At 45.5% G+C, this 72,089-nt stretch overlaps 2 protein-coding genes across 2 annotated transcripts in view; one reads left to right on the top strand and one right to left on the bottom strand.

Moving 5' to 3' along the window:
- Positions 1–30,273: 30,273 nt before the first annotated feature.
- Positions 30,274–55,861, top strand: LOC137419096 (uncharacterized). The gene is made up of 5 exons (XM_078771019.1): positions 30,274–30,391; positions 31,260–31,441; positions 35,190–35,424; positions 55,390–55,612; positions 55,753–55,861. Exons 1-5 carry the CDS (start codon positions 30,274–30,276, stop codon positions 55,859–55,861), a joined length of 867 nt encoding a protein of 288 aa, XP_078627145.1.
- A 9,857-nt stretch (positions 55,862–65,718) lies between these two features.
- LOC137419284 (uncharacterized) overlaps positions 65,719–72,089 on the bottom strand; it is a 131,067-nt gene continuing 124,696 nt past the window's right edge. Inside the window, exons 4-7 of the mRNA XM_068105408.2 lie at positions 69,723–69,813; positions 69,533–69,617; positions 68,157–68,241; positions 65,719–68,057 (exon numbers count right to left, since the gene is read on the bottom strand). Of these exons, the coding sequence (XP_067961509.2) occupies positions 67,539–68,057; positions 68,157–68,241; positions 69,533–69,617; positions 69,723–69,813 (780 nt within the window). The 3' untranslated portion in view covers positions 65,719–67,538. The remainder of the gene's footprint in view (positions 68,058–68,156; positions 68,242–69,532; positions 69,618–69,722; positions 69,814–72,089) is intronic.

Genomic DNA, 72,089 nt, shown 5'->3' with positions numbered 1-72,089 from the left:
GAGGCAGCAAAGGTGCGGGCGCACAACTCATGGCACCTGCACACTCACCTCGGGCACAAAAGAACAATGGTCCATGAGTAGGGAAGGGGGACAAAGCAGATCAGCGGGGCAAGGGCGCAAGGGCGCAAGGGTACACATCAAAACCAAGCAATGCAAGATGAGGGGCGCGGGAGAGCGAGCCGAGAAAGCTCGTCCCTAACCGTACGTCACCCCCCCATGTCACCGACTATACCCTTGCCCCTACCCCGTATTTACACAATCTACAACTTTACAAATTCGTCGCTAACGTCTTGTCCCCCATATCTCCCCTAAACCAAATTTGTTCACCAATCCCTCCTAAGGAGGAAGAGATGGAATCACAAACAATGTCTCCCTCACGTCAAGATGCGTCTTTCATTCCAAATGCTTGCAAAAACACGGTGTGGAGTTTTGTCACCTTAGTGAGTGGATGCGGATGGTGTGAAGAGATTTTCTCCTATCTATCTTCTAAATGACATTAACACTTTAACTCTACCCGGGGTCTTGCCCTGCCAATCCATTGGCCATCATTACACTATGCGGTTCTAAAAATGAATTCCCATTGACCATCCCTGTGGTGCTCCACCAATTTGGGGTCTCACTCCCCCGATTTTTCCTTCTGTGCCCTTGCACAATTTCAGGGCTGGGTCGTGTGGCTCACCAGCAGGTCCGCTCACCTGCACACCCTCCGCCACTGTAGTTGCCACCCGAGCTTACCTAGCTCCTCACCCTAACCTGGGGAAGGCCCTCTGGCTCCCTTACCCCACTAATGCCCCCTCTGGCATCGGGCTAGCCGGGTCCTCTCAGGGGATCCAAGGGCCCCACTGAACTCTACTACCTGGCTCCCAGAGCCTACCTGCGGCCTCAACTGGCCGACAGACTACCAGTGGCGGAGTGCCCATTTAGCCATTCTCACTAACAGGCCACACGCCCAGCCATTTCACTCTACTCATGCACCCAACAAAACACTTCTGTACTACTACACGCACCACAGATGTCAATATCCACCAAATTTTCCTACTCCCTCTACCTACTTTTAAACTACCCTCCCTGGGTGTTCGTGAAGGGGTCCATCCTTCCCCCATCCACTCCTTCGAACCATACACTCCACTCCACGTATTCCACACTCCCACTCCACACCATTCATTCCATACTGCCAAGCTCTACTTGCACACCATATCACTCAACACACACACACATCTTTCACGAGCATTGCCTCATTTGCTCAGCACTACCAGGAATCTCATTCATACGCAATGACTCATTTCATCACGCTCACTACAAAGATTCTCATGCACACAGCATCATCTGGCTATCTATCTCCCCTAATACTAGTGCTCTCCCTGTCATCCCTTATACTATGCACATCCCCCTTCACTATCAACCAACTACTCTACTCTACGTCCCCACTACACGTACAATGTCACTACTTAAATCTTGGTCACCTATGGTCATTTCTAGGTCCCTATACATTATCCTAACCCTCTCGGGCTAGTTTGTACTGCCAAAACCCCATAAACCTATAGCTCCTCTGCCCAAAAAGATGTGAGGGATGGTAGAGCTACCATCCCTCTACACCATATACCATTCGCCCTCACTATCACTATTCCAGTCCACTACACTTGAGCCTCTCGGTACATCATTACATCATCAAAGCTCGGCTTCCCAAAGCCGAGCAATGAATTTGGGTGGTTTGGTCTACTGCAGGTTGGGTCCGTCCAGCATTCGGATTCAGGGGAGGAGGTTTACTCGGGCCAAGGCTCCAGGCACCATCTCGGCGCAACGCTTTGCGCTCCCAATCGCGAAGGCCCAGCCTTCCCCGGCCGGAGCGCCGCCACCGCAAGGGGGTGCCACTCTGAAACCTCCTACCTCCCCTCGAACCAGGCCGGTCGCTTTGCCTGGCAAAACGCGGCACCGACCGTGCAGGGTGGGGCCCGGCCCGGATCGTGCACGGCGCTCCATGCAGGAGCGACGCGGCAACGATCCCCGCCGGCCCCCGCAGCACACAAAGAACACCGCGCCCCGAGAGCTCGAGTTGGCTATACGTCGGCCTAAACGCTGCCCCGGTTAGCGTCGATGCTCCACTCGCATGCTCACACCATGTGTTCCTTTCTTTGCTCACACATCCCATACACTCTGTCAATTCCGCCACTGCACTCTCTCGTGCACACCACCCAGGCACACTCATACACTCCATTACACACCTCTCTCGTGCACACCCTGGCGCACTCTCCTCTGGTACGTACTCCGTACCACTCATGGGGGTGCACTCTTGCACATACCCACTCAGCGCACACCTACCCTCGGGTGTGCACTCTCTTGCACACCCAATAACGCACTCTGGTGTGCTCTCCCGCACACGCTCCACAACCAACTCACACTCCGTCTCACTCTCACCCTCACCCTCACCATCACACTCCGATGTGCATTCACTCTCGCACTCGGTAACACACTCGCGCTCCGGCGCCATTCGCTTTCACACCGCGCACCACAGACCTTCTACGAGCGCCCAGGTGACGTCTGGATCCCAAGCGCGCAAAAAGTCCTTTCGCGCCAAACACAGCCCGACTCACCTTGGCGCTTCCTCTTCTTCGCTCCACCACCTGCAAACTTTCATTTTGGTGATTAGGCACGGCATCACAATGTGAATCCAAACTTTGCGCGCATTCCATTCCTTCCTGCAACGAGTGCTTTTCTAAGTCTGGCGTCTTCTTAATCCCAATTTCCACTATTGCTTCGCTTTTAATTTCTTTTTCCTCGACGACCGCTGGCACTAATAAAATTTTCTCTGCTACTTTGGCGGTCGCCGGCTTTTCCATACCCTGTGTCGCGATTTCTATACCCATCCAGTTACCTGCGCCTTGCTCAGCCTCGCTTTCCCCGCGCTTCTCAAGTCGCGTTACCTCGTCGCGTACAAATGCGACCTCATCGCCCGCCCTGCGGTCAATTTCCCTCTCAACTTCCCTTAGTTCATACCTGGCTTGCCCCCACGCCAACCCCTCGTTAATGTCTCGGGCTTGGCCACCCATGTCCTCCAATTGGTCCCCTAATTTATCTTCTGATTCTCTCAATTTGCTGTCTAATCCTCCCAATTTATTTTCTAACCCCCCAATTTGGTTTCCCATATCTTTCCTTTCCCGCGTGGCTCTGTCCCCCTCCAGTTTTATGGACGCCTGTATTTGCGCCATGAATTGCATCATGAAGAAGCCTTCATGGCTTCATGGCTCACACCATGCGTTCCTTTCTTTGCTCACACATCCCATACACGCCGTCAATTCCGCCACCGCACTCTCTCATGCACACCACCCAGGCACACTCACACACTCCGTTACACACCTCCCTCACGCACACCCTGGCGCACTCTCCTTCGGTACGTACTGCGCTACAATGCGCTACAACCTTGTCCTTGCATGTCGCCCACCCCCATTAGCGCAGCGGGCGCGGCCCTCGCCGCCATGTGCCCGCCACCATTTTGTACGTCTGCAACCCCCACTACCGCACCTTCATTAACTTCCTCCTCCATCTCTCCCACTTCTTCCCTGGGGTCCTGGGTTGCCTCGAACTCCTCTTCTATTTCCCCCACCGGCATCCGATCGCCTTGATTATCCATGGCACGATTCAATTAGGATGTTAATAAAAATTTCGGCCGCTCGTAATTTCGACCAAATCTTTCCAGATATAAAAAATTTGGTTCGGGTCCAAATCCCGCTCCCAGACACCAATTGTTACGGCCAATAGCACAATTGGTGTCCAAAATTTGGTCGAAATAAATTTAGTCCCAGGTTAAAAATCCCACTCCTGACACCAATTGTTATGGATCTTGGGGGTCGGCGCTCCCCTTATCAAGGGGGGGGGGGGTTAATCCCCTTGTCCTTTTAGTTGGCCGTCCCGAGTCCTGGAAGTTATAACGTCCTTGCGGCGTTAGGTAGGGTTTGCTAGGCCTAGGGGTTCGCTGCTACCTAAGTACTAACGCCCGCCGGAAACGAGGGAATAACTCCCGCTCGAACCACGGATATGATGGATAATGCCGAGCGGTAAGCAATCCGTGATCCGAGCTATTAACAACGAGACTAAACCCGATTCTGAGCAGTTCCTAATCGTGCCACAGGTACTCAATGGAAGAAAGGACGGATGCGATCGGATTAGGGAAAACCAAGAAAGAACAAGGTAATTTATTTACAAACAAGAAGAGGAAAGGAAAGAATGTACAAGAAAGGAAGAAGAAGAAGCAGGATACAGGGCAGTCTTAAAGCAGTCTTATTCTATACCCCAGACAAACAGACACACTCACATGGGGATTGTAGCTGGTAGGGTGGAAGGTCCAGGTAGATGGTCCATTGGTCCAGGCTCCAGTCGACTCCGGTCCGGCAGGCAAAACCCGGCAGGCAGCTCTGCGTATCGCTGGAACGCGACCGGACCTTACATATAGCGGGGGGGGGGGGGGGGGGGGGGGGGGGGGGGGTGGGGGGGTAGAGGCTGGTGTCTTTCGTACATACTTTGTGCACGCTCGTGCTACACGACCCCCTCTCCCAAGTCCTCTTTACAAGCGCCAGCGAGTGAGTCCTTTTTCGCCAATGTGCGCTCTGTATTAGGCTTTCGAAGCAACCAGCGCTTTCTCATCAAGTAGTCCTTTCAATAGCGCCGCTCTCGCACCAGTCCACCAAAAGAAGAAGTCCTTGAAAGGGCTTTGCATTCGCGCTTATATAACGCACGCCAAGATCACTCCACCAGCCAAAAAGCCACGCCCGTCGGTGATATTGCCTCAGCCTTGGTTAGCTGGTGAAGGCTTACCGGCCAAGCCTTTGACGGCTGGATGACAGGCCACACCTTGTTCTTGGCGTTCCGCCCCCTTTTTCCTCGGGTCGACCGCATGGTTAATGGCGGCGCTTGAGCGAGCGCTAAGGCAGCGAACGCTGCTGGCAAGGCGTGTAACGGCGGCGCTTGGAGAGGGAGGTCACAAAATGGACGGAATGAAATGGGACCTACTCCTTATTTAATTGATGCAACGCAGATTCAACTATTGGAAACACGGCCTTAACTAAAACACATAATAATGAAATAACTGGAATTTCTAAGGTGGCCTACGTGTTGCTGTGGCCTAACTAAGGGTGCTACCTTTAACCTTTAATGTCATATTTACAAGTGTTTATTCATTTACAAAAGTGTGGGTTCTAAAACCGCAACAATTTATTTAAACACAGAGATACAGTCACATGAAAAAGTAAGTACACTCCATGTAAAGTTTTGACTTTTCAACATATTTCAACATACAGCTATTTGATCTTCATTTCAACAATATTGAAAGACAAAGGTGATATAATATAACAAATATCATGAAACATTTACATTTTGTAGTCCATTGTATAATTTAAATAAACATAAATGCAATTTTCGCATGTGGAAAAAGTAAGTACACCCTTACATTTATCACTACTTCAAATACCTAAAATTAGAATCAGGTGCACCAGCTCAGGTGCAAATGATTCTAACATTGTTAGAGAGGATCTTGGAGGAACCTGTATTATTTAAACCTCAGACATTTAGTTTGGTTTGCTCTTTGTTGTTGAAGTGTGCGGCGTCACCATGCCTAGATCAAAAGAGCTCTCTGAGGCCTTCAGAAAGAAGGTTATAGATGCCTACGAGTCTGGGAAGGGATTTAAAAAGATCTCCAAACAATTTGAAATCAATCATTTGACTGTCCGGAAGATCATCTACAAATGGAGAAGATTCCAAACAACTGCCAACTTGTTCAGGCCAGGCCGCCCCAGCAAGTTCAGCCGGAGAGCAGACCGCAAGATGCTGAAAGAAGTCTCGAAGAACCCCAGAATGTCATCACGGGACCTACAGGTAGTTCTTGCCACTGTTGATGTCAAAGCGCACGAGTCTACTATTAGAAAGAGGCTGCACAAATTTGATCTACATGGGAGGTGTGCCAGGAGGAAACCTTTGCTGTCCAGAAAGAACATCAGGGCAAGACTAAAGTTTGCCAATGAACACCTAGGCAAAGACCAGCACTTCTGGAACAATGTGCTCTGGACAGATGAGTCAAAGGTAGAGCTATTTGGACACAGTACCAGAAGACATGTTTGGCGAAAACCAAACACAGCATTTGACCACAAGAACCTGGTACTAACTGTAAAGCATGGTGGTGGAAATATTATGGTTTGGGGGCAGCTTTGCTGCATCAGGGCCTGCACAGCTCACCATCATAGAATCCACTATGAATTCTTCATTGTAACAGAGGGTGATTGAGGATAATGTGAGGCCATCTGTCGGAAAGTTGAAGCTCAACCGAAGGTGCATCTTGCAACATGACAAGGACCCTAAACATACCAGTAAATCCACCAAGGAATGGCTGAAAAGAAAGAAATGGAGGGTTCTGGAATGGCCAAGTCAAAGCCTGGACCTAAATCCCATCGAGATGTTGTGGGGGGATTTGAAACGGGCTGTGCATGCAAGAAACCCCTCAAACATCGCACAGCTGAAAGAATTCTGCACGGAGGTGTGGGCAAAAATTTCTCACAGTCGATGTCAGAGACTGGTAGACAGTTATAAGAAACGCCTACTTGAGGTTGTTTCTGCCAAAGGGGGCAATACCACCTATTACAGCCAAGGGTGTACTTACTTTTTCCACATGTGAAATTTGCATTTATGTTTATTTAAATTATACAATGGACTACAAAATGTAAATGTTTCATGATATTTGTTATATTATATCACCTTTATCTGTCAATATTGTTGAAATGAAGATCAAATAGCTGTATGTTGAAATATGTTGAAATATGTTGAAAAGGTCAAAACTTTACATGGGGTGTACTTACTTTTTCTCATGACTGTATACTAGAACGGCACTCAGTAGAGAGCATACACACCTCCGCCTGGTTGGCCATATCACTCAATGGTGAAGAATCACTTTAAAAATTCTACTAGCTGGATCCGGATCCGGATCTTCACCAAAATTGAATGGATTCCTCCTTGTTATACACACCACCTGTCCACCAAGTTTCATCCAAATCCGTCCACAACCTTTTGAGATATCCTGCTATGTATCGTTTTTGGCCCTATCTCCCAATGGTGAAGAATCACTTAAAAATTCTCGTAGCCAGATCCGAATCCGGATCTTCACCAAAATCTAATCATTTTGTCCCCCCCCCCCCACCCCCTCCGAACCCCCTGCTCACCACCCCAAAGGTTTCCATTGATACAGCCAATTGTCCATTTCATCAAGATTAAAATTGACGATCTTGACCAAAGCTTGGGTCAACAGGATGAAAAGTGACGATTTTTCAAATAAAAATTGATGATTTTGGAAGTTTGACCTTGAGTTGACCTTTGACCTCAAAAATAGTTCGCTTTCCAATTCAGTGAGGTACTAGACAAATGCTGTTCAATTTTCAAGTGAATTGGACGAAAATTGACGGTTTGTCAGATGAAAAATGATGATTTTTGGAAGTTTGACCTTGAGTTCATCTTTGACCTTTTGACCTCAAAAATAGTTGGTTTTCCATTTTATTGACTCAATATACAAATGCTGTTCAATTTTCAATTGAATGGGATGAAAATAGACTGTTTTTCAGATGAAAATTGATGATTTTGGAAGTTTGACCTGGAGTTGACCTTTGACCTTTTGACCTCAAAAAGTTTGTTTCCCAATTTAGTGACTCGATATGCAAATGCTGTTCAATTTTCAAGTCAATCGGATTTAAAATGGCGATTTTAGGAATGTGACCTCCAGATGACCTTTGACCTCAAAATCAATAGGCTTCTCAATTGTGATGACCTCTAAAAGTTGATGAAGTTTCATGATGATCGGTTTAGAATTGTGACCTGTAGGCCGGTGACAAACAAACAGACAGAATAACAAGAAGACGTCATGTGGAGCACGATACTTGCAAAATCCGCCCCCCCCCCCCCCCCCCCAAAAGTTTCCATTGATACAGCAAATTGTCCATTTCATGAAGATTAAAATTTACGATCTTGATCAAAGTTCGGGTCAACAGGATGAAAAGAGACAATTTTTCAGATGAAAAATGATGATTTTAGAAGTTTGACCTTGAGTTGACCTTTGACCTTTTGACCTCAAAAATAGTTGGTTTCCCAATTCAGTGAGGCAATACACAAATGCTATTCTATTTTCAAGTCAATCGGACGAAATTGATGGGTTTTCAGATGAAAATTAATGATTTTGGAAGTTTGACGTGGAATTGACCTTTGACCTTTTGACCTCAAAAATAGTTGGTTTTCCTATTTATTGACACAATTTGCAAATGCTGTTCAATTTCCAAGTCGATCAGATGAAAATTGACAGTTTTTTCAGATGAAAATTTATGATTTTGGAAGTTTGACCTTGAGTTGACCTTTGACCTTTTGACCTCAAAAATAGTATGTTTCCCAATTTAGTGGCTCGATATGCAGATGCTGTTCAATTTTCAAGTCAATCGGATTTAAAATGGCGATTTTAGAAATTTGACCTCCAGATGACTTTTGACCTTTGACCTCAAAATCAAAAGGCTTCTCAATGGGGACGACCTATACAACTTGGTGAAGTTTCATGACGATCGGTTTTGAATTGTGACCTGTAGGCCGGTGACAAACAAACAGACAGAATAACAAGAAGACGTCATGCGGAGCACGATATTTGCAAAATCCGCCCCCCCCCCCCCCCAGATGAAAAATGATGATTTTAGAAGTTTGACCTTGAGTTGACCTTTGACCTTTTGACCTCAAAAATAGTTGGTTTCCCAATTCAGTGAGGCAATACACAAATGCTATTCTATTTTCAAGTCAATCGGATGAAAATTATTATTATTATTATTTTTGTATACAAGATCGAGGCTCGTGAAAGAGCTAACATTAATCACACAAAAAGACAAACCGACACACAAAACACAAAAAACAAGGGGAGCGGCAGACAAGATGGGGAGAGAGGGGGAAGGACACAAAAAAGAGGGGGAAGAGGGGCAAGGACACAAACACAACATTTGAGAGCAGGGACATCGGGAGGACTTGGGGGGAGGTGGGAGAGGATTAAAACATATGAACACTGCAAGGACTCTGGGGTGAATTACCGGGGGTAGAAAAGATCAAGGTTTTCGATGGGGGACGATAAGAGATGGTGGTGAACAGCTGTTTTAAAGACCTGGAGGGAGGAGTGGGATTGAAGGGAGTGGGGGAGTTTGTTCCAGAGGCGGGAGAAAAGGGGAATGAAAGAGTGAAGGTGAGCAGAGAGCCTAGACTTTGGCAGTTTAACCATAAGAGGCTTGCAGGCAGATCTTGTGCGACCTGAAGGAATATTGGGGGGACAGAGCACAGAGAGAGCTGGGGGAGCAAGGCCGGAGAGGAGTCGGTAGAAGACAGAAAGACCACCAACCTGCCTGCGGTGAGTGAGTGAAAGGCCCTCGGCGTTGACTACATCGCAGGAGATTCCAATGATTCTGAAAGCTTTGGCCTCAACAGCGTGAAGCCGAGCAAGGTGTGAGGCAGGAGCACCAGCCCAGAGGGGGGAACAGTATTCCATTGAGCTGCGGATGAAAGCCTTGTATGTGGTGAGGAGCTCAGGTGTGCCAAGGAAGGACTTCACACGACGGAGGATGCCCAGTCGGCGACTGGCTTTGGAGGCCAGCTTGGAAATGTGGTTTTCCCAAGAAAGATCATGGCAGATAGTGAGACCCAAAAGCTTGAGCGACAGAACTTCTTGGAGAGGATTGTTGAGAAAGTAGATGGGAGGGTTGTCCAGTCGGTCCTTTCGGAGAGACATTGTAAGAGTGTGAGATTTGTCAGGATTGAAAGACATGTTCCACTTGTTTGACCAGTCTGTGATTTTGTCCAGGTCTGCAGAGAGTGAGGAGGCTGCAGACTGCCGATCTGAGGGATGAGGAATGGAGCGACAGAGAGTAGAGTCGTCAGCAAAGAGATAGAGAGGATTTTCAAGAGGGTCAGAGAGATCATTGATGAAGACCAGAAAAAGCACAGGGCCCAGAACACTACCTTGGGGAACTCCAGCCTGAACAGGAAGAGGAGATGAGAGAAACCCATTCAGGGCCACACGTTGACTATGACCAGAGAGGAAGTCTGCCAGCCATGCGTGGAGATTTCCATGGATACCAAAGGAGGAGAGTTTGGAGAGCAGAGCAGGGTGCCAGACCGTATCGAAGGCACGTGAAATGTCAAGGGAGACTGCTCTAATTTCCTGTTTGGCGTTGAGGACCTCCATCCATTGTTGAGAAAGCAGAAGCAGCATGTCCAGAGTAGAGTGACCAGGTCTGAAACCAAATTGATGATCAGAGATCAAGCCATTGGAGAAGAGGAAAGATTTAATTGACGCTTTTTCAGATGAAAAGTGATGATTTTGAAAGTTTGACCTTGAGATGACCTTTGCCCTTTTGACCTCAAAAATAGTGTGTTTCCCAATTTAGTGACTCGATATGTAGATGCTTTTCAATTTTCAAGTCAATCGGATTTAAAATGGCGATTTTAGAAATTTGACCTCCAGATGACTTTTGACCTTTGACCTCAAAATCAATAGGCTTCTCAATGGGGACGACCTATACAGCTTGGTGAAGTTTCATGACGATCGGTTTTGAATTGTGACCTGTAGGCCGGTGACAAACAGACAAACAAGAAGACGTCATGCAGAGCACGATACTTGCAAAATCCCCCCCCCCCCCTCCCAAAGAATTTTTTTTCCAGTGATACAGCAAATTGTCCATTTCATCCAGATTAAAATTGACAATCTTGATCAAAGCTCGGGTCAATAGGAAGAAAAGTGACGATTTTTCAGATGAAAAATGCTGATTTTGGAAGGTTGACCATGAGTTGACCTTTGACCTTTTGACCTCAAAAATAGTTGGTTTCCCTATTTAGTGACTCAATGTGCAAATGCTGTTCAATTTTCAAGTCAATCGTATGAAAATTGATGGTTTTTCAGATGAAAAGTGATGATTTTGGAAGTTTGACCTTGAGTTGACCTGTGACCTTTTGACCTCTAAAATAGTATGCTTCCTAATTTAGTGACTTGATATGCAAATGCTCTTCAATTTTCAAGTCAATCGGTTGAGAATTGACAGCTTTTTAGATGGAAATGGATGTTTTAAAAAAATTTGACCTTGAGTTGACCTTTGACATTTTGACCTCAAAAGTAGTATGTTTCCCAATTTAGTGACTCTATATGCAAATGCTGTTCAATTTTCAAGTCAATCGGTTGAGAATTGATGGCTTCTTAGATGAAAATTGATTTTTAAAATTTGACCTTGAGTTGACCTTTGACCTTTTGACCTAAAAATAGTTCATTTCCCAATTTATTGACTCAATATACAAATGCTATTCAATTTTCAAGTCAATCGGATTTAAAATGGCGATTTTAGAAATTTGACCTCCAGATGACCTTTGACCTTTGACCTCAAAATCAATAGGCTTCTCAATTGGGACGACCTATACAACTTAGTAAAGTTTCGTGACCATCGGTTTAGAATTGTGACCTGTAGACCGGTGACAAACAGACAAACAAACATGAAAAATCAGTCAGAGACCGAGGACTTGCTGGAATGTACTTTTTTATCGGCCATTTTGGACAAATATGGCGGCTGAACCACATGACCGATGACGTCATCATTATTTGTTTTCGAAACTAATTTATTCCTTGATGATGCTCAAGAAATTTCATCTTGATCGATGAAGTTTTGTACTTGTTGAATTATGACGTCATAATGGAGGCACCTATGACATCATCATTAAAATATTTTATTCCCCATGGAGAGTTCTTTACAATGAGCCACGTCTCAATTTTCTTCTATTCAGCACTTTCGGAGATATAGAGGTGCAAAGTTTTTGGGTTTTTCCAAGATGGCGGCCGAACCACTGACCGATGACGTCATCAATTGGGCACAGTCTATTCCAAGGCAAGACAAATATGTGTGTAAAGTTGGGCGATTCTACGTGCAACGGTGTAGACATAGTACTGCAAACAGACAGACAGACAGACAGACCAACAGATCAACATACTTGCCGGAATCTTTTCCGGCAAGTAACAAACAGATGAAAAATCGGTCAGAGACCGAGGACTTGCCGGAATTTACTTTTTTATCGGCCATTTAGGACAAATATGGTGGCTGAACCACGTGACCGATGACGTCATCATTAACATATTTTATTCCCCGTGGAGAGTTCTTCACAATGAGCCATGTCTCAATTTTTTCTGTTCAGCACTTTCGGAGATATCGAGGTGCAAAGTTTTTCCAAGATGGCGGCCGAACCACGTGACCGATGACGTCATCATTAACATATTTTATTCCCCATGGAGAGTTCTTTACAATGAGCCATGTCTCAATTTTTTCTATTCAGGACTTTTGGAGATGTGGAGGTGCAGAATTTTTCGGTTTTTCCAAGATGGCGGCCGAACCACGTGACCGATGACATCATCATTAACATATTTTATTCCCCATGGAGAGTTCTTTACAATGAGCCATGTCTCAATTTTTTCTATTCAGCACTTTCGGAGATATGGAGGTGCTAAGTTTTTCTGTTTTTCCAAGATGGCGGCCGAAACACGTGATAGATGACGTCATCATTAACTTATTTTATTCCCCATGGAGAGTTCTTTTCAATGAGCCATGTCTCCATTTTTTCTATTCAGCACTTTCAAAGATATGGAGGTGCAATTTTTTTCCAAGATGGCGGCCGAACCACGTGACATATGACGTCATCATTAACAAATTTTATTCCCCATGGAGAGTTCTTTACAAAGAGCCATGTCTCAATTTTTTCTGTTCAGCACTTTTGGAGATATAGTGGTGCAAAGTTTTGCCGTTTTTCCAAGATGGCGGCCGACCACGTGACATATGACATCATCATTAACATATTTTATTCCCCATGGAGAGTTCTTTACAATGAGCCATGTCTCAATTTTTTCTGTTCAGCACTTTTGGAGATTTCGTGGTGCAAAGTTTTGCCGTTTTTCCAAGATGGCGGCCGACCACGTGACATATGACGTCATCATTAACATATTTTATTCTCCATGGAGAGTTCTTTACAATGAGCCATGTCTCAATTTTTTCTGTTCAGCACTTTTGGAGATATAGTGGCGCAACGTTTTGCCGTTTTTCCAAGATGGCGACCGAACCACGTGACTGATGACGTCATCATTTACATATTTTATTCCCCATAGAGAGTTCTTTACAATGAGCCATGTCTCAATTTTTTCTGTTCAGTACTTTCGGAGATAAAGAGGTGCAAAGTTTTTCGGTTTTTCCAAGATGGCGGCCGAACCACGTCACCGATGACGTCATCAATTGGGCACAGTCTATTCCAGGGCAAGACCAATATGTGTGCAAAGTTTGGCGATTCTCCGTGCAACGGTGTAGACGCAGTGCTGCAAACAGACAGACAAACAGACAGACAAACAGATGAAAAATCGGTCAGAGACCGAGGACTTGCCGGAATGTACTTTTTTATCGGCCATTTAGGACAAATATGGCGGCTGAAACACCTGACCGATGACATCATTAACATATTTTATTCCCCACGGAGAGTTCTTTACAATGAGCCATGTCTCAATTTTTTCTGTTCAGCACTTTTGGAGATAGAGGTGCAACGTTTTTCGGATTTTCCAAGATGGTGGCCGACCACGTGACATATGACGTCATCATTAACATATTTTATTCCCCATGGAGTTCTTTACAATGAGCCATGTCTCAATTTTTTCTATTCAGCACTTTCAGAGATATGGAGGTGCAAAGTTTTTCGTTTTTTCCAAGATGGCGGCCGAACCACGTGACTGATGACATCATCATTAACATGTTTTATTCCCCATGGAGAGTTCTTTCCAATGAGCCATGTCTCAATTTTTTCTATTCAGCACTTCCGGAGATATGGAAGTGCAAAGTTTTTCGGTTTTTCCAAGATGGCGGCCGAAACACGTGACCGATGACGTCATCATTTACATATTTTATTCCCCGTGGAGAGTTCTTTACAATGAGCCATGTCTCAATTTTTTCTGTTCAGTACTTTCGGAGATATAGAGGTGCAAAGTTTTTCGGTTTTTCCAAGATGGCGGCCGAACCACGTCACCGATGACGTCATCAATTGGGCACAGTCTATTCCAGGCCAAGATGAATATGTGTGCAAAGTTTGGCGATTCTCCGTGCAACGGTGTAGACGCAGTGCTGCAAACAGACAGACAGACAAACAGACAGACAAACAGACAAACGAACAGATCAACATACTTGCCGGAAAATTTTTTCCGGCAAGTAATGAAAAATCGGTCAGAGACCGAGGACTTGCCGGAATGTACTTTTTATCGGCCATTTAGAACAAATATGGCGGCCGAACCACGTGACCGATGATATCATCATTAACATATTTTATTCCCCATGGAGAGTTCTTTACAATGAGCCATGTCTCAATTTTTTCTGTTCAGCACTTTTGGAGATATAGTGGTGCAAAGTTTTGCCGTTTTTCCAAGATGGCGGCCGACCACGTGACATATGACATCATCATTAACATATTTTATTCCCCATGGAGAGTTCTTTACAATGAGCCATGTCTCAATTTTTTCTGTTCAGCACTTTTGGAGATTTCGTGGTGCAAAGTTTTGCCGTTTTTCCAAGATGGCGGCCGACCACGTGACATATGACGTCATCATTAACATATTTTATTCCCCATGGAGAGTTCTTTACAATGAGCCATGTCTCAATTTTTTCTGTTCAGTACTTTCGGAGATATAGAGGTGCAAAGTTTTTCGGTTTTTCCAAGATGGCGGCCGAACCACGTCACCGATGACGTCATCAATTGGGCACAGTCTATTCCAGGGCAAGACCAATAAGTGTGCAAAGTTTGGCGATTCTACGTGCAACGGTGTAGACGCAGTACTGCAAACAGACAGACAGACAGACAAACAGACAAACAGACAGACAAACAGACAAATGAAAAATCGGTCAGAGACCGAGGACTTGCCGGAATGTACTTTTTTATCGGCCATTTAGAACAAATATGGCGGCCAAACTACGTGATACATGACGTCATCATTAACATATTTTATTCCCCATGGAGAGTTCTTTACAATGAGCCATCTCTCAATTTTTTCCATTCTGCACTTTTGGAGATATAGTGGTGCAAAGTTTTGCCGTTTTTCCAAGATGGCGGCCGACCACGTGACATATGACGTCATCATTAACATATTTTATTCCCCATGGAGCGTTCTTTACAATGAGCCATGTCTCAATTTTTTCTGTTCAGCACTTTTGGAGATATCGTGGTGCAAAGTTTTGCCGTTTTTCCAAGATGGCGGCCGACCACGTGACTGATGACGTCATCATTAACATATTTTATTCCCCATGGAGAGTTCTTTACAATGAGCCATGTCTCAATATTTTCTGTTCAGGACTTTTGGAGATATGGAGGTGCAAATTTTTTTGGTTTTTCCAAGATGGCGGCCGAACCACGTGACCGATGACGTCATCATTTGGGCACAGTATATTAGAGGGCAAGACAAATACGTGTGCAAAGTTTGGTGATTCTACGTGCAACGGTGTAGACGTAGTGCTGCAAACAGACAAACAGACAAACAGACAAACAGACAAACAGACAAATGAAAAATCGGTCAGAGACCGAGGACTTGCCGGAATGTACTTTTTATCGGCCATTTAGAACAAATATGGCGGCCGAACCACGTGACCGATGATATCATCATTAACATATTTTATTCCCCATGGAGAGTTCTTTACAATGAGCCATGTCTCAATTTTTTCTGTTCAGCACTTTTGGAGATATAGTGGTGCAAAGTTTTGCCGTTTTTCCAAGATGGCGGCCGACCACGTGACATATGACATCATCATTAACATATTTTATTCCCCATGGAGAGTTCTTTACAATGAGCCATGTCTCAATTTTTTCTGTTCAGCACTTTTGGAGATTTCGTGGTGCAAAGTTTTGCCGTTTTTCCAAGATGGCGGCCGACCACGTGACATATGACGTCATCATTAACATATTTTATTCCCCATGGAGAGTTCTTTACAATGAGCCATGTCTCAATTTTTTCTGTTCAGTACTTTCGGAGATATAGAGGTGCAAAGTTTTTCGGTTTTTCCAAGATGGCGGCCGAACCACGTCACCGATGACGTCATCAATTGGGCACAGTCTATTCCAGGGCAAGACCAATAAGTGTGCAAAGTTTGGCGATTCTATGTGCAACGGTGTAGACGCAGTGCTGCAAACAGACAGACAGACAGACAAACAGATGAAAAATCGGTCAGAGACCGAGGACTTGCCGGAATGTACTTTTTTATCGGCCATTTAGGACAAATATGGCAGCCGAACCACGTGACCGATGACGTCATCATTAACATATTTTATTCCCCATGGAGAGTTCTTCACAATGAGCCATACCTCAATTTTTTCTATTCAGGACTTTTGGAGATGTGGAGGTGCAGAGTTTTTCGGTTTTTCCAAGATGGCGGCCGAACCACGTGACCGATGACATCATCATTAACATATTTTGTTCCCCATGGAGAGTTCTTTACAATGAGCCATGTCTCAATTTTTTCTATTCAGCACTTTCGGAGATATGGAGGTGCAAATTTTTGCCGTTTTTCCAAGATGGCGGCCGACCACGTGACATATGACGTCATCATTAACATATTTTATTCCCCATGGAGAGTTCTTTACAATGAGCCATGTCTCAATTTTTTCTGTTCAGTACTTTCGGAGATATAGAGGTGCAAATTTATTCGGTTTTTCCAAGATGGCGGCCGAACCACGTCACCGATGACGTCATCATTGAGGCACAGTATATTAGAGGGCAAGACCATTATGTGTGCAAAGTTTGGCGATTCTCCGTGCAACGGTGTAGACGCAGTGCTGCAAACAGACAAACAGACAGACAAACAGATGAAAAATCGGTCAGAGACCGAGGACTTGCCGGAATTTACTTTTTTATCGGCCATTTAGGACAAATATGGCGGCTGAACCACCTGACCGATGACATCATCATTAACATATTTTATTCCCCACGGAGAGTTCTTTACAATGAGCCATGTCTCAATTTTTTCTGTTCAGCACTTTTGGAGATAGAGGTGCAACGTTTTTCGGATTTTCCAAGATGGCGGCCGAACCACGTGACCGATGACGACATCATTAACATATTTTATTCCCCCTGGAGAGTTCTTTCCAATGAGCCATGTCTCAATTTTTTCTGTTCAGCACTTTTGGAGATAGAGGTGCAACGTTTTTCGGATTTTCCAAGATGGCGGCCGAACCACGTGACCGATGACGTCATCATTAACTTATTTTATTCCCCCTGGAGAGTTCTTTCCAATGAGCCATGTCTCAATTTTTTCTATTCAGCACTTTCGGAGATATGGAGGTGTATTTTTTTCCCGTTTTTCCAAGATGGCGGCCGCACCACGTGACCGATGACGTCATCATTAACATATTTTATTCCACATGGAGAGTTCTTGACAATGAGCCATGTCTCAATTTTTTCTATTCAGCACTTTTGGAGTTATGGAGGTGCTAGGTTTTTCGGTTTTTCCAAGATGGCGGCCGACCACGCGACTGATGACGTCATCATTAACATATTTTATTCCCCATGGAGAGTTCTTTACAATGAGCCATGTCTCAATTTTTTCTGTTCAGCACTTTTGGAGATATAGTGGTGCAAAGTTTTGCCGTTTTTCCAAGATGGCGGCCGACCACGTGACATATGACGTCATCATTAACATATTTTATTCCCCATGGAGAGTTCTTTACAATGAGCCATGTCTCAATTTTTTCTGTTCAGCACTTTTGGAGATATAGTGGCGCAACGTTTTGCCGTTTTTCCAAGATGGCGACCGAACCACGTGACTGATGACGTCATCATTTACATATTTTATTCCCCATGGAGAGTTCTTTACAATGAGCCATGTCTCAATTTTTTCTGTTCAGTACTTTCGGAGATATAGAGGTGCAAGGTTTTTCAGTTTTTCCAAGATGGCGGCCGAACCACGTCACCGATGACGTCATCAATTGGGCACAGTCTATTCCAGGGCAAGACCAATATGTGTGCAAAGTTTGGCGATTCGCCGTGCAACGGTGTAGACGCAGTGCTGCAAACAGACAGACAGACAGACAGACAGACAGACAGACAGACAAACAGACAGACAAACGAACAGATCAACATACTTGCCGGAAAAATTTTTCCGGCAAGTAACAAACGAACAGATCAACATACTTGCCGGAATCTTTTCCGGCAAGTAACGAACAGATCAACATACTTGCCGGAAAAAATTTTCCGGCAAGTAACAAACAGAGAGAACCATAAACGCATACGACCAATATACTTGAAAAATCTTCGATTTTGCAAGTAATAAACAGACAGGGGTGAAAACATAACCTCCATCCACCTTTGGTGGCGGAGGTAATAAAGAATGATTGGGTAAGTTACGGAGGGTTGACATCGACATTGGCGGATCCAGGGTGGGGGCGGTGCAGGGGGTTCCGCACCCCTCCCCCCCCCCTTTGGATTTTCGATGACAAATTCTAAGCTATGAATATCCTGGAGCGATCCTCGTGTCTAGATTATTAGTCCCCTACTGGTGTACACCGGAGGGGACTATAGGTTTGCACTCCGCGTCCCTCCGTCTGTCCGTCTGTCAGTCTGTCAGTCTGTCACGCAAAGAACAGTTTTCCGGACTTTTTTTTCTAAACTCTTAAAGCTAATGATTTCAAACTTGGTACATGGTTTCGTCATGATAAGTTACAGATCAATTTCGAACTTCACACGTTTCGATCGTTTTTGACAAAGTTATGGCACTTTGAACTTTGGTAATTTCCCCAACAGTTTTCCGGACTATAATTTGGAGCGCGGTAAGACAAAGCTGTTAATATTCCTTGTTTTAACTCCAATTTACATTCTGTTTCCACTTTTAGTGAGAAGTATGGGTCTGTGCAACCATTCATAAACTTTATTTGGTGCAAATTGGATAATTTTTAGCCGAGTTACTTCAGACCGTGAGTTGGTAATTATATAATTCACACATAGTGCAATACGTGCAGGCTGCCCGATGACGTGTGGTTCTATATCAACAACTTATTTTGTCGTGCTTCTGCTGACCTGTCTGCAAGGTGTATAAATCGAAGTCCCGAGTGCGAATCACAGGTGAGCCCGTCCTGAGGTAATTAGCGATTGGGAACGATTCAGAACCTGTGGGTGAATAACCCTTGGTAATTTCCCCAACAGTTTTCCGGACGACAGACTGCCGGTAAGGGACATGTATTGCAGCGCAATACTCAGAATGCTTGTTTTGAATAAGGAACGTTCCAGGCAGCTTAACGAACGCTCAGAGGTTTTAAATCACTTTTGCTTTATTATAAAACATTCCAAGTGTGACGGTAAAAACCAAGATTTCGGCAAATGCAGAAACTTCCAAGAACGCACGAAATGCCGTTTCTGACGATCTATTTGAAAACGATTCCTGGGGTTGGACCCCCAGACCCCTAGACCCCCCAGACCCCCCTCCCTTTCGGCGCTATGCTATGACTCGTGTCTAATGCACACCTCCGTCTTGGTGCACACCTCCGTGTTGGTGAACACCTCCGTCTTGGTGAACACCTCCGTCTTGGTGCACACCTCCGTCTTGGTGCACACCTCCGTCTTGGTGAACACCTCCGTCTTGGTGAACACCTCCGTCTTGATGAACACCTCCGTCTTGGTGCACACCTCCGTCTTGGTGCACAGCTACCTCTTGGTGAACACCTCCATCTTGGTGAACACCTCTGTCTTGGTGCACACCTCTGTCTTGGTGAATACCTCCATCTTGGTGAACACCTCCATCTTGGTGAACACCTCCGTCTTGATGCACACCTCCGTCTTGGTGAACACCTCCATCTTGGTGAACACCTCCGTCTTTGTGAACACCTCCATCTTGGTGAACACCTCAATCTTGGTGAACACCTCCATCTTGGTAAACACCTCCGTCTTGGTGAACACCTCCGTCTTGGTGAACACCTCCATCTTGGTGAACACCTCCGTCTTGGTGAACAACTCCGTGTTGGTGAACACCTCCATCTTGGTGAACACCTCCATCTTGGTGAACACCTCCGTCTTGGTGAACACCTCCGTCTTGGTGCACACCTCCGTTTTGGTGCACACCTCCGTCTTGGTGAACACCTCCGTGTTGGTGAACACCTACGTCTTGGTGAATACCTCCATCTTGGTGAACACCTCCGTCTTGGTGAACACCTCCATCGTGGTGAACACCTCCGTCTTGGTGAACACCTCCATCTTGGTGAACACCTCCATCTTGGTGAACACCTCCGTCTTGGTGCACACCTCCTTGTTGGTGAACACCTCCGTCTTGGTGAACAGCTCCATCTTGGTGAACACCTCCGTCTTGGTGAACAACTCCGTGTTGGTGAACACCTCCATCTTGGTGAACACCTCCATCTTGGTGAACACCTCCATCTTGGTGAACACCTCCGTCTTGGTGCACACCTCCGTGTTGGTGCACACCTCCGTTTTGGTGAACACCTCCGTCTTGGTGAACACCTCCGTCTTGGTGAACACCTCCATCTTTGTGCACACCTCCTTGTTGGTGAACACCGCCGTCTTGGTGCACACCTCCGTGTTGGTGCACACCTCCGTCTTGGTGAACACCTCCGTGTTGAAATCCCTGGATCTGCCCCTGGTAGAGTTGATGGAGATTTACGTTATTTGAAATTGTTTGCACCTTTGTGTGGAGAACGCGAGTCCCACACAACAGATTGTGTCGTCGCAGTTGGTGTTTCGAATCAATTTTCATTACCTCCCCAGAGACGCAATGAATTAATCCAATCATGATGAATTATGCACTGCTATCGATTCCATAAATACAAATAAGCAGCTAATGCGACGGTAATGGTTTTAGTGAAGTGGAAATCGCTTCGGGGGTTCTGATGGAGCGACCAGACTAAGGAGGGGGAATTGTGGGGGAAGGGGCGCAGGAGGTGAAGGGGGGGGGGGGGGGGCTATGCAGAGTGCAAGGGGATTCCAAATGTTGCCCCTTGTATCAAGTGAGTAACCCAGAGACCAAAAGACGAGAACAGGACAGTTCTGCAGGACAAGATCCAGGGAGGTGTCGCCTCGTTCTTTGGCTTATTGGGATCTGGTGAGTGTAAGTTCCCTTCATTTATATAAATTACTTTCAGAAGTCCCTTAAGTTTCTTCCTTCTGTCAAATTATTTGTTTGTAGTTGTTTGAAACAGAAGAAACGGGGTTTGTGTGTTTGTGTGTGTGAGTGTATTGTGTACTTGTGTGAGTATTTGTGTGTGCATGCATATGTGTGTATGTATGTGTGTTTGTGTGTGTGTTTGTTTGTATGTTTGTGTGTGCATGTGTGTGTTTGTGTGTGTGAGTGTATTGTGTACTTGTGTGTGTATTTGTGTGTGTGCATGTGTGTGTGCATGTGTGTGTGTGTGAGTGTGTGTGCGCATGTGTGTGTTTGTGTGTGTGAGTGTATTGTGTACTTGTGTGTGTATTTGTGTGTGTGCATGTGTGTGTGCATGTGTGTGTGTGTGTGAGTGTGTGTGTGCATGTGTGTGTTTGTGTGTGTGAGTGTATTGTGTACTTGTGTGTGTATTTGTGTGTGTGCATCTGTGTGTGCATGTGTGTGTGTGTGTGTGAGTGTGTGTGCGCATGTGTGTGTTTGTGTGCATGTGTGCGTGTGTGTGCGTGTGTTTCTGTGTGTTTGTGTGTGTGCATGTGTGTGTGTTTGTGTGCATGTGTGTGTGTATGTGTGTGTATGTTTGTGTGTGTGTTTGTGTGTGTGCATGTGTGCGTGTGTGTGTGTGTGTATGTGTGTGTGTTTATGTTTCTGTGTGTTTTTGTAGGTGTGCGTGTATTTGTATATGTGTGTATTTGTGTGTGTGTGTGTGTGTGTGTGTGTGTGTGTGTGTGCATGTGTGTGTGTGCATGTGTGTGTGAGAGGGGGTGTGTTATTCGTTGTGTGATGCTGTTCACAATATTTATATTGTTGCTGTTCACACACACACACACACACACACACACACAAACACACACACACACACACACGTATACGCACACAGACAAACACATTACACACACACTCACACACACACAAAAACTCGAACACACACACACAGACACACAATACACATAAACAAACACACACATAAACAAACAAGTTTTTGCTAAAATCGCCCTCGGTTAAACGTCAGGCCTGACCAGCAGGTTTGATAATAACTTCGGAGTTCGACTAAAAAGTAAAAACTTACTGCAGCTGACCCCACAAGATTCTTCTTCTTTAACGGCCACAGTTATTCACAGCCAGGGAAGTCTTTCACGAAGCGCCTTTGACGTTCTGTTCTGCTAACATTAGGTCAGGAATTTGTAATTTGTTCAAGGTGCCGGCGATAGCTCGCCTACTCTTCACGAAGCACAGCATAGGATCTATAACGTCCACCAGCTAGTGACATCCGACAGGACGCCCGTTTATACAGGCACACACTCATGAATCACCATGCCTGTGATTCTGTTAAACACCGGGATGACAGTTTATAGCTGGGTCTGGATTCGAACCCAGGCGAGGCAGCTGAGAAGCGAGCATGGGTACCTCCAACTCGAGGCCATCCTGCCAGCCAAAATTAACGATGATTATTTGATGTGTCAATTAAAAACCGTGTTCTTTCTTTCTTTTCATCATCATCATCATGATCATTAAACAGAAGTGGACGGTAGTCTTCAGATCAATCCATACATACAGTCGTGGCCAAAAATATTGGCATTCTTGCACTTTTTCAAAATAACTCACAATTTTCTCGAAAAATAAGTTGAAATTGACAAAAGTATTTGGTCTCCACAATTCTATATTTCACTGTTAATATTACAGAACCTTTGTTTTTGATTCAGAACTTAATATATCCTTTTAAATCAGAAAACAAAAAGAAATGGCATTGACAAGATTATTGACACCCAAGACTTGGTAGCCTTTGGACAAAATAACTACAGTCAAGCGCTTCCTGTAGCCATGACTGAGCTTCCTACACCTCTCTACTGGTAGTTTATCCCACTCTTCCTGTGCAAACTCCTCCAGTTCTCCCAGATTTGAAGGGTGCCTTCTCCCAACTGCTGTTTTCAGATCTCCCCACAGGTGTTGAATCGGATTTAGATCTGGACACATTGCTGGCCACTTCAGAACAGTCCAGCGTTTTGTCCTGAACCATTCCTGGGTGCTTTTTGAAGTGTTTGGGATCATTGTCCTGCTGCAAGACCCATGACCTTCGACGGAGACCCAGCTTTCTGACACTGGGTTGAACATTGCGCTCCAAAATCCCTTGGTAATCTACTGATTTAATGATGCCATGCACACATTCAAGGCACCCGGTGTCAGAAGCAGCACAGTAGCCCCAAAACATCAATGAACCTCCTCCATGTTTGTCTGTAGGGAAGGTGTTCTTTTCTTTGAAGGCTTCATTTTGTATTCTGTAAACAGAGACGATGTGCTTTACCACAAAGCTCTAATTTGGTTTCATTTGCCCACAGAACATTCTCCCAGTAGTCCTGCGGCATAGCAGACCAATTGTTCAAATTGTTCTAAAAGCACCAAAATTGGCACACATGTAGATTAATATATTCTAAACATTTTTGGATATGGAGGCATTCAAGATTAGCCCTGTGGAAGATATGGCGGCCATTGTTCAAAATGGCCGCCATTTACCATTAGCGTCATTACATAGACTTCATTATGTGTCGTTAGTATGGTGCTAGATGGGCCAAAATTCCTTTTTTTTACATCAGAATTAACATCAATAAGTGTTTAACAGATATTTAGATGAATCTTCTCAAAAATGGCCCTCAAATTGCTGGCAAAATTGCAATGGAATGGTAGTCAAAATAATACACAGAGTACGGGGAGTTTACAGTATGGTCAGATTGTAGTTATATAGTCGACCAAAAGCCCAGTCCCAGTCAACCTCTGGTCCGGCAACCATCCAGCGCCTCAGTGCAGTTGGATTGTCTGTTGGAATCTTGAATGCCTCCATATCCAAAAATTGGAATTGGAATTCTTGGAGGGGGGGGGGGGGGGGTGGTCATGAAATTGTGGTCATGAAAAAGTGGTCATGTGGTCATGTCATGTGGTCATGAAAAGTGGTCATGTGGTCATGGTCATGATCACGTGGTCATGATCATGACCTCTACACTCATGATCAATCACATGATCATGTGGTCATGTGGTCATGGTCACATGAAAAGTGGTCATGGTCAAAAAGTGGTCATGAAAAAGTGGTCATGAAAAAGTCATGAAAAAAAATCCAAAAATTGGAAGTTGGAATCTTGAATGCCTCCATATCCAAAATTGTTCAGAATGTATTAATCTACATGTGTGCCAATTTTGGTGCTTTTAGAACAATTTGAACAATTGGTTTCGTATTTTTTACTATGCCGCTGGGCTACAGAAGGATTTTGGCTTGTTCAGGTGTGTTTTGGCAAACTCCAGGCAGGCTGTCGTTCCTTGTGTCTGAAGTTCAGCTTAAATCTGTTTGGTAGTTGATCGAGGTGCTTTCTCCACCATTCGAACAATCCTTCGCTGCAAACTTTGATAAAGTTTTCTCTTGCGGCAACGTCCAGGGAGGTTGGCTACAGTGCCATGGGGGCCTTAAACTTCCTGATAGCATTGCGTACGGTGGACACAGGAACATCAAGGTCTCTGGAGATGCACTTGTAGCCTTGAGATTGTCCATGCTTGGCTACAATCTTGTGTCTGACCTCCTCAGACAATTCTCTGGTTTTCTTTCTTTTCTCCATGCTCATTGCGGTACACACAGTGCCACAGAACAGCAGAATGTCTCCGTTTCTCCATTCAAACTGGTTGAATGAGTGATTTTTATATCGCAGGCACCTGCAACTCACCACAGGTGAGTTCAATTCCAAAGTAAAGGAGAATCACCTGCTTGAAATCTCATTATTTCTAACAACTTCTCAAAGGTGCCAATAATATTGTCCAGGCCATTTTAGGATTTCTGTGTGGAATAAGCCAAGATTTCGTAATTTTTTCAGCTTTTTTTGTTTTGATCCAATGTAAACTAAACAAATACATTTGTGGATACCAAAATATTTTTTAATTTCAATAATTTTCTGGAAGAAATGGTGCATTATTTGAAAAAAAAGTGCAATGGTGCCAATATTTTTGGCCACGACTGTATATGTCATCAGTATATGTCACAACTACCTGAACATAACTTATTACTCGTTGTGTGTTTGTTGGGTAGTCAGGGTAAAATTTGATCAGAGGAGGACCAATGTTTTTCCAACCTGCTCTTAAAAATTTGAAGTGATGGTGGTGCAGGTACCACCACTAAATGAGGAAGGCTATTCTATTTCTCAGTTACTCTTTGGCTGAAACAGTTATTTTGTAGAGATAGTCGATTGATCTCCTCGGAGCTATCCAGGATGGTGTACCCATGCATTCAGGAAGACAGGGTCACGGCGGAGTTAGAGAGAGAGAAAATGGAGAGACAGAGACAAGGGGCAAAGGGCTGGTCCATTCGTTACATTCCGGTTTCCTTTGCCAATTCGCATGACCTTACATTTGGCTGGGTTTAATGAAAGTTGCCAAGTATCTACCCATCTTGTAGCTGTGGCAAGTTCCTCCCACGTATCGACCCATCTTCTAGCTGTATCAAGGTCCTCCGAACAATCCACCCATCTTGCAGTTGTGTCAAGGTCCTTCCAAGTATCGACCCATCTTGTAGCTGTGTCAAGGTCCTCCCAAGTTTCGACTCATCTTCCAGCTGTGTCAAGGTCCTTCCAAGTATGACCCATCTTGTAGCTGTGTCAAGGTCCTCCCAAGTTTGACTCATCTTCCAGCTGTGTCAAGGTCCTTCCAAGTATGACCCATCTTGTAGCTGTGTCAAGGTCCTCCCAAGTATCGACCCATCTTGTAGCTGTGTCAAGGTCCTCCCAAGTATGGTCCCATCTTTTAGCTGTGCCAAGGTCCTCCCAAGTATCGACCCCTCTTGAAGCTGTGTCATGGTCCTCCCAAGTATCGACCCATCTTGTAGCTGTGTCAATGTCTTCCCGAGTGTCGACCCATCTTGTAGTTGTGTCAAGGTCCTCCCAAGTATCGACCCATCTTGTAGCGGTGTCATGGTCCTCCCAAGTATCGACCCCTCTTGAAGCTGTGTCATGGTCCTCCCAAGTATCGATCCATCTTGTAGCTGTGTCAAGGTCCTCCCAAGTATCGACCCATCTTGTAGCTGTGTCAAGGTCTTCCCGAGTGTCGACCCATCTTGTAGTTGTGTCAAGGTCCTCCCTAATATCGACCCACATTGTAGCTGTGTCAAGGTCCTCCCAAGTATCAACCCATCTTGTAACTGGGTCAAGGTCCTCCCAAGTAGCGACCAATCTTGGAGCTTTGTCAAGGTCCTCCTAAGTATCGACCCATCTTGTAGCTGTGTCAAGGTCTTCCCGAGTGTCGACCCATCTTGTAGTTGTGTCCAGGTCCTCCCAAGTATCGACCCATCTTGTAGCTGTGTCATGGTCCTCCCAAGTATCGACCCCTCTTGAAGCTGTGTCATGGTCCTCCCAAGTATCGACCCATCTTGTAGCTGTGTCAAGGTCCTCCCAAGTATCGACCCATCTTGTAGCTGTGTCAAGGTCTTCCCGAGTGTCGGCCCATCTTGTAGTTGTGTCAAGGTCCTCCCTAATATCGACCCACATTGTAGCTGTGTCAAGGTCCTCCCAAGTATCAACCCATCTTGTAACTGGGTCAAGGTCCTCCCAAGTATCGACCAATCTTGGAGCTTTGTCAAGGTCCTCCTAAGTATCGACCCATCTTGTAGCTGTGTCAAGGTCTTCCCGAGTGTCGACCCATCTTGTAGTTGTGTCCAGGTCCTCCCAAGTATCGACCCATCTTGTAGCTGTGTCATGGTCCTCCCAAGTATCGACCCCTCTTGAAGCTGTGTCATGGTCCTCCCAAGTATCGACCCATCTTGTAGCTGTGTCAAGGTCCTCCCAAGTATCGACCCATCTTGTAGCTGTGTCAAGGTCTTCCCGAGTGTCGACCCATCTTGTAGTTGTGTCAAGGTCCTCCCAAATATCGACCCACATTGTAGCTGTGTCAAGGTCCTCCCAAGTATCAACCCATCTTGTAACTGGGTCAAGGTCCTCCCAAGTATCGACCAATCTTGGAGCTTTGTCAAGGTCCTCCTAAGTATCTAGGCATCTTGTAGCTGTGTCATGGTCCTCCCAAGTATCGACCCATCTTGTAGCTGTGTCAAGGTCCTCCCATGTATCGACCCATCTTGTATCTGTGTCAAGGTTTTTCCCAAGTATCGACCCATCTTGTAGCTGTGTCAAGGTCCTCCCAAGTATCGACCCATCTTGTAGCTGTGTCAAGGTCTTCCCGAGTGTCGACCCATCTTGTAGTTGTGTCAAGGTCCTCCCAAATATCGACCCACATTGTAGCTGTGTCAAGGCCCTCCCAAGTATCAACCCATCTTGTAACTGGGTCAAGGTCCTCCCAAGTATCGACCAATCTTGGAGCTTTGTCAAGGTCCTCCTAAGTATCTAGGCATCTTGTAGCTGTGTCATGGTCCTCCCAAGTATCGACCCATCTTGTAGCTGTGTCAAGGTCCTCCCAAGTATCGACCCATCTTGTAGCTGTGTCAAGGTCTTCCCGAGTGTCGACCCATCTTGTAGTTGTGTCAAGGTCCTCCCAAATATCGACCCACATTGTAGCTGTGTCAAGGTCCTCCCAAGTATCAACCCATCTTGTAACTGGGTCAAGGTCCTCCCAAGTATCGACCAATCTTGGAGCTTTGTCAAGGTCCTCCTAAGTATCTAGGCATCTTGTAGCTGTGTCATGGTATTCCCAAGTATCGACCCATCTTGTAGCTGTGTCATGGTATTCCCAAGTATCGACCCATCTTGTAGCTGTGTCAAGGTCCTCCCATGTATCGACCCATCTTGTATCTGTGTCAAGGTTTTTCCCAAGTATCGACCCATCTTGTAGCTGTGTCAAGGTCCTCCCATGTATCGACCCATCTTGTAGCTGTGTCAAGGTTTTTCCCAAGTATCGACCCATCTTGTAGCTGTGTCAAGGTCCTCCCAAGTATCGACCCATCTTGTAGCTGTGTCATGGTCCTCGCAAGTATCGACCCCTCTTGAAGCTGTGTCATGGTCCTCACAAGTATCGACCCATCTTGTAGCTGTGTCATGGTCCTCCCAAGTATCGACCCCTCTTGAAGCTGTGTCATGGTCCTCCCAAGTATCGACCCATCTTGTAGCTGTGTCAAGGTCCTCCCATGTATCGACCCATCTTGTAGCTGTGTCAAGGTTTTTCCCAAGTATCGACCCATCTTGTAACTGGTTTAAGGTCCTTCTGTAATAATCTTCAGTGTGCTGTGGTTGTGATGTCTCCCATAGATCTTTGTGTCGTCAGCGCCAGCATTGGCCAATGTGTCAACTTCTTTCTTTCTTTCTTTTGTCCTTTCTTTCTTCCAAGCACTTCGACGAATATTTGCATATCCCAATCAACCTGAAAAATGGTTTGCTTTAAATGATATATTTAGGGATTTTTTTTGACGTTTTTATACCAATTTACTTTTACTGTTAAATATCTGTGAAAGTTTTTTCCCCAGTAAATTACTGACTGTTTGGATATGATTTTATGACAAAAATGATATTTATATAATAGAACAGCTTTGACTAATTCCCTTTTTTTTTTTTTTTTTTTTTTTTTTTACCGGTTATGCTGATATTGGGCTGGCAGGGTGGCCGAAAGCTGTCTTGCTTCTAAGCTGTCTTTCCTGGATTCAAATCTCGAACCAGCTATAAACTGTCATCCCAATTTTTACAAGCACAGGGTGATTGATCAATGTGTGTGTCGTCCCTCGGATGGATGTTAAACGGGGGATCTCATCTGCCGGCATTAGTTGGTGCACGTTGAAGACCCCATGGTGGACTTCACAAACAGTAGGCGAGCTATCGCCGGGACTCTGAACAAATTCCAAAATCCTGCTCGAACCTTAGTCAAACGTTAGGACTGGCCATCTGGTTCGTGAAAGATTTGGGTCAAGCTTTACCCAGCTAACCCCACAAGAATGTGGGAATAATTGTGGCCATTAAAGACGAAGAAGACTGATTTAATGTTGATATAAAAGATACCTTGAGATCTTCAATTTCCATATATGCAAATGATAGCAGAACGGTCAGCTGGCTTACATACAGTGCCCTCCATAAGTATTGGAGCAGTGAAGTCAAATTTATTATTATTGCTCTATACACTCGAGAAATTTGGATTTGAGATCAAAAGATGAATATGAGGCAAGAGTACAGAAGTCAGATTTTATTTATTGGTATTTCTATTCATATACAGGGCGTTCAGAAAGTATTAACACCCCTTGACTTTTTTACATTTTGTTGTTACAGGCTGAATTTAAAATGTATTCTATTGAGATTTTTTTTGTCACTGATCTACACATATTACCCCATAATGTCAGTGGAATTTTTGTTTTTTAAATTTTGTACAAAATAATGTAATTCCAATGCTTACGCTCACCTAAAATGGGGGAGGGGGGATGGGGGGGGGGGGGACTGAAGGTAAAAGTCTGCAGTGGTAAAACATATATACAGTACATACAAATACCAAGAAATAAAATCTGACCTTCTGTACTGAATATGAATGAATGAATGATCGTTTTAAGGCCATTTTTCCCCGCTAGAGCGGGGGTTAGCCTTGCGGGCCCCATGACAATCATGGTTCCCTGTTTGAGGCAATGTTTTTATGGCCGGATGCCCTTCCTGACGCCAACCCTTGGTCGCCTCTTACGATGCGCAGGGATACGGTGTACCTATTCTAAACCGGGGTACACACCGGGATCATTCATCCCAGCAAGCTGGTACTCAATTTGCCGACCTCGGAAGGATGACAGGCTGAGTCAACCCCCCTGGTGTTAATTCAGCGATCGACCGGGATTCGAACCCAGGATCCTAGGATCCCAAGCCGGCACCCGAACCGCTAAGCCAACACCGCAAAAATCCCTAAATATACTCTTTCCTCATATTCATCTTTTGATCTTAAATCCAAATATCTTGAACATATAGCAATAATAACAAATCTGACTTCACTGTTCCAATACTTAGAGGGCACTGTATATAAATGAGAATACTTATGGATGAACATGATCTCAAATGAACTCGTGTTGTTGAACTTGAAGGTGGATTCCATTTTGACAGGAGCAGTGTACAACAACGAAAGAAGACTTATCTCCTGCAGATTGGTCATGGCTCACCTGAGCACAAGACTTTCACTCCCTCTTCCTGGAGCCTTCACTCCTACATTCATACCGGTACACAATGATCATCCTGTTTCTTCATTCGCACTCAGCGATCGACTCCCAGGTAACAGGTGTACACTCATTCAACAGGATGCCATGTGCACCTACTGTATCTGCACATCTGTAAAGCACCCAGAAAATAAATTAGTGCTACCTGAATTATTGCAAATACAGACCCCAGTCGGTGTGCGTCTTAGAAATTATTTTCTGAATAGAAATAAGCATTGGGGGAGCAACGGTACAACATATTTGTTGAGGGAAAGCTGTCACGATGTGTGAGGCCTGAAATTGGCAAATTCCCAAAAAATAAGCTATAATTATTCAGTAGTCCACTAGCCAAGAATCCTTCAAACGACAAGCTACAAGCATGCTGTAATGTGGATCTAGTGCAGTCTTGATGGGCCAAAACAGCCATGAAATTACCTTCTCCTTCAATCCCTTTTGATCGCTAATTATCTCCGAGACAACTCAGCACCAAAGCAGACATGAATTACCAATATACTTGGTGAAACAGTTTTGTGACGTTCTTGCGTGGGTGGTTCAAATTTGACCTGGACCTTTGTACAACCTTGAGAGACAATCATCGTCACATTGTGTGGCTAATTATTTGTCATTTCCAACAGGCCTGATCTTTTATTCAACTATAAATTTCACAATTATTTACTTTTTGATCCACTTTGCTGTCTCGCTTGCCACCATCTTGAGGTTATGGGATTAGCGACTTATTTATAACTTCTTCAATGGCTCCAAATAATTTACGAGATATCCCGGCAGTAGCATCTGGAGGGACTATATATTTTTGTAACTGCAGATGGGCAGATACTGAAGTACCCCCTACCACATCCATCCAATATTTGGATTAAATATTCATTTTATGCTCTCTCCATGGTGGCATCTTTTCCAGTTTTGCAATTTGTTTTTATCTTCAACAGTAATTCTGGCAGAAGTTGCGGCAGGTGTCAGCCTGGGCAGCAAACAACGCCGCAGTCGTACTGCATTCTCCTCTCGGCAGCTTTCGGCACTAGAAAGCGCCTTTCAGCGAGGTCACTACCCAGACGTGCGGGGAAGGGAGCGCCTCGCATTGTTAACTGGACTTCCTGAGGCTCGAGTTCAGGTAAACATGTGTGATTCTACAGGCTGATTAATCTCAAGTACCAACTATTTTACATGTAGGTCCATCCACTAACCTGAAAGACCTTGATGAGGCATCTTCCACAAGTCAATCTTGCAAAGTTTGCCTTTTTTGTATACAGAGTCAAGGCTCATGCAAGAGCGAACACATTAAACACGAAAACATGCAAGGACACATAAAACATACAATAACGGGAGCGGGAGACAAGAGGGGGAGAGAGAGAGAGGAAAGCATAGAAGCACAACAACAGGAGAGAACAGGGAATATGGTAGATCTGTGGAAGGGAGAGAGACGGTAGGGGGGGGGGGGGGGGGGAGGAGGGGAGGAGGGAAGGGGTACATGGTATAAAGCAAATGAACACTACTAGGAATTTCAGGAAAAAAGTTTGATATTGAAAGACGTGGATTTGGGGTGTTTTAACGGGGGTAGAAAATATCAATGTTTTGGATGGAGAAAGATAAGAGATGGTGGTGAACAGCTGTTTTGAAGACTTGGAGGGAGGAGAGGGATTTAAGAGAGTGTGGGAGTTTGTTCCAGAGGTGGGGGGGAAAAAAAGAATGAAAGAGTGAAGGTGAGCAGAGAGTCTTGATTTTGTCAGTTTCACCAGAAGAGGGTTGCTGGCAGATTCTGTGCGTCCTGCAGGAATATTTGGGGTACAGAGCACAGACAGAGCTGGGGGATCAAGGCAAGAGAGGAGTCGGTAGACGACAGAAAGACCACCAACCTGCTTGCGGTGAGCGAGTGATAGGCCCTCAGAATCAGCTTCATCTCGGGAGATTCCAATGATTGTAAAAGCTTTGGTTTCTACAGCGTAAAGCCGAGCCAGGTGTGAGGCAGGAGCACCAGCCCAGAGGGGAAAGCAGTATCACATTGAGTTGCGGATGAAAGCCTTTTATGTGGTGAGGAGCTCAGGTGTGCCAAGGAAGGACTTCGCACGATGTAGGATGCCCAGTCGGCAACTGGCTTTGGAGGCCAGCTTGGAAATGTGGTTTTCCCAGGAAAGATCATGGCTGATAGTGACACCCAAAAACTTGAGTGACAGAACATCTTTAGGAGGATTGTTCAGAAAGCAGATGGGAGGGTTGTGCAGATGGACATAGTGAGAGTGTGAGATTTGTCAGGATTGAAAGACATGTTCCACTTGTTTGACCAGTTTGTGAGTTTATCCAGGTTTGCAGAGAGGGAAGAGGCTGCTGTCTGCCGATCTGAGGGTTGAGATATGGAGCGGCAAAGAGTGGAGTCATCAGCAAAAAGATAGAGAGGATTTTCCAGAGAGTTGGAGAGATCATTGATGAAAACCAGAAAAAGCACAGGGCCCAGAACACTACCTTGTTGAACTCCAGCCTGATCAGGAAGGGGAGATGAGAGAATTCCATTCAGGGCTACAAGTTGCCGACGACCAGAGAGGAAGTCCGCAAGCCATGTGTGGAGGATTCCATGGATACCATAATAGGAGAGTTTGGTGAGCAGGGTGGGATGCCAGACCGTATTGAAGGCACGAGATAGTGTCGTGGCCAAAAATATTGGCACCCTTGAACCTTTTTCAAATAACTCACAATTTTCTCTAAAAATAAGTTGACATTAACAAAAGTATTTGGTCTCCACAATTCTTTATTTCACTGTTAATATTACAGAACCTTTGTTTTTGATTTATAACTTAATATGTACTTTTAAATCAGAAAATAAAAAGAAATGGCATTGACCAAATTATTGACACCCTCGACTTGGTAGCCTTTGGACAAAATTACTGCAGTCAAGCGCTTCCTATAGCCATGAATGAGCTTCCTACACCTCTCCACTGGCAGCTTGGCCCACTCTTCTTGTGCAAACTGGTCCAGTTCTCCCAGATTTGAAGGGTGCCTTCTCCCAACTGCTGTTTTCAGATCTCCCCACAGGTGTTGAATCGGATTTAGATCTGGACTCATTGCTGGCCACTTCAGAACAGTCCAGCGTTTTGTTTTGAACCATTCCTGGGTGCTTTTTAAAGTGTGTTTCGGGTCATTGTCCTGCTGCAAGACCCATGACCTTCGACGGAGACCCAGCTTTCTGACACTGGGTTGAACATTGCACTCCAGAATGCGTTGGTTATCACCTGATTTCATGATGCCAAGCACATTCAAGGCACCCAGTGCCAGAGGTAGCACAGCAACCCCAAAACATCAATGAACCTCCTCCATGTTTGACTATAGGGAAGGTGTTCTTTTCTTTGAAGGCTTCATTTTGTTTTCTGTAAAGATAGAGATTATGTGCTTTACAAAAAAGCTCTAATTTGGTCTCATCTGTCCACAGGACATTCTCTCAGAAGGATATTTACTTGTTCAAGTGTGTTTTGGAAAACTCCAGTCGGGATTTCTTATGTCTCTCTCTCAGCAGTGAGCTTGTACCACCGAACCCCCTTTCATTGAGTTGGCGATGGATGGTGCGAGTTGAAACTGTCGTACATTGTGTCTGAAGGTCAGCTTGAATCTGTTTGGCAGTTGATCGAGGTACTTTCTCCACCATACAAACAATCCTGATCTTCAATCAGGTTTTCTCTTGCGGCCATGTCCATGGAGGTTGGCTGCAGTGCCATGGGCCTTAAACCTCCTGATAACATTGTGTATGGTGGACACAGGATCATCAAGGTCTCTGGAGATGAACTTGTAGCCTTGAGATTGTCCATGCATGGCTACAATCTTGTGTCTGACCTCCTCAGACAATTCTCTGGTTTTCTCTCTTTTCTCCATGCTCATTGCGGTACACACAGTGACACAAAACAGCAGAATGACTCCTTTTCTCGATTCAAACTGGTTGAATGAGTGATTTTTATATCGCAGGCACCTGCAACTCACCGCAGGTGAGTTCAATTCCAAAGTAAAGGAGAATCACCTGCTTGAAATCTCATTATTTCTAACAACTTCTAAAAGGTGCCAATAATATTGTCCGAGCCATTTTAGGATTTCTGTGTGGAATAGGCTAAGATTTAATAATTTTTACAGCTTTTTTTGTTTTGTTCCACTGCAAGCCAAAGAAATACATATGTGGATCCCAAAATATTTTTTTATTTCAACAATTTTCTGGAAGAAATGGTGCATTATTTGAAAAAGTGCGAGGGTGCCAATATTTTTGGTCATGACTATGTTAAGGGAGACAGCTCTGATTTCCTGTTTGGCATTAAGGACCTCCATCCCTTGTTGAGGCAGCAGAAGCAGCATGTCCAGAGTAGAACGACCTGGTCTGAACCCAAATTGATGATGGGTTTGCGACACAAGATTTTGAGGCACTCGGCTTTTTCACGTACGGTGTCAGCTGTGTAGCCGTTTGAGGTAAGGGAGGGGATGGAAGGGGAACAAACACCAGAAACAGATTTGAACAGATGTCACCAGGATTTGGAGGAGGGAGACAGGTTTGAGAGTTCAGTCTTGAGAGTGGAGAGATATTGTTTCCTGGCTCTCCTGAGGGTAGACACACACTTGTTCCGAGCTTTGTGAAAGGAACTGAGATTACCTTCCGTTGGATTTGCCTTCCATGAGGCGAAGGCAAGTTGTTTCAGGGCATCTCTAAAAATGTGAAGAAGTGTTGTCAGTCACAACTGAAGCTTAAATAAGATTTATGGGCATGGATGTACAATCTGTTTTGCAGCACAGAACTACAGTAAAAAGTGATGCACAATCTGTGAAGTCGAGCTATCTATCTATTTAAAATGCAACTCTTTTTTTATATTTCCACTTTTTTTTACCCCAAATACCAGGTATGGTTCAAAAACCGCAGGGCCAAGTTTCGTAAGAGACAGTGTGCAGATTCTCATGTCTCCAGTTTGAGGAGAAGGGCTTGTGAAAAAACCACCAAGAATGACACCTTGCCTGCAAACACTTGTGGTCAAAAGCTTGAAAAGGATCCCGTCCTCTCCACAGACTATGATGTTATGAACCATGACGGACCAGACAAAAGAAAAGAGCATGGAGAGAAAGAGAAAGGAAGCAAAGGTGAGAAAAGGCAGATCAACATTCAAGGTGAAGTAAGTTGTTAAGGTCAGGTGACGAGCTGTTTTTTGTCATTGACCATCTATTTATTACATAGGCTGATATGGTGGACATTTCAACCCCAACCCCCTTCTGTGTGCACCATCTATACAATGGTTATACCCTCCACTGACTGTGTATGTACAGTGCATTCAGAAAGTATTCAGACCCCTTCACTTTTTTCACATTTTGTTATGTTGCAGCCTTATGCTGAAATCGTTTAAATTCATTTTTTCCCTCATCAATCTACACTCAATACCCCCATAATGACAAAGAGAAAACAGGATTTTAGAAAGTCTTGCAAATTTATTAAAAAGAAAAACCTGAAATATCACATTGACATAAGTATTCAGACCCTTTGCTATGACACTTGAAATTTAGCTCAGGTGCCTCCCATTTCTCTTGATCATCTTTGAGATGTTTCTCCACCTTGATTGGAGTCTACCTGTGGTAAATTCAATTGATTGGACATGATTTGGAAAGGCACACACCTGTATATATAAGGTCTCACAGTTTACAATGCATATCAGAGCAAAAACCAAGCCATGAGGTCGAAGGAACTGCCTGTAGAGCTCAGAGACAGGATTGTGTCGAGGCACAGATTTGGGGAAGCCTACAAAAAAAAATTCTGCTGCATTTAAGGTTCCCAGAGCACAGTGGCCTCCATAATTCTTAAATGAAAGAAGTTTGGAACAACCAGGACTCTTCCAAGAGCTGGCCGCCCGGCCAAACTGAGCAATCGGGGGAGAAGGGCCTTGATAAGAGAGGTGACCAAGAACCCGATGGTCACTCTGGCTGAGCTCCAGAGATCCTGTGTGGCTGTGGGAGAAACTTCCAGAAGGACAACCATCAATGCAACACTCCACCGATCTGGGCTTTATGGCAGAGTGGCCAGACGGAAGCCTCTCCTCAGTGAAAGACACATGAAAGCCCGCAGAATCTTGTTTCTCACAGTCTGAGAGTCCTTTAGGTGTTGTTTTGCAAACTCCAAGCGGGCTTTCTAACAACTTCTAAAAGGTGGCAATAAAATAAGCCAAGATTTCGTAATTTTTTCAGCTTTTTTTGTTTTGTTCCACTGCAAACAAAAGAAATACATATGTAGATCCCAAAATAATTTTTTATTTCAACAATTTTCTGGAAGAAATGGTGCATTATTTGAAAAAAGTGCAATGGTGCCAATATTTTTGGCCACGACTGTATATGTCATCGGTATATGTCACAACTATATATGTTTGGTGAATATCGTTTATGGGCCAATCTTTCAATGGTGAAGAATCACTTTAAAATGCTAGTATCTGGATCCAGATCTTCACCAAAATCTAAACAATTCTTCCTTGCCACACAGCCAACCTGTCCACCAAGTTTCATCAAAATCTGTGCATAACATTTTGAGATATTGCACAATATATCGTTTACGGGCCAATCTCTCAATGGTGAAGAATCACTTTAAAATGCTAGTATCTGGATCCAGATTTTCACCAAAATCTAAACAATTCTTCCTTGCCACACAGCCAACCTGTCCACCAAGTTTTGTCCAAATCTGTCCATAACATTTTGAGATATTGCACAATATATCGTTTATGAGCCAATCTCTCAATGGTGAAGAATCACTTTAAAATGCTAGTATCTGGATCCAGATCTTCACCAAAATCTAAACAATTCTTCCTTGCCACACAGCCAACCTGTCCACCAAGTTTCGTCCAAATCTGTCCATAACATTTTGAGATATTGCACAATATATCGTTTTCGGGCCTATCTCTCAATGGTGAAGAATCACATTAAAATGTTTCTGGGTTCTCGTCCTTTCAATGAACAGTGCACACATTGATGCACCTGCCTGCATATGAAACACCACAATAGTCCTGCTGTTAATCTGGAAAATTGTGCACTTTGCCATAAAAGCATGAAATTTGCCATGGGGATTCTTCATGGCTCAGATATCATTTTTAGCCTTGGACCCATCTTGGGTCTTGCCTATCTTAGAAGTTTGGAGGCCAATATCAAAAGCAAGTAAACTGACTTCAACATTCAAATAAGTTTGTGCCACTATTTGCCTTAAAATGGAAACATGAGGATGGTAATATGAGGTATTGTAGCGGTTACCGCTGGATGCACACAATCGCCTTGCACCGGCCAGAACACGGCCAGACGCGCCTCTCCCGGGCATGCCCGGACTCACTGTTCCCGGGCACGCCCGAACCTCCCGGGCACGCCCGGTCTCGTCTTTCCCGGGCATGCCCGCTCTCGCCTTTCCAGGGCTCGCCCAGAGCGTCCGGGCATGCCCGCTATCGCCTTTTCAGGGCTCGCCCAGAGCGTCCGGGCATGCCCGCTACCGCCTTTCCAGGGCTCGCCCAGAGCGCCCGGGCACGCCCAGCCTCGACCTGCCAGGCCGCAGCCAAACACGCCCGGGCAGGTCCAGACTCGCCTTTCCAAGGCTCGCCCTTGACACCCGGGCATGCCCGGTATAGCTTTTGCCGGGCAAACTTCCCGACATAAATGTGTATATATATTGCTGCCCGATAAACGGGCTTGTCAGAATACCTGAGCTGTTTTGTTTCAACAAAGCAACTCGGACGAATTCCGTCTTTGGTCGCGTCAATTCTTTCGACTCGCGTTGGAGCGCAGTTCCTTCATTGGTGACCTACCGACATGGATACGGCAGTGACGCTTAAACTGCCTACCTTCTGGGAGGCTCACGCGGCTGTTTGGTTCGCCCAGGCGGACTCCCAGTTCGCCCTGCGAGGCATCACCGCGGACGACACCCGCTTCCACCATGTTGTGGCGGCGCTCGGTTCCGCCACCGCGGCCCGCGCCTTGAGCCTCCTCGAGCACCCGCCGGCTGCTGACAAATACGACGCGCTGAAGACACTCCTCCTCGACGCTTTCGCCCTCTCACCGGCAGCACGCGCACGGCGCCTGCTCGCTCTGCCCGAGCTCGGCGACACGCGCCCGTCAGAGCGCATGGACTATATGCTCTCGTTGCTCGGTGAGCACTCTCCGGATTTTCTGTTCCGTGAGCTGTTCCTTCGCCAGCTGCCTCACCCGGTACGCCTCGCCCTGGCTGGCACGTTGATCACGGATTCCCGCGCCCTCGCCAGGGAAGCCGATAAGATCTCCTCGGCGGGCCAGCACATCGGCGTGGTTACCTGGAGCCCGCCGCCGTCCGAGGCGACGCCCACGACGCCCGAGCGCCCTGCGCGGTTGGAGGCCGAACTGCCGGCCGCCACGCTGCACCGCCCGCTTCCGACACGACGGCTGGGGCCTCCACCTGACCGTGCGTGGTGTTATTACCACGCCAGGTTCGGACACAAGGCTCGGACGTGCCGGCCCCCGTGCACTTTCGGCAGGTCGGGAAACGGCCGGGCCGGCGTTCATTCCCAGCCATGAGCGCCGGCCACTCGGGCAACTTGCTGTTTATTCGGGACAAAGCGTCTGGGCGGCGTTTCCTGTGTGACACCAGCGCCCAACTGAGCGTCATACCCGCCTCCGAGCAGGACAGGCGGGACGCCGTTTGCGGCCCCTCTTTGGTCGCTGCTAATGGCTCAGCCATACGCACTTTCGGCGCACGCGTCGTCACCCTCTGCTTCGGCAGCCAGCGTTTTCAATGGACTTTTGTGACCGCCTGCGTCCCCATGGCTTTGCTGGGCGCCGACTTCCTCTGCGCGCACGGGCTGCTGGTCGACGTCAAACGTCGTCGCCTTGTCAACGCCGAGACCTTCAGCTCCCTGGCATGCACGATGAGCAACTCCGCGCCGACCGAACTGGCGTGCGCCCTCCCGGCAGCGAACGAGTTCGCTCGCCTGCTCGCGGAATTCCCGGCCCTCACGCGGCCGACGTTTTCGGCCGTCGCGGTGCGGCACGGGATCGAGCACCACATACCCACTACGGGCCCGCCGGTCTACGCCAGGGCCCGCCGCCTCAACCCGGCCAAACTCGCCGTGGCGAAGGCCGAGTTCGACGCGTTGGAGCACCTCGGCATCGTGCGGCGCTCCGATAGCGCGTGGGCCTCGCCACTGCACATCGTGCCAAAGCCGGGGGGTGGATGGCGCCCGTGTGGTGACTACCGCCGTCTCAACGACGCTACCACCCCCGACAGGTACCCGATCCCGCATATTCAGGACTTTTCCGCCCGTTTGGCGGGACGGGTCATCTTTTCGAAAATTGACCTGATACGGGGCTACCACCAGGTACCTGTCCGGGCGGCCGACGTCCCGAAGACGGCCGTCATCACGCCGTTCGGCCTGTTCGAATTTTTGCGGATGCCGTTTGGCCTCAAGAACGCGGCCCAGGCGTTCCAGCGCTTGATGGATGGCGTGCTGCGCGACCTGTCGTTTCTTTTCGTCTATCTGGACGATATCCTCGTCGCCAGCACGTCCCGCGCCGAGCAACTCCTCCACCTCCGAACACTGTTCGGTCGCCTCAGCGAGCACGGCTTAATTGTCAACCCGGTCAAATGCCACTTCGGCGCGACGACCGTTGACTTTTTGGGCCACCGCATCACCAAGACCGGGGCCGTGCCGCTGCCGACCAAGGTCGAGGCCATCACCACGTTCCCGCGTCCCCGTTCCATCAAGGCCCTCCAAGAGTTCCTCGGCATGGTGAATTTTTATCACCGATTCGTGCCCCGCGCTGCTCAGCTCATGCGGCCCCTTTATGAGGCCCTCCGGGGCAAGCCGGCCAAGCATGACATTGTTTGGTCCACGGCCATGGACGCGGCCTTCGCCAGCGCCAAACGGGCCCTCGCCGACGCAACGCTGCTGGCTCACCCGGTGCTCAACGCGCCCATTGCCCTCACTACGGACGCCTCCAACTACGCGGTGGGCGCCGTCCATGAGCAATGGGTGGACGGGGTTTGGCAGCCACTCGCTTTTTTCAGCCGGCAACTCCGGCCGAACGAGTTAAACTACAGCACGTTCGACCGCGAGCTGCTCGGGCTATTCCTGGCCGTTCGCCATTTCCGACACCTCCTGGAGGGCCGCCCGTTCACGGCTTTCGTCGACCACAAGCCGTTGGTCTACGCAATGGCTAAGGTCACGGAGCCGTGGTCGGCCCGCCAGCAGCGCCACCTCTCCGCCGTGTCGGAGTTCACCATGGACATCTGGCACGTCGCCGGCAAAGACAACGCCGTGGCCGACTGTCTTTCTCGGGCCAACGCGAACGCGGTCCACCTCTGCGTGGACTTCGCGCTCATGGCGGCCGACCAGACCACCGACGCCTCGGTGCAGGCACTCCGTGCGGCGGACACGGGCCTCCGCCTGGCCGACATTCCCTTCGCGGGCACCGTCCTGCTCTGCGACGTCTCCCAGGGCCAGCCTCGCCCCATCGTGCCTGTTTCCTGGCAGCGCCGCATCTTCGCCTCCATCCACGGCCTTTCTCACCCGGGCCGGAAAGCTTCTCAGAAGCTGGTGTCGGCGCGTTTCGTCTGGCACGGCCTTCGACGAAACATCCGCGACTGGGCCAACGCCTGCACGGCCTGCCAGCGGGTCAAGGTCCACCGCCACACCCAGGCCCCGCTGGCACCTTTCGCCATGCCTGAACGGCGTTTCGACCACGTCCACGTGGACCTGGTGGGTCCCCTGCCCCCCTCGCGGGGGTTCACCCACCTGCTCACCATGGTGGACAGGACCACCAGGTGGCCGGAGGCTGTGCCCCTCGCCTCCACCACCACCGCCGACGTGGCGCAGGCGTTCATCGCCACCTGGGTCGCGTGCTTTGGCGCACCAGCGGACATCTCGTCCGACCGCGGCCCACAGTTCACGTCTGAGCTTTGGGGCGCGGTCGCCCGTTCGTTGGGGGTCACGCTGCACCGCACCACGGCCTACCACCCCCAAGCCAACGGGTTGTGCGAGCGGTTTCACCGCTCCATGAAGGCCGCACTCATGGCCGGCCTTCAGGATGACGGTTGGGCCGACCGGCTGCCGTGGGTCCTTTTGGGCCTTCGCACGGCCCCCAAGGAAGACCTCCAGGCGTCCGCCGCCGAGCTCGTCTACGGCCAGCCGCTCCGCGTCCCCGGCGAATTCGTGCCCGACGCTACCAGTCCCTGGTCCGCCGCTCGCCAGCGCTCGGACCTCCATGAGGCCGCCCGACGATTTGCCCCCGTGCCGACGTCCCGCCACGGTGGCCCCCAGTCCTACGTCCCCCCGGCGCTTCGCACAGCGGAGTACGTCTTTGTGCGTCATGACGCGCACCGGGGGCCACTCCGGCCGCCGTACGACGGGCCCTTCCGGGTCCTGCGACGGGGCGACAAGTCTTTCATCGTCGACTTCGGAGGCCGGCCGGACCGGATTTCTGTGGACCGCCTCAAACCGGCGCACATGGACGTCGACCGACCACCACGGTTGGCCCTTCCTCCGTGGCGAGGCCGCCCCCCATCCACAGTTCCCCCCGCTCGACCACCCACCACCACGTCGGACCCCTCCCCACGACCCTCCAGGGGTCGCTTCGGCCGGGTCATCCGGACCCCCCTTAAATTGACCCTGCCGGTGCAGGTCGATTCTGGAGGGGCGTGTGTAGCGGTTACCGCTGGATGCACACAATCGCCTTGCACCGGCCAGAACACGGCCAGACGCGCCTCTCCCGGGCATGCCCGGACTCACTGTTCCCGGGCACGCCCGAACCTCCCGGGCACGCCCGGTCTCGTCTTTCCCGGGCATGCCCGCTCTCGCCTTTCCAGGGCTCGCCCAGAGTGTCCGGGCATGCCCGCTATCGCCTTTTCAGGGCTCGCCCAGAGCGTCCGGGCATGCCCGCTATCGCCTTTCCAGGGCTCGCCCAGAGCGTCCGGGCATGCCCGCTATCGCCTTTCCAGGGCTCGCCCAGAGCGCCCGGGCACGCCCAGCCTCGACTTGCCAGGCCGCAGCCAAACACGCCCGGGCAGGTCCAGACTCGCCTTTCCAAGGCTCGCCCTTGACACCCGGGCATGCCCGGTATAGCTTTTGCCGGGCAAACTTCCCGACATAAATGTGTATATATATTGCTGCCCGATAAACGGGCTTGTCAGAATACCTGAGCTGTTTTGTTTCAATAAAGCAACTCGGACGAATTCCGTCTTTGGTCGCGTCAATTCTTTCGACTCGCGTTGGAGCGCAGTTCCTTCAGTATATTATTTTTCAGATGTAGGCCTGTCTTACTGTATATCTTGCCTATTTTATGGGGAGGATAAGACTGTTTAAAGGGAAGGAGGATGACACACAGAGGAGCAAACTACATTGTGATTATTAGTTTAAATCTCCTTTTTAATACATGCATGAAAAAAATTTTGTAACTGATAACTACATCTTTCCCTGTGAAAGACACAATAGGTTTGGCAATTCAAATGATTTTAAAACATTATCCATCATAACATCATAGTCTTAGATTGTGTGCAAGTTAATGTCACAAGAGGGACACAAAAGACATCATGGAAGAATCAGTTGTAGAAACTGTGAGAAATATTAACAAATCCATAAAAGACAAATTACCAAAGAGTCAGCTACCATTATATTCAGCAGCCCACCAGCCAAGAATGCTTCAAAAGACAAGCTACAAGTACAATCACTAAACTATAACGGTACTCGTAGAGCGCATACTCTCGCCTCACGCACTCATTCGGAACAAAAATACCATTATTAATTAAACACACTACTAAGATGGCCCACTGCTATTATGGCCCATATACCACATCATCCATGCACCCAATATCCATAGCTTTATTGATTATAGATTGATTATTAGGATATGTAACGACCACTTTTGTGTATATTAAGGCTCAATTGCGCCAATCAAGGTGAAAGTGAAAAAACAAGAATGACCGCACGCACTGTGGTCACAACCTGCATCCGAAAAGGGAAACTCGCTTTTAAAGCACTCTTAAAATAATTTGGGGTTCTGTAATGGCATCATTTTGCCTTCTTGGTATCTACCAAATAAAACAAAATGTCAGTTTGTGTGTTTGTACAGATGCCAGTCCCCATTCATGAAGGTAGGTTTTAAAGGCCAATCTTTTAACACAAATCTGTGTTCACTATGTCTATTTTTGAGGATAAAGCAAACTCGAAAAACATTTTCCATAAAAGAGTAATTATTTCTTTTCTATTGGAATTGTAGACGGTGGCTTGAAAACCAAGCCTCAAGGGCGGTGTACTGAGGCGTTTTTTAAAATACCAATAAATACATGGCACAGGAAGGTGAAATTTGCTGCATGTGATGTGCAACGTGCACAGAGTAAAACGAGTGTTCATTTATGTCCATAGGATGTCCAATAAATAAAGAAGATATAGGCACACCTGACACAAGGCCAAGGCTTCAGACTTTGGTATGCTCAAGAGGCTGCACTGTCAAATAAACTGTTCCAACCTGTCATTTCCGACAGGCTTTTCACTTGTAGTATGTAAATATACTTGAGCTCGGGTTGTTCGAGGGTTTTTTGGAACCGGGTGCAACCGGAAGTGAGATGAGTAGGTTTGGTTCGTCACAATTGGAATAAAGGATCGACTAGGATTCCGAACGCCTCAGACATCTTTTCTTTCCACGCTAATGTCCGTCATCGTCAGTAACACAAATCTGACGAGAAAAACCCGGGCAGTGCATAACCAACTACGTGACTTATGACGTCATAATTTATCAATCAAAACAATCTACAGGCGAAAATTTTGTGTCGATCGGACCAACGTTTGCCGAGAAAATGAATTTTAAAAATGCAGCCACGCACGTACGTACATACGTACATACAGTCACGTGAAAAAGTAAATACACCCCATGTAAAGTTTTGACTTTTTCAACATATTTCAACATACAGCTATTTGATCTTCATTTCAACAATATTGACAGATAAAGGTGATATAATATAACAAATATCATGAAACATTTACATTTTGTAGTCCATTGTATAATTTAAATAAACATAAAGGCAAATTTCGCATGTGGAAAAACTAAGTACACCCTTGGCTCTAATAGGTGGTATTGCCCCCTTTGGCAGAAACAACCTCAAGTAGGTGTTTGTTATAACTGTCTACCAGCCTCTGACATCTACTGGGAGAAATTTTTGCCCACTCCTTCATGCAGAATTCTTTCAGCAGTGCGATGTTTGAGGGGTTTCTTGCATGCACAGCTCGTTTCAAATCCCCCCACAACATCTCAATGGGATTTCGATCCGGCCCTTGACTTGGCCATTCCAGAACCCTCCATTTCTTTATTTTCAGTCATTCCTTGGTGGATTTACTGGTATGTTTAGGGTCATTGTCATGTTGCAAGGTCCACCTTCGGTTGAGCTTCAACTTTCCGACAGATGGCCTCCCTTTATCCTCAAGCACCCTCCGGTACAATGAAGAATTCATAGTGGATTCTATGATGGTGAGCTGCCCAGGCCCTGATGCAGCAAAGCTGCGCCAAACCATAATATTTCCACCACCATGCTTTACAGTTGGTATCAGGTTCTTGTGGCCAAATAGCTCTATCTTTGACTCATCTGTCCAGAGCACATTGTTCCAGAAGTGCTGGTCTTTGCCAAGGTGTTCATTGGCAAACTTTAGTTTTGCACTGATGTTCTTTCTGGACAGCAAAGGTTTCCTCCTGGCACACCTCCCATGTAGATCAAATTTGTGCAGCCTCTTTCTGATGGTAGACTCGTGCACTTTGACATCAACAGTGGCAAGAGCTACCTGTAGGTCCCGTGATGACATTCTGGGGGTTCTTAGAGACTTCTTTCCGCATCTTGCGGTCTGCTCTCGGGCTGAATTTGCTGAGGTGGCCTGGCCTGAACAAGTTGGCAGTTGTTTGGAATCTTCTCCACTTGTAGATGATCTTCCGGACAGTCGAATGATTGATTTCAAATTGTTTGGAGATCTTTTTAAATCCCTTCCCAGACTCGTAGGCATCTATAACCTTCTTTCTGTAGGCCTCGGAGAGCTCTTTTGATCTGGGCATGGTGACACCGCACACTTCAACAACAAAGAACAAACCAAACTAAATGTCTGAGATTTAAATAAGACAGGTTCCTCCAAGATCTTCTCTAACGATGTTCTAATCATTTGCACCTGAGCTGGTGCACCTGATTCTAATTTTAGGTATTTGAAGTAGTGATAAATGTAGGGGTGTACTTACTTTTTCCACATGCGAAATTTGCATTTATGTTTATTTAAATTACACAATGGACTACAAAATGTAAATGTTTCATGATATTTGTTATGTTATATCACCTTTATCTATCAATATTGTTGAAATGAAGATCAAATAGCTGTATGTTGAAATATGTTGAAAAAGTCAAAACTTTACATGGGATGTACTTACTTTTTCACGTGACTGTATGCCACATGTACACAAGCAACCAATCGCTTAACCCCGCTTATTGCTTCGTGAGCGCAGGGTAATGAAGCGAACAGTGTTCACTGTTCTTCAGCAATACATGCACCATGGTCACATGAAGAAGCTATGTGCATGGACCAGATGCCATGAAGAAAGAGTGCAAGAAATTCATGATACGCACAGTTAACACTGATGTCACCATGCTAGCAGTAGCAGTAGTGAATGACTTCAAGCCTCATGAGCTGTGGGTAGCCTTTGGAGTTGGCAATAACTTTCGGTTTGTACCCATTCATGGCATTGCTGCATCCATGGGTCCAAGGAAGTCAGCTTCTCTCCCACTGTCCCATGCTTTGACAGGTTGTAATAACATGTCCTCCTTCACTGGAATAGGGAAGAAGACAGCATTGGACATCTAGAATGTGTATCCTGAGGTGGCTGAAGCAATTGGAATTAGTCAGTATGCCTAATGTCATCAGCGACAGGTCAGTGTCATTGCTACAGTTCTTTGTGCTTCTGTATTGTAGAACAAGTGAACTTGACGATGTGAACAATGCCAGAAAACAACTATTTGCACAGAAGTCTTGTTCACTGGAGAACATCCCAACAGCCTTTGCTTCCCTTATGCAACACATCAAGCGCATCTGCTATCAGAGTAACTGTTGGAATCTCTGCCTGCATCCTGATCCACAGCTGCCAAGTCCTTCACATTGGAGATGGCCTAAAAGTCTCTGGTCCACTCGACCAGAAGCATCTAAGACATGCTATGGACTCTTACATGCATGCAACTGAAGAAGTCGTGCAGTGGGTGATGCAACTGTGGTAAAGTTAGCTTGAAGTGCACTTGCTCAGGGGACAGTCAGTAATAACAGCATAGTGCTGACATGACTTCCAGGAGCAGAGACGGTACAGTTACAAATATTAGCATGCGGCATAAGAATGGTGGCAGAGCTGCAATTTGGGGTTGATTGATCTAAAAGTCAAGATTTGAAACTACATCTATGTACACCCATGCCTATAAACATTATCACATGCATGATCACATGAATTTTCTAATTCTGACAAACTTTGGACTAACCCTGAGTGTCTGCTTGATATTTTAAAAAAGTCTTGTCACCATATTTCCAAGTCGAGACCACCCCTAAAATAGGAAAGACACAAGATAGGCTTACAGTACTCCACAAAATCTGAAACTGTACCACCTACCTCCATTCCTTATATCAGAATAAAAACACATAAATTTGAAGTGATAGTCACATTGCTCGTTGTTGGGACCTATTCCCTGCCTCCAGTTTAAAAAAACGTAGATCCGTCCCTGAAATGTGTAAAACACAAGATGGGTCAACATTTGAAAATGGCAGCAATCCCCTACACACTGTGATATGATTTGTTTTTAAATCGCTAACCATAACCCGAGTGCATTTACACGAATGTGCAGTTCCCGTGACCCTAACCCGAGCCTTACCACAACGCTAACCCTAACCATACCGTAACCCTAACCATAGCACTGTTAAACAATATTTTTAAAAGGCTGTAGAAAAAAAACGTATTTTGGAAGTTTACCGCCATTGATGCACTGCCTTTTACACCACCTGCTTTAACACTTAAATTAGTTTTTCATGCCTGTTGTTTGTGTCCTTTATGGCGTCCCTAAAAACTAGGTTTCCTGTTTGGTATGATTTTCAATTTTGTTTGATTGCCATGACCACTTTTAGGCCAAGTAAAAAGTTCCCTCACTCTGTGCGCACACGCAATCAGGACAACATTCTGTACATTTTGCCAAATTTAGAGCCAAAGTTTATTTTCAGATTTGTGTTCTCCGATTTATGTTCCGATTCATGGTCTACACTCTACAGTGTTCAAAATATAACATTAAATTGAAATTAAGTATTTTCTTTTTCATAAACAGACAGACAAAGTGAATCAATAATTACTTTACCCGGATTTTCGCACATGGGGCAATTACAAACCCTTGAGTAAATTTGTAGATTCATGTGAAAATCTGTCGATTTACGACAGTAGAACGTGTGATTACAGTGGATATAAACATGCACTCCAGCCAGTTGTTGCTTCAAGTTTCATCCATCTTTAAGAATAACTTAATGCTAATTTGGTGTTGAAATTTCAATGATGGTGCATAGTTGATATTGAATTGTCGTTTTTTTTCCAAATACATGACCAATTTTTTTCTGGAATAAAAATGGTTTATCTGTTTATCATGAGGAGCATGAGTTGCAATCTCTAATACACAGCGTGAATAATGAAGTAACAACTCTTTGCGATGGTTGTACCACCCCAACCCCCACCCCCCCCCCCAACACGAGTCGGGGGCCAAATCTTCCCCATTCTTCCCTGCTGCCTGGATTCGTCAGGGCAGCGCGGTCACGGTCAGAGTGCCAATCAGTCCACATGGACCGGCCCTTTCCCTCTAGTCTCTCTCCCGTCTTTCTTTCTTTCTTTCTTTCTTTCTCTCTCTCTCTCTCTCTCTCGCCCCCTGCAGGCCGTTTGTGGTGGGCGTGGCGTCATGGCGGCTGTGAGCAACTGCTCTGTGGTGTAGTGAGTTCTTTGTGAGTTTTCCTCCTCTCCTGCCCTCCCCCTCCCTCTCCTTCCTATCCTGTGTACTTTGGCATTTTGTTTTCATCCGTTCTACACCTTTGTCTGTGAGAGAGAGAGGATTGAGAGCGGGCCCATTTTGGGTGCGGCCTACTGGCTTCGACGGCATTTTGTAAGCCATTTTTGTGCTTATAATGCACGTTTATTACTTACTTTAGTTCGATTATTTAGGTTTGATACCTTCTTGTCCGGTTCGGACAAGTGGGGGGTGTTGAATTCGCTGGTATGGCGAATGCACGCTCTCGGTTAGAGGCGTTCGATAGCCTAACGAGGAAGCATGCATTTGTGTGTGTTCCACCAGAAGGAGTCCTCACTGAGGATGTGGTACTCGCAGTGGGGAAAATAATCGGGTGCGAGCATGTCCGAGCTGCCTCACGAATGAATCAAAAAGTTGTTATTTTCCTGTCCGAAGAAAACTTTGTTCACGACGTCGTGAGTGCAGGTTTAACCACAGAAGGTGGTGTTTTTATGTTAGCGTCCCCCATGGATACTCCAGCAATGAAAATCGTTGTATCAAACGTACCACCATTTAGATCAAACGACAAACTAATGTCAGTCCTTTCTCGTTATGGAACAGCTGTGTTGAGAATGTCCATGATCCCTCTGAAGAGCCGAGACGAGAGGATAAAACACGTTATGAGTTTCCGTCGCCAAGTTTACATGGTACTTCCCGATCGTGGTGATGATACAGGGTTAAATATTTCATTTAAAGTAAAATCCGACGATCGGGAGTATCAAATGTATGCCTCGTCAGCCTCACTAACGTGCTTTCACTGTGGAGCCTTTGGTCACGTTAAACGTTTTTGTCCCAAGGTTTCGTGTTCAAAGTGTGGGGAAAATGGCCACGCATACACCGATTGTAAAAATGATAATACTCGTGTTCCTATTAAACCGACTGGAGTTAATCCTGTGAGTTTGCCGGTTCCTGCTGTTCCCTCCTGCAGTGAGACGAACAATAGCAGCATCGATGGGCATATCCCGAGTCTAGAAAACGATCGCACTTCACTTCCTGTCACAGAAACCGAAGCGACCCCAACTCGCACAACCTTTGCTGCGATTCCCTCATGTAGTGAAGGAATGGAGGAGGACCCTATTATTGGTTCTAAAAAACGAAGGGCGTCGGTTGATAATTTTTCTACCAGTAATCCAAAAAAGGTGGTATTGGAGAAGGCCAGTGTAGCTGAACACACACCTCAATGTGTTCCTCATGCTTCCATCGGGTTTGAAAAAAAGGATGGTGAATCGGGTGCTGCAATTGAGGATAATATGTCTGAAAGTTTGTGTACAAACTCTGTGGACGCAAATTGCTATATGGGTGAAATAAGTTGCAACGCTGAATACGTTGATAAACCCTCGAACGAACCATTACGATCATTGACATCAGTCACTGTGAACGAGCAGACAGTGACTGACTCATCCCTCCACAGTGCTGCTCCACCGATGCAGATTCAAAACTGTGTTACCGAGTCACTCATCGATTCGGTAGATTGTGCTCCACAAGAGGATGAACCCGAGGCTTCAACTTCTGACGAGCACAAATATCACCATGGCATCGTGGATTGCACAGTGGAGCTCTCCAGCGAATCCCCAGAGATACTGACAATTCCCATAGTGACCACGGAGGCCGACATCCTCGATCCTGGAGGGACCTTGTCAGACTTGTCGGAATCTGATGAGGATGACGAGGTGCCCGAGTTGTCTCAGTCTCAGTTGAGTCAGCCAATGATATCTCCTCAACTCGTACTCTCCTTTCTGAATGAAACCTACAGACAGCGAAATGTAGTTATCAGGGATACATTTCCTGATTTAGGTTCATTCATTCAATCAGCAAAGGAAATAACAAGAAAGGGCAAAGAATTTCCACTAACAAGGTCACAATTTCACCGACTCAGGAAATTTATTACAAAAGCCAGTCTTGAGATTTCGCAACACCCAATCAAACCTTTTGATAAGGAATGAAGCAAATTACCTTTGGCACCTTGAACATTAACGGTGGAGGTGCAAACCCAAACCGCCAAGCTCAAGTGCAAAGTTTGTTTCGGCGCAAAAATGTCGATGTACTTTTACTGCAGGAAACGCACATCACCCAAAACGTAGAATATGATTGGTGTCGCGTTTTTGGGGGACAGTGCTTTTTTAGCAACCTGTCTTCCCTTTCGGCAGGTGTTGCTTTCGTACTTCGACCAGGGCTAGTACCTGAGTCAATCCTCTTCCAGGAGATCATTAAAGGCCGATTCAGCTCTCTTGAACTGGAGGTTAATAATTTCCATTTCACATTATTCAATGTGTACGCACCAAGTGAGAGCACAGAACGGAAGGCTTTCTTTGCGTCTGTGATTAATCACCTGCAGACAGTTGATCTAAACCAATGTGTGTGTATCGGGGGTGATTTCAACTGTACCTTTGAACCTGTAATGGACAGGAACTCGGCAGAACCTCATCCCGAATCATGTATTGATTTATCCCTTTTCCTTTCTCGGGTGGGTTTGCTAGATGTATGGAGGGTACTTTTCCCCAATGAACCTCAGTTCACCTGGAGCCGCATCACCAGAGGAAGAGTGTCCTTTGCGAGACTCGACCGATGGTATATAAACTCACCTTTTAGAAACGCTATAGTCTCTCCAGATTATTTTCCGTCAATATTCTCAGACCATCATTTAGTAACCATGGGGTTTCTTTTTCCTCAGTCAATAAATAAAAGTGCATACTGGAAATTTAATACCAGTCTTCTAGAAGATGGTCTATTTAAAGAAGCCTTCCAAGTTTTCTGGGCTAATCAAATCCAAAGAAAGCCCTCTTTTTCTTCAGTTAATCTTTGGTGGGACAATACGAAAGCCCAGATTCGGGTGTTTTGTCAATAGTTCAGAGCAAACATTACAAATGTTAAGAATATAACAATGACTTGTTTGGAAGCTGACATTGTACAGCTCGAAGGTAAACTTGCTAAAAATAATAATGCAAGAAACTTCCAGTTATTACTAGAAAAGAAGACTCAGCTGAGAGAGTTAATCCAGGAGAAAGCAGCAGGGTTGTTGCTCAGACTAAGGGTTAAGAACTTAAAGGTTTTAGATACCCCTAGTAAAGCTTTTTTTCGTCTGGACTCTGTCAGTAAAGCACCCAAGAACATTTTTTCTGTAATTAATCCTGGCGGAGCTGTCGTTGTAAATCCCAGAGACAGACGGTTATGTGTTCAAGACTTCTTTTCCAAACTGTTTTCAAAACAGGTAGTTTGTGATGAAACAATGAGACTTTTAACCTCTCACCTATCCTCGTTAACCGAGTCCCAGCGGCTGGATATGGACTCGCCAATTACGCTCGAGGAGTTAACACAAGCCCTGGCTGGAATGGACTCGGGAAGAGCCCCTGGAATCGATGGTCTGCCGGCTGAATTTTATGTGGAATTTTGGGAACTATTAGGTCCAGAACTGATGCATGTTCTTGAATCATCACTGACTCATGGAGAATTGCCTTTAAGTTTGAGAAGAGCGGTGATGTCCCTTCTTCCAAAGGCTGGTGATTTGCGACAAATGAAGAATTGGAGACCTGTTTCTCTACTATGCACTGATTATAAAATCCTTTCAAAAGTTCTGGCGAATCGAGCTAAAAGGGTAATTTGCGATTTGGTTCACCCTGATCAGAGTTATTGTATTCCAGGTAGATCTATGTATGATAACATATTTTTCATTAGAGATCTCATAGATGGCAACTGTGTGCAGAATGACTTTGGTATAATTTTTCTTGATTTAGAAAAGGCTTTTGATAGCATCGATCATGTCTTTTTGAATCATGTGCTTGAAGCCTGTGGATGTGGAGATAATTTCAGAACTTATATTGCTTTATTGTACAACAATATATTCAGTTTAGTTAAGGTGAACAATGAGCTTTGTTCTCCCATACAGGTTCAAAGGGGGGTAAGGCAAGGTTGCCCTGTCTCCGGCTTACTGTTCACCCTTGTAATGGAATCACTTCTCGTGTTACTAAGGAATAACGTTTCTGGAATGAGTATATCTCCTGATCATCCTCCAGTTGTCGTATCGGCGTATGCTGATGATGTTGCAATCATTGTTAAAAACAATAACGACATTGCAGCTCTGGCTAAGTGCCTACATTTGTTTGGTTTAGCTTCCTCGTTGAAGTGCAACTGGAAAAAGAGCAAAGCGCTATGGGTTCCCTCTGTCAGGGACAGTGCATCTAGAATGGCGCAAGACCCGCCAATACACCTTCCTGCAAGTTTAAAGTGGGTGGATGGAGGTGTTCGCTATCTTGGAGTGTTCCTTGGATCCCCACAGTACGGCCAGAAAAACTGGGAAGGTGTCGCTGAACACGTAAAAAAGAGATTGAGTAGATGGAGGAGAGCCCTGCCTCACCTTTCGTATAAGGGCCGAGTTTTGGTAGTCAAGAACCTCGTCGCCTCCTTCTTGTGACACAGATTCATCTGCCTGCAACCACCAGAAGGCTTGGTGAAGGAAGTGCAAAGGCAACTGTTGGAGTTCTTTTGGGGAGGGCATCACTGGTTACGGCCAAACGTTGTATGCCGTCCATTGGCCGAGGGTGGCCAGAGTATGGTCGACATCAGGAGCCGCATAATGGCCTTTCGGCTATGCACTGTGCAAAAACTTTTGGTGAAAGAACAATTACCAAACCATGTTTTGGCCACCCACATTTTGCGGCAAGCTGGTGGGCTGGGATATGGCCGCGAATGTTTCTTGGTCCTGCTTCAACAAGTTGACACATCTCCTCTTCCTGTTTTTTATCAGAGTGTGTTGAATGCTTGGCAGAACCTCACAGTGTGCCGTCAAGAAGACAACTACGACATCCATATGTTTGCACAAGAGCCTTTGTTCTGCAATCGGCTTTTCCCAAACATACCCAAAAGTAGGGACCTCTGCCAGCATTTCATAATTGCCGGCATCACAAAAGTATGGCACCTCCGGCAAGTTTCAGGTTGCGGGTGGAAATCAGCTCGAGAAGTAGCCGAGCTAGCAGGAATTCGGTCCGAAAGAGTGACTGCAAAAGTGTTGAGAGAGGTGATATGAATAGGGGTACGGCTGAGAGTATGTTGGTCCCACGAGCTCGAACCATTGCACGATGAGTGGGTTTTTCCTGGGTTACTGGTGCACTTCAAGTTGGAAGACTTACCCCCGGTTAGCATGGGGATAAGCCCCTTTCAAGAGACTAGCAGTAAAGAGCTATACAAGTCATGTGTCAAGTTACTGCTGGGGGATACGCCGCTAAATGGAATAATCCGGTGGAAGAGACTGTTGCCTGTGGGACCCCCCATCTGAACCTGTATGGAACTCCATGTATAGCAAGCTCATAAGTAAAAGATCTGGCGATCTCCAATGGAGACTGATCCACTGGATAGTCCCCTCCAATAAGTTAATCAACCATTTCTCTCCTACATCCACACGTTGCCCATTCTGCATATGTACGGAGGACGTGTTCCACGCCTTCATTAATTGTGTGAGATTGGTTCCTTTGTTTCGGTGGTTTAATCTTGTGGCACACAGAATGAAGGTTGTTTTCTCGTTGCATTCTTTTATTTTCGGCTTTAATGCCAAGTCAAGCAAGGAAAATATGTTAATGAGGTTTCTTGTCGCAACAGCCAAGCTGGCAATATATCTCTCAAGAAGGGAGAAATTGAACGGTAAACCTGCCGGAGAATGCAATGTAATGTTGTTTTTCAATGCCCTCGTGTCAGCAAGACTTAAACTAGAGTTTTGTTTCTATAAGGATGCAAACAATCTTGATGAATTCACCAATACTTGGTGGCATGAAGGGTTGTGTGAGGTTCGTGAGAACCAACTGGTAATATTTTTGTAGGTTGTATAAAGTTAATGGTTTATTTTGGCAAATTGTGTGCCGTGATACTTCTGTAACCTTTTCGTTTCATTGCTTTTTCATGTATTTATGATTGGTGTAAAGATATAAATACATTTTTTTGTATTATTTTGATAATAAAAGGACTTCAAAAGTCAAAAAAGTCTCTCTCTCTCTCTCTCTTTCTCTTCTCTCTCTCTCTCTCTCTCTCTTCTCTCTCTCTCTCTCTCCTCTCTCTCTCTCTCTCTCTCTCTCTCTCTCTCTCTCTCTCTCTCTCTCTCTCTCTCTCTCTCTCTCTCTCTCTCTCACTCACTCTGTCATGACCCTGACTTTGTGAAGGAGGTTGTACACCATCCTGGATGTGGATAATCTCCGGGTCACTCCTGTGAGATCGATCGGCAGTCTCCCTGCCCACGGGCTTGTTTGGGAGAACTGTCCAGAGCGATACAACAACAACTGCACTGTAATTTGAACCACTATTGGGAGCGCCTCTTTGCAGTGGTTGTACCCCAAATGCAAGTCGGGGGCCAAATCTTCCCCATTCTTCCCTGCTGCCTGGATTTGTCAGGGCAGAGTTGTCACGGACAGAGTGCCGATGGACTGGCCCTCCCTCTTGTCTCTCCCTCTCTCTTTCGAACTCTGTCGTGGTCCTGACTTTGTGAAGGCGGGAGTACACCATCCAGGAAGGGGATCTCTAGGTCGCTCCTGTGAGATTGATCAGCTGTCTCTGTGCCGTGAGCTTGTTTGAGAGAACTGTCCAGGGCTATACAACAGCAACAATAACAACTCGTATTTGATTCGTCATATAAATATTCTTTTTTAACTCAACTGGACTATGTCCAGCTGAGTTTTTGTCAACACCCAGTGTCCGTCGTCCGTCTGTCTGTCTGTCTGTCGTCTGTAAACAATTCAACGTCTGCGCTCTAAAAGTCACATATATTGATTAAATTTGATGAAACTTGTTATGCAGCATCTTTAAGACAAACTAGTTTGGGATTGCATTTTGGCGTTGCACGCCCAAAAATGGGCGTGGCAGGGCGGCCATATTGAAAAATCAATTTTTGTTATATATTTTTAGCACATATAAACTATATAGTTTGTGGTTCTATTATGCATATTCTAACCATATTGATATAGACCAGTTGAGTTCAGGTTCCCTGGAACCTCTCTAGTTTTAAATCTGAACAGTGTCTCATTCTTCCTTTATTTTTCCCTTTGTAGGTAATCTGATTAGGTTTGACGATGGAGAAAATATTATTCTTCAAAGGTCAGCAGCAGTCTTCAACAACGATGTATCTGCCTCGTACATCTTCCCTTCTGCATCTCCCCGTGACACTCCTCTTTTTCCAACACCGTCTCAATATAGAGGCCAAATATACCTTCCCTACCATCCACAGACATTAACAGCAGCAAATGGGGAACTAGGTTTTGGCCTAGGCTTCAGGCAAGATATGATGATCCGCCCACCATTTATGGTACCACATGGGCCACTTACTGATGCTTTATTGATTCCACCTGTACCTATTGCCAGGCCTATAGCTCAAATTGCTTTCTGTCGACACAAGATTTCCTTTGCCACGTCAGAGGAAGAAAGGTGGCACTTCGAAAGATTTTTGAGATACAGGCCTTGAAGAAAAAGGCTGGCTTTGTAATATCCTGCAAGAAATATTTCTGTGTACCAACAGAGAAATAAATTGGTTTTCTTTCCTGATAGAATAAAATTTTCATTTTTCTTCTGATGGAGTGTTGATTCATTTTGTTAACCAGACTTAGTGGCATCATGGTTAGCCCTTCCAATCTGAGACTGGATGTATGACCCTGGCCGTGTCATACCAAATACTTAAAAAATACATTATGAATCCTCGTTTGCCTCTCAGCCCTTAGAGGATAACGCATGGATAAGCCCCAAGGGCTGGCATTCAATAGTAGTCCTTGAGCCAACCGGCCATTTTTTGAAGTGAATGCTCCGGGGGGGGGGGGGGGGGGGGGGGAGTAATTCTCATTATGATTTTCCATTAGACCAATGTCTCAAGTGTCAGAAAAGGTGTGATGGACATCTGAGAACGGTAGCTTAGTGCCCGGATGGACGCCATCTTTGAAACCACCCAGCTCGAAAATGCCCATTTGGTGGGGTACATTGTTGCACGTGTATCTGGACTTCTATACTAGCTATCGATGTGTGGTTGACGACTAAATATACGTCCGATGTGTACCGTCTAAATAAAAAATAATATGAAGCATTTTGTTTTAGATTAATTATTATAAAAATCAATTATCGAAAAAAAATCATATATTTTTCAATATTTTATTATTAGACTTGTACTTTTTTTAGTGCAACAACACTGGTATGATTTTCCAAATTATGCATTGTGCTACACCGTTTATCTGTCTATAAAAATAACTCAAAAACTAAAACATATCATCCACCACGAGTGTACACAAAAAATATATGAAAAGGCATGCACTTTCCACAAACCGAAACTATGTCAGTTGGAATTTCCCGCCGATTAATCAACCCACAGAACCCAGTGCCGAAAGTGACGTCAGTCTATTCTATATCTATATTCTATATTCTATATCTCATTCTGAGATTTGTTACGGTGACCTGATTAATTTCTGAGAGGGGGGGGGGGGGGGGTGGGTGGCTTAAGAACTAAAAGTGAACATGTTAGATGGCGCCACATACAACTCTATTATAGAGTTGTATTGTGGCGCCATCTAACATGTTCACTGACTTGGATGAGTATGTCTATGTAAGCTGGCGAGCTTTTCGGATATCGGAGTAATCTAACGTCAGTCTTTTTGTTCTTTCAGCTGAGATGGCCGGTGTCGAGGCGAAACGGGCGAAGATTGAACCTGAGTCCGGAACGTGCATCCTGTGCAGCAAGAAGTCGCCACTCTCTGAACTAAGCAAGGCAGCGGGCAACAGTTCTTGGAAGACATTGTGTGACGCAGCCGCAGTTAGAAACTTTTATCCAATTCTAAAGCTAGTCCAAGAAGGCGCAGTTGAACTTCCTAATATTCCAATATTATACCATAGGGCTTGTAGATCAGACTTCACTCACAAAAACCACCTAGCTACTTTGACCAATGCAGCTAGAAGTTCTTCAGTTGATACTGGCGATGCGGTGCGACGGCGATCATCACGGGAAGAGACAGGATCAACTTCAACGGTCTACGATGATAAATGCATTTTTTGCCAGCGTGCTTCAAAATTCATAAAAGGCAGTCGTACCCGTGAAACAGTTGTCTTGGCTGTTGAACTTCGAGCAGATAAGACAATAAGAGATGCTGCGACAGCTCGCAATGATGAGAGAGTTTTGGCATTGACTACACGAGATATGGTTGCAGCTGAGGCTCACTACCACTTCTCCTGCTATAGAAACTACACACGGCCCCAAAAACCTCAAGTAGAAACTGACATTGAAGATAATATCGAGAAAAAAGAAATGATACGATGTATATTCAATTTCATTCGCACTGACTTGTTCTTGAACCCGAGGATTGTTCCAATAGTTGATGTTGCAACAGATATCCTGTCTTCAGATACATTTTCAGGTGATGTTCGTGACTCCATCAATAAGAATCTGCAGCGCACATTACAAAGAGAGTTTGGAGAATCGCTCATCTTCTTCAATGTGAAACACCGTGTATACTTGATGCCCGATAATCTGACAAAGCGAGAGATTGCTGCAGAGTGCGTAAACCTGAAAGCAGAAGTGAAAGCATTTGAACGAACGGACGGTGAAAGTAACATTGTGCGTGCAGCTACTTCACTGCGACACCAGATCAAAGATGCTCATTACAATCAATGAACGTTGGCCGCCTCAGCCAGCAGAACTCACTTCAGATTACGTGAAGATACCAGATTCTCTTCGTGTATTTCTGCATACTTTGATTTGCGGGAGTGGGGGTAGCTCTGCGCGTGCCGACACACTGGTATGGTCGATGGCTCAAGATATCATCAATGCTGTACACCGGGGTACCATCAGAACATCGAAGCATGTCCTACTTCCGTGGGTCATGAAAACGCTCACCGGTAATACAGAGGTCATCAGAATATTGAATCGACTCGGGCACGGATGTTCGTACACAGTTCTGGAAGAAATCGAGACAGCGCTATGCATAGACAAATTAGCAAGTGTGGAGAAAGATACAGTACCACTTCCGTCACATGTGCACCCTTCGGTCCCGACTGTATTAGCATTCGATAACATCGACAGGCTAGAGGAATCGCTGAGTGGTGGCGGAACATCGCATCGCGTCAACGGTATCATCGTCCAACCGAAGTCGCAGTCGTGTTTGCCGCCCCAACCTCCATCGGCAGTATCCAAAGCAGATAAGAAGCGATCTATCCCGTCATCCAGCGATTTAGTTCCAATATACAGCGGTGGGAAACGAGAGGGCCCACCTGCAATCAAGCCTGCAGATCTTTCTGACACTCTTGCAGGCGCAACATCCCTTGCGCAGCGCCGAAATCACGTATGGATTATGACTCGCATGCTGGAACCATGCGACCAGACAATCAGTTCGTGGACTGGTTTCAACATCATGACTAGAGATCGTGTTCAGGTGACGGAAGATGTAGTTGGCTACCTGCCGACTATAAACGCGCCTGCCACAGATATGGCAACAGTGCAAGAAATCCTCAGAGAAGCTCTGAACATCATGTCATCACTTCAGCTTGAGCGTATACCGGTGGTGCTAGACCAGGCACTATTTGCTAAGGCGACCGAAATAGCATGGAAAGATGTCGATCGATATGGAAGAATCGTGCTCATGATGGGGAACTTCCATACCATCTGTAACTTCATGTCGAGCATTGGGAAAATGTTTGGAGATGCAGGCCTTCGGGATGTAGCTGTTGAGTCAGGAGTAATCGCTGAAGGTTCCATCAACAGGGTTCTGGAAGGCAAGCAATACAACCGTGCTGTGCGACTCCACAAGTTGATGTACGAGGCACTAATGCGCATCATTTGGAAGGGCTTCCAGGTGTGGATAGAAAGCAATCATCCTGACAAGGAACCCCAGATTCGAAGCACTGACCTCAAAATTCGCAGCATCAAGGAGGATGTTTGCCACGAGACTCTCGCTGCTGCTCTCGATGATGATTCATGTGTACAGAGCTTTGACATGTTCGCGAAATACCTACATTTTCTGCGAACCAAACATGGAGACCTGGCTCGCTTCTGGATGATGTATATTGATATGGTAGAGACCCTGCTGGGGTTGATTCGTGCGGATAGAGAAGGCGACTGGATGCTTCACTTGGCTTGTGTCAGAAGAGTGATCCCTTGGTGTTTCGCAATGAACAAGGTGAACTATGCTAGATATCTACCAGTGTACTATGCACAGATGACGCAACTCCACGAAACATGCCCCGAGTTGTACAGGCATTTCAATCAAGGCTACTTCTCCGTACAGCTTAGACCAGGGAATCCATTTGCCAGAATCGCTGTTGATCAGACAACAGAAGAAACAGTAAACAAAGATACGCAAACAGCTGGAGGAACACGAGGTTTTAGTCTTCGACAAGGGGCTGTGTCACGATACTATCTAACTGCAGAAAATCGGGCTACTGCACTGAGGCAACTACGAGAAACTATCCTTGTGAATGGCAGCGACACATCTCACGCCAAGCACCCTGACTTGTCTACTTCTCGCATCAAACGTGATGAGTCTGGCGTCACAGCTATCTGTGATCTACTGGAAAATGACTGGACCAATCCATTCGCCGATGATCCGTCATGTCTTCTCAGTATATCTACCGGAGCGGCTGCGAGGGAGGACGTTTCTAATGACCTACTCAACACCCTGCAAAAGGGGGAAGCGGCGTATCAAAGCTTCCAGAAACGTCTTGAAGAGGGAACAGGCTTTCATGACACATTGAACAAGCTAAACTTGAAGACCTTTGGTAAGATCAAGCAGAAAGTTGTGAAGGGCACAAACAAGGAGATCGTCCTGAGAGCTGACAGACAACTGTTTGCCACCATGATACTCATCGCCAAGACAAGGAACCTCGACATGCAACTTGTCCTTTGTCACCCACTAGGGCCGTTACCATGGTCTTTGGCAAACGTTGATGGGTCAATGAAAAAAACGAACAAAGCTGCACTTGCGAAACACATGGAAGGTCTTGTGGAACCAGCCGAGAACGTTGACAAGCGAAGTGCAACAATAATTGATGCGATGGCTCTCATACAAAAGATGCATGGCGAGAACGACACGTTCGAAGAACTATCTGACCGCATCCTTGCTGCAGCGCTTCACGCTGGTCAAGGCAGTGAGCGCATCGATGTTGTCTTTGACACATACACAGAAGAATCCATCAAAGCAGCTGAGCGTGTGAACCGCGGTTCAAATGAAGGCATCAGTTTCAGCGAGATCAGACCCGCACACAAAATCATGAACTGGCGGCGTCTCCTTGCTTGCAGCCAGACAAAGGAGAAACTGGTTGTGTTTCTGGCGGAGTCGTGGAAACATGAAACAAATCGCGAAAAGCTAGGCAACAGAACACTGTATGTCACCTGTGGTGAAAAATGTGTGGTACTGACCCGCGATAGGTGGAAGTTGGTGCAAGCACTCGAATGTAGCCACGAGGAAGCAGACACGCGTATGTTTCTCCACGCAAAGCACGCCGCTACCCACTACAAGACGATCATCTTAGTGGCAGATGACACCGACGTTCTGATCATCAGTCTTCATCTCAGCAGAACCATCGATAGTCAGCTCTTCATCAGACGAGGAACAAAGGTTCGAGTCAGAATGATCGACGTTGGAAAGTTGGCTGCGGTATTGGGGTCTGGAGTTTGCAGTGCATTGCCAGGGCTTCATGCATGGAGCGGGTGTGACACTGTGAGTGCTCTGGCTAGCCAAGGAAAGATAAAGGCTTTGAAGCTTGTGCAAGCGAATGAGCTGTATCTTCAAGCATTCACAGATCTGGGATCTTCGTGGAATGTACCAACAGACGTCTTCAATAGCATTCAGGCCTTCACGTGTCAGCTGTACGCCAAGAACACGAAGATCGTCGGTGTTAATTCGCTCTGTTATCACATGTTCTGTGCAAAGAAGGGCCAGATCGAATCTGGACAATTGCCGCCTTGTGAAGACTCCTTGATGCAGCATACGCTTAGGGCCAACTATCAGGCGGCTATCTGGCGACGCAGCCTTGAAAACCTACCAGACGTCCCAACACCATCAGCAGGACATGGTTGGGAACTCGATGATGGCGGTTCGCTCACAATCCGATGGATGGCGGGTCTACCAGCTCCAGATGTCGTCTTGAATCTCATCTCATGCACATGCAGAAGGACGTGTCGACCGTCAGATTGCTCCTGCATACTGAATGGGTTGAAGTGCACTGTTGTGTGTAAGCTGCAGGGATGCTCCAACATGGTGCAGGATGATGCTATCGTGGCTCAGGATGCCAATGACTCTGATGGCGACTCTGATGATTAACTTTGTGTGCACTGTATATTGTATAGCATATGTTGTTCTCTATTATAATGCAGGCCAAATTGCCTGAAAATCTTTATAGACAGATAAACGGTTTAGCAAAATGTATAATTTGGAAGATCATACCGGTGTTATTTGACTAAAACATGACATGTTCAATGATACCTCCGCTTGCTTATTAGGAATATACATCGTATGGTGTTAAAATCAGCTCCATACGTCTTTCCAAACTCTAGTAATGAATAATTAATATAATTGGCGGCCATTTTGAAATCCAAGATGGCCACCAAAGTGCAGATTTCCTATGTAACAATTTCCGCCTGCTTATTAGATATCGTATGGTGTTAAAATCCTCTCCGTACGACATTCCTAACTTGCGTTATCGTCAGAATAGATAATGCCAGCGGCGGCCTAAGTCATTTTATGCCTCTTTACATTTATTTGTTGTAAACTCGTGGTGGATGATATGTTTTAGTTTTTGAGTTATTTTTATAGACAGATAAACGGTGTAGCACAATGCATAATTTGGAAAATCATACCAGTGTTGTTTCACTAAAAAAAGTACAAGTCTAATAATAAAATATTGAAAAATATATGATTTTTTTTCGATAATTGATTTTTATAATAATTAATCTAAAACAAAATGCTTCATATTATTTTTTATTTAGACGGTACACATCGGACGTATATTTAGTCGTCAACCGCACATCGATAGCTAGTATAGAAGTCCAGATACACGTGCAACAATGTACCCCACCAAATGGGCATTTTCGAGCTGGGTGGTTTCAAAGATGGCGTCCATCCGGGCACTAAGCTACCGTTCTCAGATGTCCATCACACCTTTTCTGACACTTGAGACATTGGTCTAATGGAAAATCATAATGAGAATTACTCCCCCCGCCGGAGCATTACTTTTGGTCTGGCTCAAGGACTATAGGGACGAGAGGAGTCTCCTAGAGGTACGCAGACATCTCTTCTAAGCTGTCTAGCCTGGGTTTGACTCTCGACCCAGCGATAAACTGTCATCCTGGTATTTCACAAGTAGGGTGATTCATCAATGTGTGTGTCGTCCCTCCGATGGACGTTAAACTGGGCATCCCATCTGCTGGCATTAGTTAGTGGACATTAAAGACGCCACCGTGTTCTTCAGAAAAAGTAGGTGAGCAATCGCCAGCACCACAAACAAATTCCAAAATTCCTGCCCTAATTTCTGCCAAACCAATGGCAAACCACCCAGTATTACCCTTACCAAGAAACCGCTTCGGCTGCACTGAACCCGCTTTATTTCAGCAAATATTCATGTCTTATCAACAAGTAAATGTGAAGAGTTTCTGATGCTTTATTGTTGGACAACATGTAATACACTCTTCGATGAACTACAGTTGTTTTAGCCCTCAGTTACAGTAGATGGGAGAACAAAGTTGTGTCATTAAGTGCAATAATCCCACACATGTCATCCCAAAGTCTGGTTGATGGAGGTGGCATCATGCTCTTGCAAGATCACTATATATATATATATATAGATATATACACAGTGCATTCAGAAAGTATTCAGACCCCTTCACTTTTTTCACATTTTGTTATGTTGCAGCCTTATGCTGAAATCGTTTAAATTCATTTTTTCCCTCATCAATCTACACTCAATACCCCATAATGACAAAGAGAAAACAGGATTTTAGAAAGTTTTGCAAATTTATTTGAAAGAAAAAACTGAAATATCACATTGACATAATAGGCTATCAGCTAGGGGGGTCAACCGGTACCAAATTGAGGGAGTAAGGCTAATAATGATTTTTGACAAGGTTTTTACCTCTAGAATAAGAAAATATGTGATAGCAAATTCAACGATGTAGCTAAATGTGTGTTATCACCCATTTTCAAAATGGCCGCCAAATTTCTCAAAATATCAATGGTCAATGTAGTGTTTTTTTCACTATTCACCCTATACCCCAAATTTGGGTATCTTATACCTGGTTTTAGGGGTTAGAAATGATTTTACAACTTTCTAAATGTCATTAGACAACATTAGAAACATGGGACATCCAATTGGGACAATTGGGACATCACCATACCAGTATTAGTCGTTTGATAAGAAAGTATCAACAAACAAATGATGTGAAGGACAGGCAGGAATGTGTCACCCAATTTTGTTCTCTTCATTGCGTTCCAACATCTGGACAAAATGTTGCACAAGATTACCCTACACCGCAACGAAAAGGTGCAAAAATTCATTGATACATTTCCACTATGTCGAAAATATGTGGTGGTGCGATACTTTTTTCCATGTGTATACTTGCAAATCTACTGAATGCCAGTTATTTTCGTGCATATTTTGTGCATAAAGTTGTTGCTATGATGGCAGCCATTTTGTGAAATTGGGCACCATATTGGATTCTATCTTCTTGGATTAAAGTTCAGATGATGTATTTCATACTTTAAGAGAGTTGTAAAGTCTTAAACATCTCAAAACGCAATGCTATTTGTTACAAATTCCTACAAGAATATGAAACATGGTGTTTTTAATAGAAAAACATGCATTTTGGCGGCCATTTTGAAAATGAGGTGATAACACCCATTTAGCTACATCGTTGACTTTGCTATCACATATTTTCATATTCTAGGGGTAAAGACCTATCCAAAAATCAATATTCGGCTTACGCCCTCATTTTGGTACCAATGGACCCTATTTTGGGGGTCTGGCTGATGGCCTATAAGTATTCAGACCCTTTGCTATGACACTTGAAATTTAGCTCAGGTGCCTCCCATTTCTCTTGATCATCTTTGAGATGTTTCTACACCTTGATTGGAGTATACCTGTGGTAAATTCAATTGATTGGACATGATTTGGAAAGGCACACACCTGTCCATATAAGGTCTCACAGCTGACAATGCATATCAGAGCAAAAGCAAGCCATGAGGTCGAAGGAACTGCCTGTAGAGCTCAGAGACAGGATTGTGTCGAGGCACAGATCTGGGGAAGCCTACAAAAAAATTTCTTCTGCATTAAAAGTTCCCAAGAGCACAGTGGCCTCCATAATTCTTCAATGAAAGAAGTTTGGAACAACCAGGATTCTTCCTAGAGCTGGCCGCCCGGCCAAACTGAGCAATCGGGGGAGAAGGGCCTTGGTAAGAGAGGTGACCAAGAACCTGATGGTCACTCTGGCTGAGCTCCAGAGATCCTGTGTGGAGATGGGAGAAACTTCCAGAAGGACAACCATCACTGCAACACTCCACCGATCTGGGCTTTATGGCAGAGTGGCAAGCCGGAAGCCTCTCCTCAATGAAAGACACATGAAAGCCCACAGAATATTCTTTCTCACAGTCTGAGAGTCCTTTAGGTGCTTTTTGGCAAACTCCAAGCGGGCTTTCACGTGTCTTTCACTGAGGAGAGGCTTCCGTCTAGCCACTCTGCCCAGATCCAGATCGGTGGAGTGTTGCAGTGATGGTTGTCCTTCTGTAAGTTTCTCCCATCTCCACACAGGATCTCTGGAGCTCAGCCAGAGTGACCATCGGGTTCTTGGTCACATCTATTACCAAGGCCCTTCTCCCCCGATTGCTCAGTTTGGCCGGGCGGCCAGCTCGAGGAAGAGTCCTGGTTGTTCCAAACTTCTTCCATTTAAGAATTATGGAGGCCACTGTGCTCTTTGGAACCTTCAATGCAGAAGAAAGTTTTTGTGGGCTTCCCCAGATCTGTGCCTCGACACAATCCTGTCTCTGAGCTCTGCAGGCAGTTCCTTCGACCTCATGGCTTGGTTTTTGCTCTGATATGCATTGTCAGCTGTAAGACCAGACAGGTGTGTGCCTTTCCAAATCATGTCCAATCAATTGAATTTACCACAGGTGGACTTCAATCAAGGTGTAGAAACATGTCAAAGATGATCAAGAGAAATGGGAGGCACCTGAGCTAAATTGCAAGTGTCATAGGTCTGAATGGGTCTTGAGTGTCAAGGGTCTGAATACTTATGTAAATGTGATATTTCAGCTTTTTCTTTTTAATAAATTTGCAAAACTTTCTAAAATCCTGTTTTCTCTTTGTCATTATGGGGTATTGAGTGTACATTGATGAGGGAAAAATGAATTAAAACGATTTCAGCATAAGGCTGCAACATAACAAAATGTGAATAAAGTGAAGGGGTCTGAATACTTTCTGAATGCACTGTATACACATTTTTTAATGGATACACATATGTATATATATATAGATATATATTCGCGGTTGATAAACTGCGACCTGTTTCTCTATTCGTGGAAAAGTGTCCCACAAAATCGTGGGTTTTTTTTCCCTATTTGCGGCCGTGTTCCGTGAATTGGTGGTTTTTATGGGGTGCAAAAATAATAATTTCACGAGTGCATTCATAAAATCTGAGACTGGATGTATGATGGTGTTGTGTTTTTTTGTTTGTTTGTTTCACGGCCCACTATGGTTAAGCTCGTTAAGCACTCTTAATAAACTGTAAGCGCATTCCTTCAATAAATTGGAAATCGTAATTTGTAAGATTTTTTTATGAAACAGTAATCACGTGCATTTGCGGTCAAAAACATTTTAAACTTTAAAAAATTTCCTCTATGAATCAGGAACCACCGGGAACCTATAACGTATCCCCCTTTTCCGCATTGAAATAATGCCACGGCATACATTCATGGGATGTCCATCGACCTTCGCGGATTATCGTTGACATTCATGGGATTTGCCTCGCCATTTGTGGGATTATCGCCAACATTCGCGGGTTTTGTCTCGCCATTTCCGGTTTGGTCCTCTCTATTCCCGGATTTTTGCGACTCGGGAACCTATCCCCCCTTTTTCCATTGAAACAATGCACCACTATTCGCAGTTTCGCAATTTGCGCGGTTTTCCAGGAACGAATCCCCCACAAATAGTAGGGTCCAACGGTATATGACCAGTGTGTGCCCCTTTATAAGTAAAACACATGGTCACTATCTTTGTATGACCAAGGTGCTCTAGAATATTGTTACTCTCTGGATGTTGCATGAAGAACTCGTTTTGCAAAACATATTACAACGGCATCTTATCTAGACATTTGAATCTCATCAATGAAGTTTCATTGAACATCTGTGAGAGGTTTCACATCGACGAATGACTCAATCACAGCTACCTTTCTGTCTCAAACACTCAAACATGGTGCACGAGGAGGGATATTGTGCGGAACTTGCAATATATTTAGCAGTTTGTCATGAAATATATATCATGATGTGCTGAAGATGCCACCATCGCGTAGGCTTCCTTCTACTGCCAATGAAACAAATTGTGTTTTTAATAGATCAAGCAGTTTTAAGTTTGCCAAAGATGCACTTGCTCCATTATACCAAATGATTTACATCAGTATATTTGACCCCCTGATCTTCTCTCTACCTTTAATGCACTTGCGTAGGTGGTAAAACGGTTTTACTAAAATATGGACAATGCAGCAGCCACTTAATCATCTTTCCCACCTCTCCATCACAATTTCAATGCCAGGAGGTTTCTGGAAGGATACAAAGCAATAGGCACTTACAAAGATGGATAATATGCCGACTTATGTACAAGTTTGTTTGTAGCGCATAATGATCAAAATCTTTTAAACTTGCCCTGTTTAAAAAAAAGTTTAGACTACTAGCACCAATAGGTTGGAGCCTTGTTTGTGACTAAACGTAGTAGCGATTGAGAAACTCCAACTTCTTATACCTCAAGATTTATGACTTATACTATGATGAACAAACTAGATCAAACCAGTCTGAATTGCCTGACTTCATCTTTACACAGTAATTTGAGAAAACGGCATCCTCCTGGACCCAATTTAAATAGAGGACACAAGATGGCAGCCTTGATAGTTGTAACCTCTTGGATGTGCAGCAGCAGCATCATTGCAACGTGTGTTTTGAGAAGAATTACATCAATCCGCAAACAAAATCTACATTCAGCGGATACCTCCCTGACTTTTGCTGCAAATTCCATCAATTTTTGAACATACTGGCTTTGGCAAATGTTTAAAGTCAAATTCGTATGAATTGGAACGAACCGGTGGATGGGTCAGAGGGTCTACCATTCTCTCTTGAAAAGACGCCACTGTCACGGAGATCATTCCAGCCTCTGTGAGAACTGCCAATTCATTAGAAACAGGTGGGTCATCCGCATGTTCCACACCTTTTCGATCAACATAGGCTAAGTTAATTCTGGTGCCATTGATTGTCGACGGTCCACTTTGGGCTCTCCATGCTTGCTCATAATTACAAGCCATCGGAGGTTGGATAGGACTTGCTTCTATGGACTCACTCTCTACAGGCGCTGCCTGGGTTGACTGAGCCATACTACTGTAGACGTAGCCAGCAATTTCGGACCTAGGTGTGTACGGCTCGATTGCAGACTCATTCTCAGAAAGTACCTCAATGACCGCAAACAGCCGATCCCCTGTCTCCACTGCTGAGGGATTATCAACCTGAGGTGATGGGTAAAAAATGGATGTCATAGTGAAAATTACATCACAAATTATAGTGGAATGATTGGGATTTTGTACAGCAACATGTCATAAATGTACCTGAAAATGGCCTTTATCCAGAGGGAAAAATCCCTTCAATGAATTTTCCAGGCTTGGCATTGAAGGCCAAACGTTGTTACGGATCCTGCAAGCACATTCAAGAAACCCTCATCTTTGTACATTTTATGGAGGCATTATTTGAAACAAATACACAGCCAAGACATCCAATTAAGGAAGTAATAATGTTATTTTGTATTAAAATAATGATTACTACACATCCAACAGTATGTCTTCAATGTTCGCTCTATGTACCTTGATGTTAGAACGTTTCATTGGAAATATCCGGCATGTTTTCCTCTTACACTGTTCAGTACCTGTTCCCTTTTCTCCATATGTCTTATTGTTTCTGTCCGTTGACTTGATAATTAATTGCAGAGAAATTTTGGCATCAAGAATTGGGTTTTTGTTTTTTTAAATTGGTTGCACAGGCAGGCAAAAGAGGAACGAAGGAGCGGAGGTAAGCAGTCATCCTGGATTTAAGTAGTTTCACCGGAAGTGGGTTTCTGGTGGTGCCCCACAGAAACCTGGGGGCAGGATTATAAAGCATGGAAAGAGCAGAGGGTGCAAGTCCAGAGAGGAGGCCACTAAGCTGTCCGTGATGGAAAAGTCGGAGGCCGATAGACTCAGCTTCAGTATGGGAGATCCCAATAATCTTGAAGCCTCGGCTTGCACAGCATCAAGAGCAAGATGTGAGACAGGGGAGCCAACCCAAAGGAGAGAGCAGTACTCCATCAAGCTATGGATGAAGGCCTTGTAGGTGGATAGGGGTTCAGGGGTGCCAAGGAAGGACTTTGTACAGTGGAGGATGCCCAGTTGGTTGGAACAGTACAGTTGGTACAGGTTGGCTTTGGAGGCCAACTTTGAAATCTGGTTGGCCCAAGAGACTTTGCATTACAAAAATCCCCTCTCCCTTTCTGTCTTTTCTCAATCTAACCATGACTCACTTGCTTTTCTCTTGCATACGTAATAAATAGATGGACCCTTATTAAGGTTTGTCCAGCTTTTAGAGGAAGGCCACAACAGTACACACCAAATACTGAAATGCAACCTGTTTAATCAGCAATTAAATCGGAATAATCTGATTGTTCCACGATCGCAATGGTTTTTTTCTATTCACGCTGTTGGATGCTTGGCTGGTTGATTAAACATTGTGTGAAAGTTGGAAACACTTGGGGTTTATGTATTATGATAAATAGATAATGACCAGTTGTTTGTAACTTCCTTCGGGCAGTGAAATTTAAACTTCCTTGGCAGACCGTGGAAGAGTATATCACACTGCATTAGGCCAAATTTCAGGAACATGAGGTACAAGGTATCAACTTGATGTTAACAGTATGATGCAAGTAATTCTGTGTAACAACAAAAAACAATTTTACCTGTGGAACCTGCCTTTGAACATCACGAAGGCAACGGAGAAGGACATGACAATTGGAATGAGGAATGGATACCAGGGCAATGGGTCTGGAAAAGCAGGATGGATGGAGGGAGAGAGATACAGTCATAATCTTAAATTATTACATCAAAAACATCTCATTTATTGAAATTAACGAAAATAATTGTTCATACTTTCCGGACTGTTTGTCAGCACTTGTAATGGAGTGATGTTGTTTTGATTTCCTAAATGAATCAATGGAATTCCTTCATGCTCCTGAAACTTCTGTAAAAGGATAACATAGTCAAACAGTACACAATGGTATAAAAATTAAATAAAACTCAAGGAACTTTAACGCAGGAGGAGGACATTTGACCCATCATGTCTGTATTATATTGTTGCGGTTTTGTGTTTTACAAATAAAGGTTAATTTCCCCTCATAGTTTAGTTATACTACAACACGTAGCCTCGCGATAGTTCAGTTATTTCATAGTAAATGTAAGCGTAGTCCTTTTCCTGTGTTAGTTTTGCGTTGAGTAGAATAATGAGAGTTAGGTCTTCTTCCAATGCTTATGCCGCCTCGATGCTTTGAGTTTTGGTGCAAAATACCACGAGGCCGGCCTGACAAGTCGATCCAGGCCAAAGGAAGGCGGGGCAGGAGAAGTAGGAGTGACCGGTAAGCACGAGCCGCCAACCAGGGCTCGAGGGGGGTGGCTTAGCACTGCGGCAAAAGGCGTGGTTTGGAATATTCGATACGGGCCAGGGCGTGGCAATATAACCCTGTGCCCGAAGCCCCCACCAGAGTTGTGAGAGTCGGTTTGGAGCGCCAAGTTGTGGGAAGGGAGGCAGACAAGTTACAAGTTGAGTTCGCGGTTGAGCTTGAGTCAGATCCTCCGTTGAGTTACGAGAGTGAAAGATTACCACCATTTTCAATCACGCTCGGGCCGTTGTATTAATCGCGCTGTGAAGGACCACCGTGCCGGGCGAGAGACGTGCATATTTTCCTGCCTGCCTTTGTTCGAGATACGCGCTGCGAGGATCCCTCCCGCCTGCCTGCCTGCCTTCGTCGGGGGACGTGCGGTGACCGCCAGAGGGCCATGCCAGGTGAGCTGTTCCTGAACGACCAAAGCCGGCGCATCCAGCGCATGAACCTTTCTTCCTTCATCCCCCTGTGAGTGTGAATGGGCCCATTGTCTGGGCTTTAAGTTACGACTGACTAAGACTGCCCTGTGTCTCTGCTTCTTCTACCAATCATTGTAAATAATAATTAAACTTATTTCTTTGATTCGATCGCTTTTGTCTCTCCATCATTGACTAAGCATGGTACGAATTATATCGCTCTGATCGGGTTCCAATATCAAGGTAACAGCACGGACCACGTGGTACACAATCTGCTCGGGCGTACTCAAATTACGCGTGGTTCGTGCGAGACTTGATCCCCGCTTCCGCGGCGGCGTGGGTACTTAGGTACGTACGAAAATTGTCCAGAAACCCTGTCCCGCGTCTGACCGGAAGTGGCGACTCAAGTCTCGCGGTTGCGAAGACCCAAGGAGAACAAGGGGCTTAATCTCCCCTTGGTAAGGGAACGGGGGTCGTGCGGAACCGTAACAATATCAATACTGCAGTAATTCAATCTGGCAGTGTATCAACCAAAATTTCCAAAGGGATGGGGAGGGAGAGTAGGGGAGGGTAGGGAAACAGTGGACAGGCACAGGAACATCAGCAGGGGAATAATATATCAAAGAGAGGCACAAAGCGCCCCTCCCTTTATACAAGGGATCGTATCTCTGCATGCAGCTTTAACATGGGGACTGAAAATGTGTTTCTCGGCTTCTACTGAACGAAATCGGCTGCAAATTTCAGAAGTAAATGCTTTGTACATCCAGGTAATATGTTACAAACTTCAGCAACGTCTGTTTCCGCATTCTTGAGTTTTATTTAGAAAACCCTCAAAATCACGCTGATGTCTGTCCATCCGTCCGTCCGTCCGCCCAAAATGTGTTGGCATTCATATCTCAAGGGCTATACATTGAAACTAGCTGAAACTTGGAATATACATCGGCCAATAGATCTAGTTAATGGCTTTCAAAACAAATTCCACCGAAGTGCTATAGTTTTTGCTTTAAAATTAAATATATATGAATATATATATACCGTGCATTCAGAAAGTATTCATAAACCTTCACTTTTTTCACATTTTGTTATGTTGAAGCCTTATGCTGAAATCGTTTAAATTCATTTTTCCCTCATCAATCTACACTCAATACCCCAAAATGACAAAGAGAAAACAGGATTTTAGAAAGTTTTGCAAATTTATTAAAAAGAAAAAACGGAAATATCACATTGACGTAAGTATTCAGACCCTTTGCTATAACACTTGAAATTTAGCTCAGGTGCCTCCCATTTCTCTTGATCATCTTTGAGATGTTTCTACACCTTGATTGGAGTCCATCTGTGGTAAATTCAATTGATTGGACATGATTTGGAAAGGCACACACTTGTCTATATAAGGTCTCACAGCTGACAATGCATATCAGAGCAAAAACCAAGCCATGAGGTCG

Source organism: Myxine glutinosa, chromosome 1, assembly GCF_964187855.1.
Source record: "Myxine glutinosa chromosome 1, kmMyxGlut1.1, whole genome shotgun sequence".
Lineage (NCBI taxonomy): Eukaryota > Metazoa > Chordata > Myxini > Myxiniformes > Myxinidae > Myxine > Myxine glutinosa.
Note: the sequence above shows the minus strand (reverse complement) of the source record. Positions and strands in the feature narration are given on the sequence as shown.

Excerpts from the sequence above, each read along its gene's own strand:
- LOC137419096 (XM_078771019.1), top strand. The coding sequence starts at position 30,274 with ATGGCTCACCTGAGCACAAGACTTTCACTCCCTCTTCCTGGAGCCTTC. Across the intron at positions 30,392-31,259 it reads ACTCAGCGATCGACTCCCAG|TAATTCTGGCAGAAGTTGCG; the intron begins GTAACAGGTGTA and ends TATCTTCAACAG. Across the intron at positions 35,425-55,389 it reads GAAAGAGAAAGGAAGCAAAG|GTAATCTGATTAGGTTTGAC; the intron begins GTGAGAAAAGGC and ends TTCCCTTTGTAG.